This window comes from Mesoplodon densirostris, chromosome 13, assembly GCF_025265405.1.
Source record: "Mesoplodon densirostris isolate mMesDen1 chromosome 13, mMesDen1 primary haplotype, whole genome shotgun sequence".
NCBI lineage: Eukaryota > Metazoa > Chordata > Mammalia > Artiodactyla > Ziphiidae > Mesoplodon > Mesoplodon densirostris.
Window position 1 is genome coordinate 22,876,182 of NC_082673.1, and position 72,089 is coordinate 22,948,270.

A 72,089-nucleotide genomic window follows, 5' to 3' on the forward strand; every position below is an offset into this window, starting at 1 on the left:
TTTTTCAGTTTTTGTTTAAGCCCAGACCCTAGAAATTGATGAAACTAAGGGCTGGATTCCACCCCTGAGCCGTATGATAAAAAGCTCTTCTGGAAGAGGAGAAAGGGTTAACATGAATTATTCTGGGGGTCCTCCAGAGTCTGCCACAGTAAACAATCCAAATATGTGTGTGGCAGGATCATTTTTTTTAATATTAACATATCTTCCCAAGTATATTTCCCCTATTTGACTTTCAAACTATCCCACACACTCCACACACTTTCAAGCAGTTAGGTTACTTCCACATGATGGTCTTAGTCCGTCCAGGCTACTATAATAGAACACCATAGACTGGGTGGCTTGTAAACAACAATCTGTATTTCACAGGTCTGGAGGTGAGAAGTTCAAGATCAAGGCACCAGCAGATTTGGTGTCTTGGGAAGGCCTGCTTCCTGGCTCACAGTTGGTCATCTTCTCACTGTGTGTTCAAAGAGCAGAAGAGACAAGGGAACCCTTTGGGGTCCCTTTAATAAGGGCACTAATCCTATTCGTGAAGCCTCCTTCTTTATGAGCTAATCACCTCCTAACAGCCCCACCTCTTAATGCCATCACACTGGGGATTAGGATTTCAACATATGAATTTTGGAGGGAGATAAACATTCAGTCTATTGTAATGATTGTCTCACAAGCAAAGTATGTCAAGGCAAAAAGTTTGAACAAGTCTTCCTGGTTTTGATTTCCAAAAGGAAAGTGGAGAGAATTTGGGACTTAGGCCAAACGTTTGAGAAAAATTGAAGATTAGAGAGAGTGAAACTTACCTTTAAGTCTCCACAATATTTGCCCAGGCTGGGAAGGGAATTGCGGGAAAGCAATAGGAAGAGAGGTAATGGAAATAAATATATTAGAGAGATTGGAGGATGGAGAAATCACTAAAGTAAGGGAGTACTCAGAAAGGCATATTCAAGCAACCAGGAGTTGTTCAGGACAAGTAAGTCATCATATCCATACCTTCAGTTGCTACGTGACTGAGTGTGAATGTAACAGATAACTGGCCTTCTCATTGGCCTTCTGATGGGAAGTCCCTCTGGTAACAGCCAGTATTTCACCAGCAGGAGCAACACCATCCATGCCTTGAGAGTCACCCAGTTTCTATCCAACTTATTCCACATGAACTAAACACTAAATATGTACTTTGGTATAGACCAGAACAGAGTAAATCAGAGAGAAAGAAGGAGGGTGGTGTCCTAGATACCTAATGATCTGGTGAAGGGACTGTTATAGAAAATACCATTAGATACTTGTCTGGTAGGAACAGGGTCTAGAAAGAATAAGCTCCATTCTCCCTAGACTAGGATCCCTGACAACACTACTCCTCCTCTCCAACCATTCCTATCCCCTCTCCCCTCCCTGCCCTTGCTTACCTGTTTTGCAAGAAAAAATGTTATAACAACAAACACTTATTATGCTTTATAGTATACAAAAGGCTCTCTCACATGTAACTTCATTCATCTTCAAACAATTCTGTGAGATGGGCAGGTCAATTCCCATTGTTATCCCCAATTTACTGATGAGTGAAACTGAGGCTCTGAGAGGTTATGTAAGTTACCCAAGAGCACACAGGCACTAGAAGGTGGCAATAGTCCCAGCCTGTTCATTATCTGTGGTTCTATTGTTCCTTCACTACCATTTTGGCCCTGCTCCGAGGTAGAGCAAGCTGTTCCCTACAGTTTAAGAGGCCCTGAAGCCCTTCCCTCATGAAATGTTTCTTCCCAGACCTTCTTAAGTTCCAGAATACCCTGCCTTAGAGACATTACTCTAAGTTTAGGCAAGGTCTCCAGGAGGCCGTTGGTAAAATGAGACATTCAACCTGGGTTCCCTTAACTGAGACGTCTATGGGCCAGGGCTACTGTTTAAGAAACCTAAATGAAAGAACAGACAAAGTGACTATCATGGAGTAAATGCTCAATAAATAGTGGTTTTCTTTTTTCTAGTTAAAAAAATTTCAGGAACTTTTTGACCCCCATGACATAATTCCTTTGCTTTCCAAGTAAATAAATAAATAACATAGTCATGAATAATATAACTTCATGTAATTCCAATGGTAAAATAAAATCTCAGAAAGTTTTTTTTGAATCTCAACAAATCTTTCTGAAAATAATGAGCCCCCAAAATCAGCATCCCAAAGGAAAACAGTTTGCTTACCTTAACTCTACTCTGAGTAGTAAAATACTAAAAATTATTTTCACAAAAATTACTGAATTTATCAGTTCCCCTAGCTCTGTGACATATAAGCATAAAGAATAATACACCCTGGGACTATGTAAAAGCCTAGATTAATATTGAATGAACAGCAAAGGATAAACAGGACTCTCTGCTCTGCTCTCACTGAAGACAAACACAAACAGTAAGCAGAGAATCAGGCATGGATCAAGCCCATGAATGCAGCATTGGTTACTGCAATACCAACAGGGCTTTTAAAATGTCAAAGGAAAAATATACTTTAATAAAAATACATGAAAACTATGTTGAAAAATTAATGTAGCACACTGTGTGCAAATAAACCCCTACATGAATAGAAACTTGAGATTATCTCCATGCCTCAGTAAACCTCAGGTGACAAATCACTAGTGACAATTTCTCTCCCCCCTTTCAAATATGATTAGAGGTCTTTGGGGGATTGTTGATGCATAAGTGGGGTCAAAGATTTTAACTCAAACAACCTGGATATGCAGAGAAAATGTTTTTTTGTTGTTGTTTACAGTTTTCCACATGAGCCTCCATCCTCTGGTTAGAGCTAAAATTTTTAAATGAGTATCTAACCCAGTTTAGACCTAGACTGATTTGACAGCTTAAATCGTCCCTTCAGGCAATATTCTCCCTAGGAGTGGAGAGGGAAGTGGCTCAGATTTCTTCTGCGTCTCTCTACTCATCTCTGAAAGAAGGCAGTTGGGTGTATACGTGGGGAGAGAAGGAGAGGAGTGTGAAATGGGGAGATGAGTGACCTTGAGGGTGGTGTTCTGGTCTTCTAGTTGGTGTTGGCTTAACCATCTGGTTGCTGTGTTGGCATTCATGGCTGGAGTCTATAACTGATCTCATTCTCCCAATTTGGTCATAACCCAGTTCATTCTCTGGCCAATTCGGTCTCACTTGGTCACCTCCTGGCTCCAAAACCCCGAGGTTCCCTGCCAGCCTCCAAGGCCAACTCTGAGGCCAGCCCCCCATCTCCTTGGGAACTGATGGTGGTTCAGGAAAGCTAACCCTAGGAGGTTCCGGCTCCCTGACAACATTACACAACCAAAGGAATGGAGGTGTGTTTGGTGCTGGAAAAGTTAGACAAGGTCTCTCTTCACAGAGCCCAAAAAGGGAGTCAGGGCATATAGCCTTCTCCCTTCACCTCCTCGCAGCCCACACCCTGAATCTACCCTCACCGTCCACCAAGGGGAAGCGGGGGCACACATCTGATCAATGTGCTCCTTCCTTCTCTTCCTCTCTGGCCTCTCCCCATCCTCCTCCTCCAGAATTGGGAATGAGGTGGGCTTTGCTCTTTCTTCTACATTCTGTATCTATTAGGCACAGGGCTTTGCTATCATGGATGGAAGGGTACCTTCTCTGCAGGGGATGTTCGCGGTTAAGTACCTGATATGTTAGATGGAAAAATAAAGAGATCTGGAAAACGGTCTCTCAAGATCATAGTCTGGGTTATAATGCTTTTATTTCACTTTGTCCCTGTTTTTCATGTCAGAAACTCTATATTATTCAGTTTTCCTCTTCATCATTCTTTACAATAAATTATCTTCCCCTATCAGACAGATGGTTGCTCAGATTGACTTGGGCAAAATCATGGACAACAAAAGGTAATGACACATTAGTAATTTCTAAAGTCTTATCACTCACTCCCTTGTGCATATATATATGGTCCACTGTTCCTATACATTATGTGTTTAAATCAGTGTAGATGAGTGTGCAAAGCTATCCCTTCACATAAACATTCTGTTACATGGCACTTATCAAAACACATTTATTTTTGTTATTTGTTTGTTTGTCTCTAGCATATAATATCTACTGGGGATTATTTCGATGACCATTATTTCTGTGGCATTACCACATAGAAACATAAATTCCTAACTTTATGGCAAATGTGATAAATCGTGTGTTAACAAACATTTGTTTTACAGATAATTGGAGTAAATAGAAACATTTATCCTGATGTAGCAAATGTTGGGGCTGGAAGAATATATATGAGGGAACAACATAGCTGCTGCCTTCAGATACATAGTGGTTTAAAAGTGGAAACCAAGTCTGATCCATATGACTTCAAGTGGCAAAGTTAAAATTAAGGAAAGAGTTAATGGGAAAGGTAATTTGGTTTAGCTTTCTGATAATCAAAGCTGTCTTGGAGTGGGTTGACACCTTGAGATTCAATGATTACATCCTAACTGGGATTATTCAAGCTGGGCCACGTGACCACTTAATAAGGATGTCATGTTGATTATTTAAAGGTGTTAAGCATGCTGAGTTTCTATACTTCTTAAAGTCTTTAAGCTGAAGGTTTCAGAAATTCAAGTACCTCATAAAAGATAAAGAACTATAGTAACATAGAGCTGGCAGGAAAATCGTCCATGACCATTTTTTGAAGTTAATCACTGAGGTATTAAATAGGAAAAATTCAAATCACCTATTTGTGATATAATCAGAGTTGAAAGCACAGTTTATGACAAAACTGGTGAAAATAAGGCCATAGGAGGGAGACCAGAAAGTTTTGGCAAAGGATACTTCAAAGAATTAGAGGGAAATAAAGACCACTCTGGATTGGTTAAATAAGAGAGAAAAGCATCATTACAGTGATTCTATAAATAGGAGAAAAAAAGATATAAGGTATAAATGTTGAAATGGTGGTGGTGTTGTTGTTAAACTTAAGATGATGACATTTTTGAAGATTTAAATTATTTAGTGAGTCCCAAGCAACCCCAGATTATACCTTTATTGATTCTTTCCTTCCCTTCTTTAGCATTTTGCCAAGAGTGGTAACAAGAGACAGTATAGCTGGGTATTGATTAACTGTTAACAAGCCATTAATAACAGGTATAGGAAAGAAAGGAGGAAGCAGAGGACAATTAGAAGGGTGCAGATAGGGGCTGCATCACTGGTCATCCTTGTCATAATGTCATGACCCACAAACCCATATTCATTAAGGAGATGGCAGGGAAAGGGATAGGGTCAAACTAGACAAAAGTGGGTATGCAGTGCCAGGAAAGTCAGTGCAGGATGAAGCAGACATGTCTCTGGGAGTGGAAGTCAGAAGAAAGGAGGTATATAGGCATTGAATGTGTACCAGGTGCCAGCCACTGCCATATGCACTTTGTATCCTGTTAACTCATTCATTCTTCACTTCTACCCTCATAGGAAAATATTCATAATCTCTTTTCACATTTAATGAAGATGAAAATGAGACTCAAATATTTTGCATATCCCAGGTCACACAGCCAGTTACGGGTTGCTGGGATTTTAAATCCCAAAGCTTATGGTCTTTCCACTACCTCACACTAGCAAAATGTGCTCAGGCATGAGCAGATAAAGATAAGTGACAACTGATGCCAGAGACTGGAGCCAGGTGGCAAAAATAAATCAAGCAGGAATGGATACATCAAGCAGATGGGGGAAGGAGCTTGGGGAATGCATGGGGAAGGCTGGGGGTGTCTAAGATTCACAGCCAGACTGTCCATTTGAATAAGCCAGAAATCCAGGAGCTAGAAAGATATTAAACACAGAAGAGGACAAGGGCATTCTCAAGAAAACACCCCTGACAAAATGCTCCAAAATCTTTGGGTACTGTTACCACAATCTTTCTTTTATTCTTCTTTCTTCTTTCTTCGGGTTTTCCATCTCCTGAACAGAGGGGAAGAGGGAACTTTTGCCTTCCTCATTTCATCTTCATTCTTACTTCAACAGTGCTATAACCTGTGATTATGAGCCAGCCAAGGTAAAGCTGCATCAAGAGGTAAAGACTGAACTGAAAAGACTCAAGAGAGATTCTAGAAAGAAGTCACTACTCTGTTTCTTGTTGTCAAATTTTTTGGGATTCATTTTTCCATAGAATCCATGAATCTCCTTACCGTGTGTGATCCACGAGTCATCAGTATCATCAGAACAAGTATAAAGGGAGAAAGAAGACAAAGTGAGCAAGAGGACTAAGCCACTGCAGCTTGCATGGTCAGATTTAGTAATTTTTAATCAACTGAAAGCCCATCTTGCATTTGGACAAAAGCCCTGTTTTAGTAATTTTTCAAGTGAAAGCATGAAAAAAAATGTCTTGCAACTAAACAATTGAAAGGATATACTATGTAAGACACTCTCAAAGAATATAGTAATTACCACAAATATAATGTACTATAATTGTGTTCTCAGAAATAGATCTATTCAAAGAAGGCTTTCATATATGTGATTATGCATGACAGCTAAATGAAGCAGACATTAGCAAGGTCTGTCAATATGCAAATGCTATTTCTACCAGTCCATTCTGATATGGTTTACCAAATGGCATTAAACATCTCAAAAGAAACAGACTTCTCTTATTTCCCTAACACATGGCAAACACCTCTCTTTCCATACATGTGAAATAGTCTCTTCATCTATTGTAACACATTGCTCCCAATAATTAGGTCTATGTTCTTTGGATTCTGTTAAGCATGAAATCTTTCACAGTTACTGTACCTTATTATAATCTAGGTAAAACTCATTTAAATGATTTGTGTTACTGAGAGAGTAATAACACCCATTAGAAACTGTTTTGCTTGCCCAGGGAGTTAAAATACTATATAGTCTCAGACGTGCTCCTTGCCTTTTTAAGGCCACACTAACTCCTAAAATGAAAACATCTAGGTAAATGTGTATGTGCAAATACACACATACATCCACACCCACACATTTTTTCTCTCAGGAAATCCAGAGCATTTTTGCTAGGTTTCATTATAACTGAATGGCATATGATTGAAATATAAAGTTACCACTGCAAAGACCTCTCACAGACATCCTTCTAAGCTCCAGGATAAGGGCCCTGTGGCATATTTGTGCAGATTTACTCTGCTGGCTTTTCACAAATGGCTCTGTCAAAGCATAACATGTGACTTCCATAATTGAATGTTATTTACATCAGAATGAAAAGAGACTGCGTAACTATTAGTGTAAGGTTCATGATTTTGGTGCTACAGACTGGAGAAATATCTTCTGTTTCCAGGAAAATCGTTTCCTAATTTGTCCTACATTTGGTTAGTAATCTCACTCAGAGGCAGAGAGATTCAGAGAGCTTGCACTGCGCCCAGGCACGTTCAGCACTTAGCAAGCCAGGGAAGAAAAAAGACTGGGGCTTGGGCCTTGGTGACTTCAGCATCCCACTCTCAACACGGAGGGGCAGGGACTGTGCTGAGAGTGCTCGCAAAGTGAGACCCCTGCACAGGGCCAGGAATAGGACAATAGGATCTTTGAAGTAGCATGGTGTCATATAGTGACGTTTGTCAATGGGCACAAAAGAAAATTTCATCTGGAGGCCATAGACTCCCACCTCCCAGGTTTCCAGACTCAACTTGAGCACACAGCACCAACAAAAGAGGAAAGCTCATTTAAAAAAGAAAAAAAGAAAGAAAGAAAACCAACCTGAAGAATCTTAAAGGAACAACTCCCTCAAGTTCACAGGGGACCCCAAGATCTTCTAGGGGGAGGTCAAGTTGCCCAGAATTTGGAATATTACTCAAAGATAAGAACTGCAGCTTCTTAGTAGTCATTAGTATGCTGCAGCAAATTGGAAAGAGTATGTTTGTTTCAAAATCTCACTGGAGCATCCTCCTTTGCATTATCCACTATACCTCTCTCTGTCTGCCTCCCAGTTTAACTCAACAAGTGTCTGTGAAACACCTACTATGTTCATGTCTCTGTGCTTGTTATTACAAGAACATGCCAGATGAAAAAAACAAATTTAGTCTCTGGCTTCGAAGAGTAGGTGGCCTGGTAAGAGAGACAGTGCTGTAAAGAACTTGTCTATCCAGTCTAGTAAAGGAGAGGGAGATTGTATAACTACTTATAGTAGAATAAGAAGCAGCTTGATTGACAGGCAATAGACAATGGAAATAGACATCAGATTCTTGGCTCCATCACTGACGTGTTATTAGGGAAAATCACTAATATTTCTGGACTGTTTCTTTTTCTCTAAAATGGGAATGATCACACCTACCTTCCCCTTCCCAGTGTTGCCTTTGGAATCAAATGAAATGTATGAACAGAGCCTTTAGAGACTGGATGGCGATTCATAGGTCTAATAGCTAGTAAGAGCTAATATTAATTAAATAGTCTGTGCCAAGCACTGTGTTAAGTCATTTAAATATTTTCTTTTTTAATCCTCATAACAACCCTGGAAGGTTAGGGGACATGCCTGAGATCACAGACTCACTCGTCACCACACTGTCATAGTGTTAATTCTCTGCCACTTACAAGCTCAGTGACTTTGGACAAGTCCTTTAATCCCTTTTGATCCTCAATGTTTTCATCAGTAAAATTAAGATGGTCTCAATGAAATTTGTTTTAATTGTGCTAACATACAACACGAGATCTCTTCCCTTGACACATTTTTAAGTGCAAGATACAGAATTGTTCACTAAAGACACAATATGGTACAGCAGGTCTCTAGAACATTTTCATCTGCCCGTTGATTATCAACTCCCCATTGTCCCCTCTCTGCAGCCCCTGGCCGCCACCATTCCACTCTGATTCTATGAATTTGACTATTTTAGAGAACTCATATAAGTGGAATCATGCAGTATTTGTCCTTCTGTGACTGGTTTATTTCACTTAGCATAAGGCTCACTCTTGTTGTGCATAGGGCAGGATTTCCTTTCTTAAGCCTGAATAATATTCCATTGTATATATATATAGCACATTTTCAATGAAATTTCTTGGACCAAACAGTCCAAAATGCTATAACAGAAGTATGAACTCTTTCAAGAGCACAGAGGAGAAGTCATTAATCCCTATTAGTCAGAATTTATTGATGTGGAATAAGCCCCAATACATTACCCAACTTCCAGTGTTCCTGCTTCATCAGGTCAACTTTTTGTATTTTTATTCATACAAACTCTTAGTCCTACTGGCAACTGAGGCTTATTCATGTTTATCATCTTTCTGAGACCCTTACAAATGTTTGTAGAAATGACTGGATGGATGAGTGGATGGATGGCTCTTATCTGATAACCTGGGCCAATTTTGGCCTTCATTATCTTCCATCTTCTGATCACTTTCTTAGGTCCCCAAACTTCTGGACCAGGTCAAATCTCAATCCTATGTATCCCCATAACTTCCTCTACATTATTGTGATTGCCTGTGGATGTCTGCCTTCTCCATCAGATTTTAAGTTTACTGCAATGAACACTATTTGTCTTGTTCACCACTGTGGCTCCAATTCCTAGCTCATAGCAGGTGACCATTAAATATTTAAAGAACGGTGGATGACTGAATGAGTTTTCTAAAGCCTCTGTTTGTCAATGACCTAGTTTTGGGCCATCCAAAGATAAATTCTGCTCCTGAGAAACCTTACTAACCTGGCATTGCCTCTCTATTTAAATTAAAACACTCAGTGTATTTGATTCAATATTTGTAAATAGCAAAACACTACGTATGTATTATCCTTTTAATGTATATTCATAAGATAACAGACAAGCATACACATGCACACACACAGCCTGATAAAAGGATGGTTTTTAAAAACTGCCTCAAAGCTGCCTCCAAAATAGAAATCATATTAATTATTCCATCTATAAATTCTGTTTTAATATCAAGGTCCTAGATACCCTGAGAAATACTACAAGAATCTAAAGCATCAAAAAGAGTAAACAAATTTAGTTTTACTAATGTAAGAGAAGAGAAAGAGATATTTCAGAAAGATTTCTGAAGATTTGAGTGTTTTCTGGTTACCCTTGAGTTAGGCAGAATGAATCTGACCTTACTTCAGTATTCATCAAGCTTTATGCTTTGACTAAAGAAACCCAAGTAGCATTAAATATTTGAATCATACAACCAATTTCCCTTTATCTCAATCCCTGCCTGCTCTAGCATTCAAGATTCATCCAGGAAAGCAGAAGACAGTACAAAGTACTTCATGGAGAAAATTGGTTATACAGATGTTGATGAGGAAAATACAGGAATTAGCAACATCAGGAAGCTACAAACATCACTGGGCTAGAAGAACAAGGGGAAGAGGGAGTGTTACTGTAGCCTACGGGTCCAGGGCAGTTGATGGAAACTAGAACTAGGCAGGAGACTCAGCCACCACCAAAGAAGTCACCTAAGGCAGAGATGGATGAGAAAACATACACCACATTTCTTTCCTTCTGTCCTCAAATCTGAGGAGCACAGATGACAGGAATTAGCTCCCTTGTGATACAGAGAAAATGAAGGGAAGGCAAGGAACCGATGTGAGGTGTGAGAGCATACAGGCCCAGCATCAGTATGCATGCCTACCAGCCTACTGATCTGTCTACCCACGTAGCTTCAGGGTCACTGAAGCAAGTATCTGACTGTTTTGAAAGAGTCACAGATGTAGAAAACAAACTTATGGTAACCAGGGGGGAAAGGGGAGGGGAGGGATAAATTGGGAGATTGAGATTGACATATGCACACTACTATATATAAAATAGATAACTAATAAGGACCTACTGTATAGCACAGGGAACTCTACTCAATACTCTGTAGTGGCCTATATGGGAAAAGAATCTAGAAAAGAGTAGTTATATGTGTATGTATAACTGATTCACTTTGCTGTACACCTGAAACTAACACAATATTGTAAATCAACTATACTCCAATAAAAAAAAATTTTTAAGTATCTGATTGTTTTGAAAGCTTATTTCTTATTGGATGTTAATAAATTGATGTCCTGATTTAAAATATTTTATAGTTTTAAAAAACCTCTTCTAAAGTTGTTGTTCTTAGGTTCTACTATTTTATATTCATTTCACATTTAGAGTTTCTGTTTCAAAAGATAACCCTAACCAGTATGGTATTATTATGTAAAAGACATGTGATAAAAAAATAAATACTCAGTGTTAAGGATTATTCAAAATAATAGTTAACAGCCAAGGAATTAGTGTTGTTTGTCATTTTGCTTCTTCCAAGTGGGAAGTGTGGGCAAAATTAAGATCTAAGGGAAGAATAAACAAAGGAGATGCATAATAAGACTCAAATGGTTGAATGCTAAAAAATTTTCTGATAAATCTCTGATGTCAAATAAGAATCCTTCTGGAAAACAATTTTTTTTAAAGCATGCCTAAAATCACTGTTGTCAGAAAAGCCTTACAGGAATTTAAATCACTTGATTTTTCAGAAAATATATCTTGGAATATACAACATGCACAAACCTGCCCAGCTCTCATTAAATATTCATTTCATTGACCAACTCAGTCACTCCACTACAAAGCCCTGACTTGCCCATGGCATTATTTCTTTGGTCCGTGACCTTATCAGATGGTGTAGGCCAAATAACCTCCAGGTGTGACCATTATTGTTTGGATGGAGCCTTTTCTACCTTTTCTATAAATAATAAATAATATATATAATTATATATATAATTATATATATTGTATATATATTGTACATATAAATAATATAATAATAAATAATAAATAAATATAATAATATAAATATAAAATATAAATAAAAGCCTTTTCTATAAATAATGGTATAGGAATTTGATACTACAGTAGGTGTGAGACAAATGGATGTGGTTTTCATGCTTTGTCCTTCCCCACTACAGCTGATCCTTCCAATCTCAGGGGTCATTTTCTTTTCAAAACATCAGACAGCCTACATTGTCATTAAAATCACCAAGAAGCCCTTTTAGGCATGCCTGGTACTGATTGTCTGCTGAGACAAGCCCAGTCTTGTGAGGCATGTGAAATTCAGAGTTCTAACCACTAGTGCCCATTAAGGATCCTCCAGCAATTTTCATATGATTAAAAACAGCCAATGTGTAATGGGGAAAAGTACATTCCTACGGCCTCCACACACCCTGCAGTTTTAAATGCATTCGATCTCTCCTGCTTTTCCTGCTTTAAAAAGGTAAATTAAGTAGTGCAGTTGGGCATTACTAACCAGCTACCGTGTTCCTTCCCAGGAGGGCAGATTTGAGGGGGAAGAGTCTCATTAATACAGCACAATCTTTAGACATGAACTGTCCCTAAACTAACGCAACAAACCAAGGAACAATGTTTACCTCCTTAGGAATATTTGACCCACTCTCCAGAAATTTTGAATACATAGATGAGGTCAGGGACAAATCAATTTTTCTCTAAGGTGTCTTATAATGCCTCTCACAGTCTTGTTACTTAGTATATTTTTAAACAGAAGAAGAGGTGAGAAATGGATACTGTGGGATGGAAAGTACTCAAGTATAATAAAATTTCAACCTTGAGACTAGTTTTAAAATGCCAACTCGGCCAGATGAGGAAGAGAAAAGAGAATTGGGTGGAAGAATGAAATACTTTATTCTAGAAATAAATATAGATGTGCCTATCAAACGTCTTTATCTCTACTAGTTTCTGAATAATCCCTAAAATTTTCCACAAAACTGCTCCCATTTTTCTACTTTGGAATAAAAAAGACTTAAAATTTGCACTTACTTCATGGTTACAAATGATATCTCATTTGTGGTATCAAACAACATTAAATTGCTTGAAACTAAGGTAGTTTCAGAAGAGCCAAAACTCAGGGTATAAAATTGAGAAACTCAGATCTCATACATTTTTAGCTGTTATGCTGCCTGAAATGTCATTGACCAACAATTCTTTGCCCTAAGTTCTCAATTAGAAATGTCCCAGATTGCATCATCAAACATTTTTCTCTATTTTAAGTGTCAATTCTAACATTTCCTGACTTAGCTATATATATATATATATATATAAAACAATGTCCTTAGACACATAAACATTTTTTAAATATTATGTTGATGCCGTCCTTTGTATAAACCAAGCCATAGCACAATACAGACTTATTTTTAATTGTTTAAAATCTAAATGTACATTTATTAAAGGTTCCACTTCTCCTTAGGATGTAGAAAGCCACAAGACAGCATCACGCCTGACCTAAAACATAAAAAAGCTGAATAATCTACAAGATTATAACTTTTCCTAAACCCATCAGATGGTTGAGGTTTAAAGGCAGATATAGTAAGTTTATTCGATGGACTACATTAATAATTACAAAGAGGGGGAAAACACTGATATACATAACATGGAAAAATCTAAAAATCATTATGCTGAGTGAAAAAAGTCAGACACAGAAGAATACATGCAGTATTTTTTTTTTTACATTTACATAACCTTCTAGAAAGTTGTGAACTAATCTAGAGAAACAAAAATAGATCAGTGTTTGCCTGGGGTCTGTGTGAAGGGAAAGATGGACCGCAAAGGGGCACAGAAATCTAGAGTGATGGAAATGTTCTGTGTCATAATTGCAACAATTACCTCCCATGTATATACATCTGTAAAAGCTCATCAAATTGTAAATTTTAAACGGATTTATTTTACATAAATTGTACCTACCTCAATAAACATGACTTTTATGAAACCTAATTTTCATGGGAGGCTTAAGTCAATGCAATTAACTCAAAGTCTCCCAAGAAGTTTCTGAGCTTTCATTCTAATCAGATTTATCTTTCCTCAGTAGAGAGGACATCACAGGATCAACATCCCCAAAGCTAATAATCCAACTGCTATTTACATAAAGGATTCACTAACAAAGAACAATAGCTCTTAATGAAAGCAATAGTCACTTCTGTTGGAGCAGGAGAACAAAAGAAGCAGGAAAGTCTAGTAGCGTATCTTCTGACGGTCCTGACAGGGCAGCAACCCTCAAGAACTCCCAGGAGCACCTAAAATTGCCCCTGAGTCCCTCAGTTCAGCATTGCTACTATATATATATATTCTTCTTCAGATTCTCTTCCCTTGTAAGGTTATTACAAAATATTGAGTATAGTTCCCTACTGTGCTATACAATAGGTCCTTATTGGTCATCTATTTTATATATAGTAGCGTGTATATGTTAATCCCAAGCTCCTAATTTATCCCTCCCCTCACTCTTTTTTGATACAGGGCTATCTCTCAAACATAAAAACAGGCCAGCCTAGAATTGCAGTATACTGCCATCATTTCACTTTGGAATGGTTTAAATAGAAAAACTGGAAAAAGTCCAAAATTTATCTTCTAAAATACCCACCAAGTCAACACCTAAATATTTTCTTGGGCCTCACAGATTCACCATACTTATATTCAAATTAACTAATCTCTTTTTAGATGAAAAACCACAAAAGAAAATTTAGTGCAGAGGTATCCTCAAAGTTTTCTTTTTCACTGAAATTAGGATGGCATTTTTTTTAAAAAACTGCTTTTATTCTTTTTTATTTTTTTAAAGCATTTCATGTTTTATTTTTTTAATGAAACTGTTGGATTATATTGAAGTCTGTGTGTGTGTTGGGGGGTGTGGATGTATGTGGAGAGGGTGGTATTTAAGTACACTGTTGTTTTATGGCTACCCATTTGTGATATAGTTTGCTGATAGACTATAAAAAAGACCAAAAGAAATTCAACTTCACCTCGAAAACAGTGCATGCTTCTTTTTTTCTAGAGAGTTTATGTTAGTATTATTTTGCTGTATCTGTTTGTCATTTAAAACATGATATTCATGTAAAGTTTTATTGTTAGTGGCCTACTGTCAGCTCTCACAAAACTGGATGTATTGTGCTATTGCAAACTTTGTATAGGTGAGAACTTTACAAAAGTAATTAACAAAGCACATTGAGTATAATAATCAATGCTAACAACAGTCATGTAGATAAAATTATTTGCATAAACAAAATATCCTAATTAGTATGAATTCTTTCTTGATGAAGCATGAGAACTATAGATGATAACATTTTCAATATTTTTAATTCTCTGAAGCACTTCTAGTTCTGGCAATAGTTTCAGAAATGTCATAGCAACTACATTGGGAGATTAACATCTCTAATGCCTTCTTTGTACTGGTAATATTAAGTTTTCAATAACCATCTCTTGGATGGCTGCCACTTAACTCTGTACTGCATGTAAATTTTAGTCAGTGTCTTTTAGATAGCTAATTCATTCAAAAAATATGAATGAATACTATATGTATCTACACATCAGAGATATAGCAGTGGTTTTTTTTTTCTTACTGTGCATAGTTTAGTTTTATATATGCATTAGCAATATTTTTTAAACTGCTTTTAAAAGTGAACTGCCTACCTTTGGAGAAAAAACTATGAAACTTAGCTGTTTCATCTTCATGGTCTTTACAAAACCAAAACACCCTGATGGGGAATGAAGGAATTAGTTATTCAACTACTGACACAAAACTTCTAGATTTTTTTCCAAATATCCCAAATTCTGTTATCCTAAAAGAGGAAGAATCTTTTAAATGATTTATTTTCACTTTAAGAAAAAAGTGATTTGTTTTCCCTTTAAAAGCAGCTTTAGGATATTGTGGATATCACCATGTAGCAGGATATGGCCTTAGTGAAATGCTCCATGTTTTAGAGCTTCTTCCTCCAGGATGTAACCTACAGTGTGGTTGGGTTTTCTAATTGCTCTTTCTGTCATAGTGATAACTTTCTGATAACTGCTTCCAAATGTGGTCACCAGCGTGGCTGAAATAACAATGGGTTTGAAACAGTCTATTTTATGCAGGAGCCCATGTTGAAAATTTCATAATTCGTCTAAATTTTAGGTTAAATAAAAATGATTTCAGGGCTTCCCTGGTGGCGCAGTGGTTGAGAATCCGCCTGCCAATGCAGGGAACACGGGTTTGAGCCGTGGTCTGGGAAGATGCCACATGCTGCGGAGCAACGAAGCCCGTGAGCCACAACTACTGAGCCTGCGCTCTAGAGTCCGTGAGCCACAACTACTGAAGCCCGCGTGCCTAGAGCCCGTGCTCCGCAACAAGAGAAGCCACTGCAATGAGAGAAACCCACACACAGCGAAGAAGAGTAGCTCCTGCTCACCACAACTAGGGAAAGCCCGCGCGCAGCAACAAAGACCCGACGCAGCCAAAAATAAATAAATAAATAAAATTGATTCTTAAAAAAAAAGAAATGATTTAAACCTTGAAATTGTTTTCTTCTTAACAGTTTGAGGCTCAAACTCTAATAGACTATAAAATAATTAAGGGAAAAATGCTAAAGGAAGCACACATTTTCTAAGAGGGAGAAAGGTGGAGAGATTGGATTGTACACACCAACAGGATCAAGGAAGAATGCTAGCTGATGATGATGAATCTGCGTGCCTTATTCCTGCTTCCAAAGAAATTAAGTGTAAAAGGAAAGGGTTTCAATTAGAAATTCACATGATATCACCTAAGGAGACTTAAAACAAGGTATCCTTATCATACCAAAAAAATGGAAAAAAGAATATAAAAGTCTATTAAATGAAAATGATTTGACAGACAGAGAGCAAGAAATGGTGCTTTTGCAATTCCAGAATGTTAGAATTATTCATCTTCTCCTTGAAAATGTGTCAATTGTAATAACGTTTGCCAGAGCTTTCCACACTAAAATAATTTATGGGGCATTACACTGAAAACAAAAAGCAAAATAATATCCTTTATACAAAAGTATTTTTCCTTTAAATTGCTTAATAAAGCCAAAAATTATGCTTTTCAAATTAATAATTCTAACTTCTTCAACAACTTAGGTGCCAATATAGCTAAGAATTATCACTCTATCAGCAGTTTTTTAATAAAACATGGAAGTGAACATGCTGTCTAATAACAGACTGATAAGAATCTAAGTGGAAAAGCATCAACTAGACTGCAAATGAATAGCATAAATCTAAACATGTCCCCCTGAAAAATTCAGAAACTGGCAAAACATCTGTTGGGCTGGCTGGCAGTCATCCTAAGTGATGATGCATGCCTTTTACTTCCTGGAGAAATAATTAAGCAGTAAGTTTAACAGTTTCTTCCAGATCCTTCAAAAATTGGAAGTGCCAAGGACTCAGAAGTTTATTATCAAAAAAATTTTAACCTGGAACCTTGCGTATCCAGGCTGCTCAGGACCAAAGCAAGGCAGAGATGTGGGCATGGTATAGAGCCCTGCTCAGTGAGTTAGGGCTCCCGTTTTGGTGTTTTGGTTGCCACAAAGCCACCCTGAGTCCTGCAAAGATGACCCAGCCTGCCAGGCTTCTCTCCAGCCTCTCAACTTCTCTCCTCCAAAGGGACGTGGATGAAGCAGAGACCTGGATGGACCAGTCCTGACTCTGTGAGGTCCAGTTTCCTCTATGAATACATGTATTCCTCTATGAACACAAAACATGTATTCAAACTACATGAGCTGAAGAAGTAAGAAGAGAATATTTGTCTCTTTTGCTTAGAGTGCCCTAACTGACAAGACAAAACACACCTAAGTAGCTCTAGTTCATGAGGAAGGCAAAGGAAAGGAATGGCACTTTTCTATGGTACCAAATCAAGTTTTTAGTGGATAAATAGATAAAGTATCCTATCTCTGCTAGGCACTAATATATTGGGCAGGGGGACACCCCATTAATGCACAATGTGAAAACAGAATTAAACCTATTAAGTAAAGGATTTATTCTACATTATCATTTAATTACCAACATGTCTCTATATTCAATTATAGTACTATGGTTTCATTAGGCACTTTCACTGAGATTTTCTAATTAAAACCCTCCCAGGTAACTGATGCTCAGTAGATTTGATTAGCACTTTTATCTTTCTTTTTCTCATTGAAAGTAAAATGACCTATCTTTGCACTTACGTCAAAAATAGCAGCCTCCTCCCTAGGTCTCCTTTGCACAGACACTAGTCACAATTTCCTGCCAGATGCCTCAGGGGAGAATTTCACCTTGCACAATTCTACTGGAAGATGCTATGGTTTCCTATTGAACAGAATATTGAGTCTCCTTGCACTGATACAGTTTAGGAATTAAAAGACTTTGGAGTCATTAACCTGGTTTCAAACTTCGGCTCCTCTACTAACTAGTTGCACGTCTGGCAAGTTACTTGACCTCTGTGACTATTTTGCATTCACAAAACGAGGACTGTTATGAGGCATAAATGACAAAATGAGTGAAGTGTTTAGCACAGCATCTGGCACGTAGTGAGTGGTAATTGTTATTGTCATTTTTGCTGTTGCTGTTACAGGGTGTGGATAAGGAAAATATTCAGAGATTTTAATTAAGGTATGTGTTCCCAGGCAACTTAGTTACTGGAGGCTGTATCATAAGCATCTTGCTCCAGAGACTGGTCGGCATCCATTATTTAATATTAAGGTTTGAGCACATTTCTTATTCTGTTTATTCTCTGATTGTACTGCCCATTCTGTTCTCTGCCCTTCCAAGTTCAGTTTTGTGTCATGACAGATTGTCCCACACAGACTATCATCTCTGCTCTCCTGTTCTCTGGCTTCTGGTTGGACTTAGCCAGTGGGAGGCACCACTAGGAAATCTGAGCATGAGAGAAGACAGGTCAGGAATGTCTCCCTCACTGCCACCTGCTTTGGAGTCATAATTCTGGCAGTGGTCAGATGTCTCTGCAGCTACCCTGGAAGTCCCTTCACACCTCCAGCTTTCACTGGACTCTGTTAACAAGTCTAGTTTCTCCCCTCATCCCTTCAGGCCTAGGAGTGGCATTAGCTTCTTTTGCTGGTAGCTAGAGCCTGAACATCCTTCATTGGTTTGCTTATTCATACTTTGTAAATAGTCCCTTCTCTAACTACTCATCAGAATTTCATCTAAGTGCATCTCTGTTTCCCATTGGGACCATGAGTAATGTACCCCTTCAGATCAATATGTTTCCCTGTAGCCAACTGGGTTAATGTTAATTTTACAATCTTTATTGAGTTCTTACTATACACTAAACACTGGGCTAAGTGCAAAGTGCAAGGGGAAAAAGTTATATATATATATATATATATATATGTATGTATGTATGTATGTATTTAAATACATATACATGACCTTCTCTTCAAAGATGTCAGTCTTTCATTGTGACCTCAAATAGGAGAAATTTAAAAGGCAGAAATATAAGGAAGTGGCATTTCAAGCATAGAAGAGAATGTTTAAAAGTCATGATGACCTGAAGATTCACAGTATATTTAGTGAACAGCAAAGTCATTCGGGGTAAGGAGAACATAGCGCTAAGATTAGAATGGTGATGAGATGGGAGGATGCCATCATGAGGTATCGTTAAGTGGCTGGAGATTGGCCAGGTTTGGAAGGACATTATTGGAACTTGTGTAAAAGGGTTTATGCTGTGGAATGATTTTATCCTAACTCAATTTTGACAGGTATTTCCGGCAGCAACAATATTAGGGTGACCAGTTCAATGGATTGCAAGAATACAGAAGAAATACAAAAGCAGTGGTTATTGGAGTTGAAAGCAGGGGACATACTCAACAAATATTTCACAGAGAATTATCAAGACTTCAAGACTTTTGAATATAGGAGTCAGAGGAGTATTAGCTATGGGTTCAATTTGAGGTGTCTGTTTAGACTACATCATAAATTGTGACTCTGTTAACTGAAACAGGAAATAGAGGGAAGGGAGCAGATCATGTAGGGGTAGATGAATTCCTTTTTGAAAAAAAATATATGACCTGTTGGTGTTACAATAATTGGCTTAAAAAAGAGACCTAATCATCATTTTGAGAAAAGAGGAAATAATCTCACAATTAAAAAAAGTAAAAGTCATGCTAGAACAGCACCAGATGATTAAAATTAGTGAGGCCCCTTAAATGTAAGAAATTTCCAAAGTAAATGCTTCAGAAGTTTCAAGTTGGACATTCGTATCTACTTTGGCGTCCTCCCTATATCACCAAGCACAGTTAGTGTCTGCCTATACTGCATTTCCACAGCATCACCTCGTTATAGTCTTGTTCATTACCTATCTCTGCCTCCCTAACTTACTTTGACATATATCCATAATGACCTATGCAGTGCTTGGCATGTGATAAGTCTACTTAATAATCAGTTTTTAGTATCATAAATTGGTGAAATGCCAAAATTATGAGACCACTTCTGTGCTTCAACGTTCGATTCCAAAATAACAGATGTGTTACTTTTTTTCTCATCAACTGTTTTAGTCATTGTTTTTTTTAACCTGCAAGGATGCTTCCTCCCACTCATCACAAAATAATTATATCAGAAAGATACTGTACTCAAGTACAATCAAGCTTTTTTTTAACATCTTTATTGTAGTATAATTGCTTTACAATGGTGTGTTAGTTTCTGCTATACAACAAAGTGAATCAGCTATACATATACATATGTCCCCATATCTCCTCCCTCTTGCATCTCCCTCCCACCCTCCCTATCCCACCCCTCTAGGTGGTCACAAAGGACCGAGCTGATCTCCCTGTGCTATGTGGCTGCTTCCCACTAGCTATCTATTTTACATTTGGTAGTGTATATATGTCCATGCCACTCTCTCACTTCGTCCCAGCTTACCATTAACCCTCCTCGTGTCCTCAAGCCCATTCATTCTCAACATCTATGTCTTTATTCCTGTCCTGCCCCTAGGTTCTTCAGAACCTTTTTTTTTTTTTAGATTCCAGATATATGTGTTAGTGTATGGTATTTGTTTTTCTCTTTCTGACTTACTTCACTCTGTATGACAGACTCTAGGTCCATCCACCTTACTACAATAACACAATTTCATTTCTTTTATGCCTGAGTAATATTCCATTGTATATACGTGCCACATCTTCTTTATCCATTCATCTGGCAATGGACACTTAGGTTGCTTCCATGTCCTGGTTATTGTAAATAGTGCTGCAATGAACCTTGTGTTACATGTCTCTTTTTGAATTATGGTTTTCTCAGGGTATATGCCCAGTAGGGGATTGCTGGGTTGGATGGTAGTTTGATTTTGAGTTTTTTGAGGAACCTTCATACTGTCCTCTTTAGTGGCTGTATCAATTTACATTCCCATCAACAGTGCAGGAGGGTTCCCTTTTCTCTTCACCCTCTCCAGCATTTATTGTTTGTAGATTTTCTGATGATGCCCCTTCTGACTGGTGTGAAGTGATACCTCATTGTAGTTTTGATTTGCATTTCTCTAATGATTAGTGATGTTGAGCATCCATTCATGTGTTTGTTGGGAATCTGTATATCTTCCTTGGAGAAATGTGAATTTAGGTCTTCTGCCCATTTTTGGATTGCATTGTTTGGTTTTTTTGATATGGAGCTGCAAGGGCTGCTTGTATGTTTTGCAGATTAATCCTTTGTCAGTTGCTTCATTTGCAAATATATTCTCCCATTCTGAGGGTTGTCTTTTGGTCTTGTTTTTGGTTTCCTTTGCTGTGCAAAAGCATTTAAGTTTCATTAGGTCCCATTTGTTTATTTTTGGTTTTATTTCCACTTCTCTAGGAGGTGGATCAAAAAGGATCTTGCTGTGATTTATGTCATAGAATGTTCTGCCTATGTTTTCCTCTAAGGGTTTTATAGTGTCTGGCCTTACATTTAGGTCTTTAATCCATTTTGAGTTTATTTTTGTGTATGGTGTTAGGGAGTGTTCTAATTTCATTCTTTTACATGTAGCTGTCCAGTTTTCCCAACACCACATATTGAAGAGGCTGCCTTTCTCGATTGTATATTCTTGTCTCCTTTATCAAAGTTAAGGTTACCATATGTGCGTGGATTTATCTCTAGGCTTTCTATCCTGTTCCATTGATCTATATTTCTGTTTTTGTGCCCGTACCATACTGTCTTGATTACTTTAGCTTTGTAGTGTCTGAAGTCCAGATGGTTTCTTGTTTCTTGAGGTAGGATTGTACTGCTATAAACTTCCCTCTTAGAACTGCTTTTGCTGCATCCAATAGGTTTTGGGTTGTCGTGTTTTCATTGTCATTTGTTTCTAGGTATTTTTTGATTTCCTCTTTGATTTCTTCAGTGATCTCTCGGTTATTGAGTAGTGTATTGTTTAGCCTCCATGTGTTTGTATTTTTTACAGATTTTTTTCCTCCAGTGGATATCTAGTCTCATAGCACTGTTGTCAGAAAAGATACTTGATACAATTACAATTTTCTTAAATTTACCAAAGCTTGATTTGTGACCCAAGATATGATCTATCCTGGAGAATGTTCCATGAGCACTTGAGAAGAAAGTGTATTCTGCTGTTTTTCAATGGAATGTCCTATAAATAACAATTAAGTCCATCTTGTTTAATGTAGCATTTAAGGCTTGTGTTTCCTTGCTTGTTTTCATTTTGGATTATCTATCCATTGGTGCGAGTGGGGTGTAAGTCCTCTACTATGATTGTATTACTGTGAATTTCCCCTTTTATAGCTGTTAGCATTTGCATTACGTATTGAGGTGCTCCTATGTTAAGTGCATAAATATTTACAATTGTTATATCTTCTTCTTAGATTGATCCCTTGATCATTATGTAGTGTCCTTCTCTGTCTCTTATAATAATCTTTATTTTAAAGTCTATTTTGTCTGATATTAGAATTGCTACCTCAGCTTTCTTCTGATTTCCATTTGCATGGAATATCTTTTTCTATCTCATCACCTTCAGTCTGTATATGTACCTCGGTCTGAAGTGGGTCTCTTGTAGACTGCATATATACAGGTCTTGTTTTTATATCCAATCAGCCAGTCTATGTCTTTTGGTTGGAGCATTTAATCCATTTACATTTAAGGTAGTTATTGATATGTATGTTCCTTTTACCATTTTCTTAATTGTTTTGGGTTTGTTATTGTAGGTCTTTTCCTTGTCTTGTGTTTCCTACTTAGAGAAGTTCCTTTAGCACTTGTTGTAAAGCTGGTTTGGTGGTGCTGAATTGTCTTAGCTTTTGCTTGTCTGTAAAGGTTTTAATTTCTTCATCGAATCTGAATGAGATCCTTGCTGGGTAGAGTAATCTTGTTTTAAGTTTTTCCCCTTCATCACTTTAAATATGTCCTGTCACTCCCTTCTGGCTTGCAGAGTTTCTGTTGAAAGATCAGCTGTTAACCTTATGGGGATTCCCTTGTATGTTATTTGTTGTTTTTCCCTTGTGGCTTTTAATATTTTTTCCTTGTATTTAATTTTTGATAGCTTGATTAATATGCATCTTGACATTTTTCTCCTTGGATTTATCCTGTATGGGACTCTCTGTGCCTCCTGGACTTGATTAACTATTTCCTTTCTCATATTAGGGAAGTTTTCAACTATAATCTCTTCAAATATTTTCTCAGTGCCTTTCTTTTTCTCTTCTTCTTCTGGGACCTCTATAATCGAATGTTGGTGCATTTAATGTTGTCCCAGAGGTCTCTGAGACTGTTCTCAATTCTTTTCATTCTTTTTTCTTTATTCTGTCTGCGGTAGTTATTTCCACTATTTATCTTCCAGGTCACTTACCCGTTCTTCTGACTCAGTTATTCTGCTATTTATTCCTTCTAGAGAACTTTTAATTTCATTTATTGTGTTGTTTATCATTGTTTGTTTGCTGTTTAGTTCTTCTAGGTCCTTTTAAAACGTTTCTTGTATTTTCTCCATTCTATTTCCAAGATTATTTTGGATCATCATTTCCATCATTCTTTTTCAGGTAGACTACCTATTTCCTCTTTATTTGTTTGGTCTGGTGGGCTTTTACCTTGCTCCTTCATCTGCTGTTTCTTCAGCAGCTTGCAGTTCTCCTTGTTATGTTTGCCCTGCAGGACCAGCTTCTTAAAGTACACATAGGCCATTGGCACTGTCACAGGCTCCAAAACACACTCCTGGGACAAGTTCTGCATCTCTCATTTTAAACTTCTAATTTTGCTCAGCATCAGCTTGATGTGCAGGAACTCCTCCCAGAAGGTTTCCTTCATGTCCTTCTTGAGGTGGGAGGGCTTCACATACTCTATCACTGTGGTCATGTAGGCTGTGAAGATGAGGACGTGTTTGCTGCAGGGTCACTGAAGGTCAGCCAGGAGGCTGGGATTGTACTCCAGGGCATCCCCCACATTGGCCCCTAGTTCTGAGCCAGCTGGTGCCGCCCTGGTCAGGACAGGTTTGCATCTGGACCCCAGCAGAGCACGAGGCACTCTGGGTCAGGGCTGAGGCAGTGGGCCAGCTTGAGCATGACAAGGGTGTTGGTGGGGTACAGATCTTGGTAAGACACAACCTTTCCATCTGCCCCCAGCTCAAAGTCTTCCAACTGGAAGACCATCTCAGAAGACATGGAAACGTCACCGGAGGGATGCCTCTGCTTCTGGCTGTCCACCCTCAGGTCACTGACACGCAGGCCTTCTCCACAGGGCAAGACAGAGAAGGCCGCACACAGGGACTGCTTGGCTCAGATGAGCATAATCCTGCTGTTCCTGGTGTTGTACTGCCTCATATTATTGATGAAGTGAGACTTATTTGGGCCTTTGTGTCTTGGGGATCCAGATGTATGTTTGGTTCTTTGAAGGGAGGCACATCCCACCATGTCTTCCAGAAACTCAAGGGCAGTCCGTCCAGGGAGATGTTGTTGAGGAAGAAGAGCACAGCCTGGTGGCACCACGAGTCCCCTCACCTCTGCAGTGCCTGCGACGCAGTCCAGACGGCAGGGTCAGGGGACTGGCCCGGGGATCCACCTGCCGTGGCCGCAGCCATCCTCTGACTGAGCCCAATGGCCACCTGCCACCTAAAATCAAGCTTTTAAAAACAGGATCACTTATGACAATAATGCTCAACCTGAAAACCCAACATTTTGCTCAAATAGTCCCTTAGTAAAATTCTTTGCAGCTACAACTGTCAGACTTCAGGATCTCCACACATTATAATTATTGTTTTCTCCCCTCAGATTACCATGTTAAGAAATATCTTTGAATTTTTGAGACTGACAATATGAACGTTAAACCTCATGTTATTCTAGTGAATAGTGGTGAAGAACGTTTGCACACACACACACACACACACACACACACATACACACACCCTCCAATATATTCCAACATAGCAACCACATCACCATGCTTTGGATCTTACACAGATATCCAGGGCTTTACTGCCAGGTGTTAGAAGGGTGTTATCACTAATAAATCTTAATTCTTCTAGTGTTTTCAAACAAAATCAGACCTAATCAAGGGATCCACACGATGGAAATTTTGATTGCTAAATCAGGATAATACATCACTTCTCTAAGGGGATCTATAGAAGACAAAAAAAACTAAGTGGACTCAGTAGGCTTGGTTCTTCTTAGTCTTTTAATTAAAACAAATACCAAAAACAAAATTATTCTTGACCCATTTTCGCCATCAAATTCTTTCACAGGTTTACTTTCCTATTTTCCTATTTAAAAGAGTCTAAACATTCTGTTTTTGTGACATCTTACTGAAGGAAGTAAAGTCTAGTGAAAAGAAATTGAATTGAATTTGGTGTTCAAAGACCTACATTCACTTGAAAAAGAAGAGCAACAGTGAGGCAAGGGGATTGCTGGCCCAATTAGATATATAAGCATATCCTAAGGTCTCTATAATCAACACAGTGTGGTGTTGGCATATGAGTAGCCAGGCAGGTCAATAAGAAAGAATAGAGACTCCAGAAATATATGCAATTGCTGGTAGTATTCAACAAAGGTGAAGTCACAAATCAAGTGGGAAATATGGGCACTTTAATAAATGGTGCTGGGATAACTGGATAAGTACATGAAAATAATAGAAATTGAATTCATTTCTGACACCAGAAATCAGTGAAAATTCTAAAGGAATTAGAAACTAAAATATAAAAAATGAAATTACACAAGTACAAATATTTCTGAATTTCTTTATAACCGAAAGGCAAGGAAAATTCTCTTCCCACTCAAAATATTGAAGCAATAGGGAAAATCATTAATAAATTTGACTACATTAAGATTAAACATGCATGGCAGGGACTTCCCTGGTGGTCCAGTGCTTAGGACTCCACACTTCCACTGGGGGGGCATGGGTTCGACCCCTGGCAGAGGAACTAAGATCCCGCATGCTGCATAGTAGCACAGCCAAAAAAAAAAAAATGCATGGCAAATACAACTTCATAAGCAAAATTAAAATAACAACAATGCAATTTAAAAAAGAGGCTAGACAGGACGTGGAAGCAACCTAAGTGTCCATCATCAGATGAATGGATAAAGAAGATGTGGCACATATATACAATGGGATATTACTCAGCCATAAAAAAAAGTGAAATTGAGTTATCTGTAGTGAGGTGGATGGACCTAGAGTCTGTCATACAGAGTAAAGTAAGTCAGAAAGAGAAAAAAAAATACCATATGCTAACATGTATATACGGAATCTAAAAAAAAAAAAAAATGGTTCTGAAGAACCTAGGGGTAGGACAGGAATAAAGATGCAGATGTAGAGAATGGACCTGAGGACACAGAGAGGGGGAAGGGTAAGCTGGGACGAAGTGAGAGAGTGGCATGGACATATATACACTACCAAATGTAAAATAGATAGCTAGTGGGAAGCAGCCGCATAGCACAGGGAGATCAGCTCAGTGCTTTGTGACCACCTAGAGGAGTGGAATAGGGAGTGTGGGAGGGAGGGAGACGCAAGAGGGAAGAGATATGGGGATATATGTATATGTATAGCTGATTCACTTTGTTATAAAGCAGAAACTAGCACACCATTGTAAAGCAATTATACTCCAATAAAGATGTTTAAAAAAAAAAAAAAGAAAAACAGGCTAAAGACGTGAGTAGATAGTTTCCAGAAAAGGCAGTACAGGCAATGCAGTTTCTCATATGTTTAGGACTCTATATGTCTCATAATTTTAAAAAAATAGCTCATAATAAGAGAAATAGAAATTAATATTACACAGATATATCTTATTTATCACAATGACAAAAAATCAATAGTGTGATCACATATTTAGTTGGTAAGACTAAGAGGAAACAGGCACATATATGTTTCTAAAAAGAATGCAGAATGTTATGAACCCAATGGAGGGCAATTTGGCATTATTTAATGATTCTACATATGTTTTTATGTTTTCCCCTTCTCTACATGAAAATATGTATACACATGGATATTTACTGCATGATTTAAAAAAGTAAATAACAGAAACAACCTAAATGTCCATTAATACATGATGAATTGAATTAACTTCGAGATACTTACTATGGAGCACCATACAGCTGGTTAAAAAAAAAAAGTACTTTCTAATATGTGATCTCCAGGATATATTGTTAAATGAAAACAGCAAGTAGTATAAGCAATATGTATACTATATATTGCATTACCATTTATCTGAAAAAAGGGAGTCTGTGCGTGTATATATGTGTGTGTATACATGCACATACAATGGGAGATTAAGCTATATTTAAATAAAATTATTACTTATATGTGATGAGAGGTAACATGTAAAGGAGACAGATATAAAAGTCAGGGGCGGGCTTCCCTGGTGGCGCAGTGGTTGAGAGTCCGCCTGCCGATGCAGGGGACACGGGCTCGTGCCCCAGTCTGGGAGGATCCCACAGTGCCGTGAAGCGGCTGGGCCCGTGAGCCATGGCCGCTGAGCCTGCGCGTCCGGAGCCTGTGCTCCGCAACAGGAGAGGCCACAACAGTGAGAGGCCCGCATACCGCAAAAAAAAAAAAAAAAAAGAAAGAAAAGAAAAAAAGTCAGGGGCAGGCAATTTACAAGATGAATCTTAGTATTTTGTCATACCAGAAAGCAAGGAAGTTATCAAAAAATTATTGGAATAGTGTCAAAAGGACTCATGAAACATCTTGAAGTGGCTCCCACTGCACAAAGGTGAGTCATCCTCAGCATCAATAAGAGTAAAAACATCAGTGGGTTGAAATCAATCCAGGAATTCCAATGATCATGTTTTAAAAAAAGATCACCTTTGGAGGATGCTAGGAAACCAACTCCATGTTCTAAAAACTGATAAATAAAGGGAAAGATTCATACAGATTACTTGTTTTTATAGTAAAAACTATACCTCAGGGTATTCAAAAGTTGATGAGAAAAAAAATCTGTCTATGGAAGTATTCCAACTAACATATAAAGATGTAATTACATAATTGGAATATTACCATTTTGCAAACCCCAAAGTAAACTCTGGATCTGGGAAATGATCCTCAGTGGCACCTAATGCCTCAGCAGTAGACAACTGGACATTATGCCTCTCTTGATGGAAGTTTAGAACACCATTTATGAAGTAGTCTTACCAAAAATGTAACCTAAATATGGATCCAGCCTCCTGATCTAACCACCAGTACAGGAAATACATGAGGAATAGAGAAACAGGTTTTCTTTAAAAAATGAGAGTACAATCAGCGATATCCAGAAAGCAGGAAAGTTCATGAGACAAATTACTCAATTTTTTCAACAGATCAATTTCAAAAATTTTTAAATATAAGTTAAGGTAGCCTATGAAATTAAAATATCCATGAGATGTACCAAGAGAATGCAGTGGTGCACCCTATTGCAATCCAATTAGAACAAACCAGCAACATAATATCTATAAACAAACAAAAATAAAATAAAACATGTATGAGAAAATACTGACTAGATATTTGATGATGTAAGACATGACTAGGTCTTCTTATGTATGAAAATGGCACCATGACTGGGTTCATTAACAGGAGTTTTTTTCTTTCAGAGACACATACTCAAATATTTATGCGTGAAATATTATGTATGGTTTTTGCTTCAAAACAATTCGGTAGGCAGAGACGTAAAGGAAGTTTCATTAAATGCAAGTGTGGCTGTGAGCTAACGAGTGTTGGGGCTGAATAATGGGTACATGCAGAGGCACTGTACTTTTCTGTCTACAATGAGTGCTTAAAATTACCCACAATACAGTACTGGTGGGAATGTAAAATGATGCAGCTTCTATGGAAAATAATATGAAGTTTCCTCAAAAAAATTTAAAAATAAAACTACCATATGATCCAGCAATCCCATTTCTGGGATTTAACCAAAATAATTAAAATCAAGATCTCAAAGATATATATGAGTTCCCATGTTCATTGCAGCATTATTCATAATAGCCAAAATGTGGAAATAACCTAAAAGTCTATCTATGGATAAATAGATAAAGAAAATGTGGCATATACATACAATGGGATATTATTCAACCTTAAAGGAGAAGGAAATCCTGCTATATGCAACAATATGGATGAAACTGGAGGACATCGTGCTAATTGAAACAAGCTAGTCACAGAAGGACATGCATGATCCCCCTCATATGAAGTCTCTAAAATTGTCAAATTCCTGGAATCAAAGTGGAATGGTGGTGACCAGGGACTGCAGAGAGGTGGCAGTGGGGAATTGATCATCAACAGGCATAAAATTTCAGTTAAGCAAGATACAAATGTTCTAGATACCTGCTGTACAACATTGTACCCATAGTTAACAATACTGTATTAGGCATTTAAAAAATTTTTAACGGGGTAGATCTCATGTTAAGTGTTTATAACACAAGCTTTTAAAAAAGAAAAGCTATATATATATATATATATATATATATATATATATATATATATATATATCCATAATAAAAAGGTTAAAAAAGACCCACACACAAATTCTGGATCCACCGTTTGTTTGCTTAATACCAAGCAAGTCACTTAACACATTTTAAGCCCCCATTTTCTCATATGTAAAAGGGATATAATAATAACAATTTTATAGGCTGGTTTGCCATCTCTATTTTTGGACCCTGATAATGGTTAGTTGAAAAGAGAAAGAGGTTTTGGAATTATTCTTACCAACAGTGTATATGTAAAATTATGTATAATTTTAAACACACATGGCAGAGAGAAAAGTACAATGCACCTGTTTGTAACTCGTTATTTAGCCTTAACTCCCTTTTAAATATCTGGCATAATTTTATGACACTAGGCAAGTACTTAACTTTTCTAGGTTCATTTTCTTTCATGTAAAATGGGGATCATACCAGCATCATACCATTGTTATGTGGACTATGTGAAGTTGGAACTTTATAAATAACACTTTCTCTCCTCCGTGGAGCCATTTTGATTCCTAGTTGGAAATAGTCACTCTTCTGATAGATTTACTTTGATTACTATTATACTAATAATCTCCCTTGAATTATTATTTTAATATTTTTTATGAAAAGACTCTGGGTCCTTTGAAAACAGATTATTCATATCCTCTACCTCATGGAAGGCATATGGCACATAGTTGGAGATCAATAAATTTTGATGAATTAAGTGCCTTGAATAGATTAGATGTTACCTCCAAAACTGCTTAATCTTCTGCAACTACTGACACTGAATGCTCTGGCCATATATTACTTAAATCTTTTAAAATGCACGTAAGATCCCTGGGAAAATGTCAGATTGTTTCCTGGACAAACAGTAAATGAGTTTGTCATATGTCAAGAAATCACCCAGTTCATTGTGTTGATAAACCTGGCCTGCAAATCTGACTCTGCTTTTTACCTATCACATTTATGGTTTGCCCAGGTTTGTTCCTACAAACATGTCACAGATTCTTCAGTAGAAAAATTGTTTCTAGCATAAGGTTTCAGCTTTATTCCAAAAAGTGTGTCCCTATGAAGAATCACCTAGCACATATCCATGATGCTCCAAATATAAGCATGATAATGGAAGGGTAGATTTCCATATATTGCCATTCCCCTTAAATCAGGTCAAAAACTAGCAGGAAAAATGAATGGAGCCTCCAAAAGATAGTGGTTCTGGAAGGCTATTTGAAGTGACAAACAAACCAACCTTAAATGTAGTTCAAAATATTTCCACTTGAGATAACACTCAGTTTCAGCATTCTGAACATGGAGACAGCATAGTTTTTACTTCTGAGTATTGTAAGACCCTTTTCTCATAAAACCTGGAGAAAGCCAAAAGCAGTTCAATTAAAGTGTCTAAATGTGGTCATCTTTTATCTATAGCTCAGTGGGACAGCTCAGCTAGAGCCTATAGAGTTGAGCTATGCACTCTTCCCAGAATATTCCCTAATGCTTCTCTGAAGCTATTCATTGTACAAGTCACTGTAGTAAAACTCACACCTCAGCACTCTCCCTGGATGCCAACAAGCAAACACTAGAGTGCAGTGCAGAGTAAAGAAAGGGTTTGCCTCTGAGTAAAAGGAAGATCATGATCTGTAATTTCAAAGTCCATCAAATAGAATCCTATAAGAAAACATTTGAGCTATGCATGAAGTTATAGAACCTATATCAAAAAAAAGAGAGAGAGACAAAAAATTAAGTCAAGCTCCTTCCAAAGTAAGACATTTGAAAGGAGATCATTGCAACATCATAAGTTCACCATAAAGTGATGCATTCATATTTTACAAGACAAGAACTGTACTAAAATCTTTAAAGTCTCTACAGAATTGTGTTTGTCAAAACATATTTGGTGCCATAACTCACAAGTTTATTGACATTCTTAGTTTACATCAAATATTTTACTTATTGTGATACTGGAATTTTATTTCACTTCTTAGAAAATTTTATGCTTAAAAAGGGAGCAATCATAATATATTCTATAGAGTTTTCTCCAATTTACATCATCATATTCTGAAGTAAACTGAAATAAGCCAAGGCTTTATGTAACTAAATCTTTCTATTATTTTCATGGCTCGGAATGAGAAGGGAAATGAAGAATAAATCTGTAAGAGAACAAAACGTAAATTCATTGTACTCACAATGTTGCATTAATCAGGAAAAATCTCTGTAAAATTGATTAAGAGGGAATCTGAACAAATGGCTGCATGCATTCAGAAGAGGCTGCACTCACTAAAATAAACTAGAGTTTCATTTCTCCCTTAAAATATCTATTAAAAGTCTAGATCAGATTCTTCATCTGTGAAATAGATATCATAATTAATTCCTACCGTATCTATCATAGAAAAATTGTGTGAGGTTAAAAATGAGCCAATGTATGGTGGAGGGGAGCTTTGTAAAAAGCAAAGGAGCTTAAAAATGTGAGTGATAATCAAGATGATCATTACCTGCTTAGATATAAAAATAAATAGCATTATACCGAGCATGCAACAAAGCACTTAGCACATACTAAGTGTTTACTATATGTTTTAACTAAAATATTAATAGGTATTAGGCAGTCACATTGTCAAAAGTACTGATTTAAGCAAAATTAAACACAAAATAGACCTGGAACATCTTGTAATGCCAGAATGTAAGGAAGTACTGTACTCAAACAAACAAACAAAGCACAATGATGAGGAAATGTCAAAGGAACAAAGGACCCAAATGAAAGAACTCAAAGGGGCCAAAAATGGAAAAATCTAAGCATCAAGATCAATGAAATAGAATTGGCTTACAACCCATAGTACAGAATAAATAGCTATAAGTCCGCAGTGAAATTATTTAATTAATCAATTTAAGAATCAGTGGGGGAGGGACTTCCCTGGTGGCCCAGTGGTTAAGAATCTGCCTGCTAATGCAGGGGACACGGGTTTGAGCCCTGGTCCGGGAAGATCCCGCATGCTGCAGAACAACTAAACCCGTGTGCCACAACTACTGAGCCTGCGCTCTAGAGCCTACGATCTACAACTACTGAGCCCACGTGCCACAACTACTGAAGCCCGTGCACCTAGAGCCTGTGCTCCGCAACAAGAGAAGCCACTGCAATGGAGAGTAGCCCCCGCTCACCGTAACTAGAGAAAACCTGCGCACAGCAACGAAGACCCAAAGCAGCCAAAAAAAAAAAAAAAAAGAATCAGTGGGGGAGAATAAACAAATTTCGTCTGTAGAAGGATTCCAAATAATTTATATAGATATTTCATCCTCAAGGAGGCTGCTGTGCACAGCAACTTTATTTCAAGGAGTACAAGTAGGAAAGCAATAGGAGGAACTTGACAGTGGAGAAATCTGACAACAATAACTCAGCCACGTGATCAAGGTCAACAGCAACAGCCATACGTCATGTTGATAGTGTAGATCCTTGATATGATGTGATGAGAATGGCATTTTACCTCTGCGGTTTTCCTCTCCAAAATCCATAGCCCCGGTCTAACTATGAGAAAATTATCAGACAAATCCCAATTAAGGGATATAATGCAAAATATCTAAACAGTACTCGACAAAACTGTCAAAGTCATTGGAAACAAAGAAAATATGAGAAACTATCACAATCAAGAGAAGCCTGAGGAGATATAACAATGAAATGTAATGTGTTATACTGATCCTAAAACAGAAAAGGGACATTAGGTTAATACTAAGGAAATTTGAATAAATGATGGATGTTAGTTAATAATAATGTATCGAGATTGGTTCGTTAACAGTAGCAAGTGTACCACACTAATGCAAGTCATTAAAAACAAGGAGAACAAGATGTGGGGATGGAGAGGCAGGGAGTATTGGGGAATTCTTTGTTCTATCTGCTCATGTTTTCTGTAAATCTAAAACTTAAATTGAAAAAGAAAGAGGCTTACTAAATATACCTTTTCTTTTTTCTTTATAGGTAGTGCAAGGTACAGCAACTTGTCCTCCACCTTAGAAGAGATGTCACAACACACTCCTGCCCATTGGGTTTCTAAAAACTTCACTAATATGGCAGTCTTCTGAAATTTTGTGGGACTTATCTCCCACCCTCTGGTTCACATAGGTCTTACTAAGGCATGAAAAATACCCACTACTCTGTGCATATTATATTCAGTCAGCATAATGTCCGCAATGTAGTGGATCATTATAACATTTTGTCAAATATCAGTGCAATCATGGCCTCTGGAGACCCTATTGTGGCAGAGAGAGCAGGAGGATTGACACAGGCAGGCAACTTGGTGATGGTATATTGTTGTCTCTGCCAGGTAAAAGTAAACAGCTTCTGGTGGTCCTTACGATACAGAGAAAAAAGTCTTGACCAGGTCATAACTGCATATCAAGTGCCAGGAGATATGCTAATTTTCTTCAGTAAAAATACTACACACTGCAGATCTCCACCTGATAAGGTTTATAGGATCCACAGCCATTCTCCAAAATCCATTCAACCTCTGCATAGGCCAAGCAGGCAAGTTAAGGAATGATATGATATGATACATATCACCACCTCTCATTTTTTAAGTCTTTGATAGTGTCACTAATATCTGAAAATCCCCCTAGAGATGTGGCATTGCTACTGGTTTACTATCTTGGTAAGGAGAAGAAAAATTCAGAAGTTTCCATTTGCCCCTCCCACCATAATGGCTCTTACCCCATGGCCCCAAGGCAAGTGTGGGGATTCTTCCAGGAGCCAAGTATTTCTAATCCAATTATACATCTAGATACTAGTGAAACAACACAGTGTGCCTATGAACTAACTGGGTACTCTGTGAGTCACATCTGGGTTGTGAGGTACATCCATGTATATCACCTGACCAGAGCCACCATGGTATTTTGGGTCATCGGAATTAGCAACAATCCAGAAGCAGTATTTAATAATTCCCTAAGGCCTGGGTATTTTTCCCTAGTGCACTTTCACTCTGCTAAATTTATGCAGGCTTGAAGATAGATTCACAGTACATACTTATGGCAATACTGCAGGGTTCTTCCTCAGGTGAACTTGACCTCCCCTTCAAGGATACCTGACTTTCCCTTTTCCTTCAATAAACATAAGATACTCTGGGACTATGAACATGCTTAGTTTCAAGCAGTGTTCTTACAGACTTCCCATCGATTTTATTCCTAGGGACACTGTGATCAATTAGCTACAGTCAGTCGTCCCTATGGACCAAAGTGTTCAGATTACTATTATGTCCCTACCGGCCTTTCTAGTAAATGTGCTTACTTTGTCCTTGTCAGTTGGCCACTTGGCCTCTGATACTCTGGCATCCCATTATCTCTGTTAAAATCAGGGAACTCATATAAAGAGTCGTGTTAGCCACAGTCATACCTGACTACAAAAGAGAGCAACCCCAGACCTTTTCAAGGATGCAGGTGGTCCCCTCAGTGTATGCATCAATATCTTCCCCAGTGAAGGGATTGAATTCTGGGCCTTTTAATTCCTTCTCCACATCATGCTACACAAGCACTGGATCTCAGCCTCATTAAAATAGGCCACTACTGATTTCAAGGTTTGGTTAACCAACCAAATAACTTGTTGGAGTCACCACCAACTCCATGAGCTAGCACATTAAATCCAGAATGTTCAGTAACTGCACCCATATCAATGCATTTGGCCCAGCTTTTCTAGTGTTATTTCCATGCTCCTTGGTCTAACTCCCTTAGAATCCACTTCCACATACATTATGGATAATATATATCAGCAAATTTTGCAATTCTATTTCCCCTTGAGTCATTCTCCGTACCTGATTCCTGAAGCATACTGAGTTTTTGCCCTAAGAAGATCGACCGAACTTCAGAGGTATGTGTCTTCATTTCAAAAGGTATGAAACCCAGACCTATGGACTTTCTGGATTCTGTTACTTTTCTCAGAAAAAAATAGAATAAAATAAAATAAAAATGATAATAATGGTTTGTTGGTTGGTTTATCTGTTTTAGCAGATAGCTTAATTGGACTAAACCCCCCAAATTTGTCTTTCTTTTAAAGGGTGAAAGCTGAAGTCTTTTTTTAAGTTTTTTAGCCTTAGCTGGGTTGCTTGGCAGCCACATGCATAGTTCAGAGGTGAGCCAGAGATCAGAAAAGTGTTCATATGCAGAATGTAGGTCTTTAGCTCTCCAGCTCTCCTCCTTTTAGGGTTGAAATCTCCACTCTATCTGCTGTGGTCAATACAAATCCTACCCTCTGGTTTTTCAAGCCAGTAAGACCACATATTTCTATCAGAGTGTCAGTCATCCTGCATGGTGATAACAGGAGTCTGCACTCAGGCAAAGGGCCAACCAGTGTCATTCCCTTCTTGAAATGGTGGGTTTTTTTACTTTTAACTATTTAACTTTTATAACTGTTATCTGTAGGAAGGTTGGGGCAATAGGAATTGCTTTGCCATTCCTGGATATAAAACCTTTTCCAAACTGAGATTTTAAAAGGCTCAGCAAAAAATAGTATATGTCAAATCTATTTTTCATATCACTTATGTGGCAGATTGTGTTTTCCTAAGTGACCACAACAACATCACCCCCATCCCTTTTGGTTATTTCCAAATTGACTTTAGCACTTCTCCACCAAGAGTTGTCATTTATGTTTCTTATCCTCTTGAGTCTAGGTGAGGCTTGTGCCCGCTCTGACAAATAAAGTGCAGTGGATGTGATGTTATATGACTTCAAGGCTAGGTCAACAAGAGGATATGCATCCACAAGGCTTCTCTTCTTGGATGGTAGCTCTTGGGGACTGAGCCAGCCAAAAACCAGCACCTACCACCTAACAAGTGGGTGAAAGAGCATTTGGATGATACCAGATTCCAGGCTTCAAGTCTTCCAGCTGAGACCTAAGACATCATGCAGCAAAGACAAGCTGGTCTCATTGTGCCTTCTCCAAATTACTGACACGTAGAGTCTATGGTTGGTTTTTGCTACTGAGTTTTGGGGTAATTTGTTAAACAACAATAAATGGCCACAATAAGTTAGATGTTAGGATTATCCAGCTATGACATCTATAACAAGAATGGTTTCCAGTTTATTTGGGTTGATATAGATGCTTAAAGAGATGCTCCCTTTCTCTCTCACAATTCCCTCCTAAAGTGACAAGTTAAAAAAGGAAGTCAAATTTCCCATATAGAAGAGGACAGTTAAATGTATTCCCTCATTAGGACCTCATGTCTCTTGGAAATTTGAAGAGACTAGTCAGTTATTTAAACCTGAATTCTTTGTCTCCAAGAATCAATAATTTAATTTTTATTTGTAGTATTTATGAGTTAATTATATTGCTTCCTGGAATCACATATATGCAAGGTCAACTCTTCACTATACAAGCCAGCATTTCTTGAATTTTAAACAGGAGACTAATGCTCTTAGTACAGATTTAATAAAGGGAGAGTTAAGCAAATTCTGTCCACCTTTTTCAAATAATAAATAAAGCATGTATTAGGTAAACAGTTGCAAATAATAATAAAGGATAAGTGCACAGTTCCATACCCAGGAGTGGGAGGAGGTGGGGGGAAGATAAGTTATAGCTATAAACTTCCTTCTGAAGAAGACAATCTGAGAAGGGATTCAACATCAAGGGGAATTACATAGGACCTGTTATATAAAGGTAGACTTATGTATTTAAAGATAAAACTTCTATGCTATACTTCTTTTGAGTTGTTTGTATTTTCTTCAAAAGTCATTGATATACATGAGTTTTTCAAAGACAAATATGGTCTAAAATCTATCACTTATGATTACAGAAGAAAACAAGAGAGGTAGATAAAGATAATGGCAAATTAATGCCGTGTAGTTAAGGTCAAACTCATTCATCACTAATGGCAATATAAATTGGTACAACGCTTTTGGAGAGCCACTTGGCAATGCCTATCAAGAGAAATAAAAATGTTCATATCCGATCACTCAGCGATCCCATTGTTGGGAATTTTTCCTAAGAATTACATTAAAAGCATAAAAGAGCTATAAGTATGAAGGTTTTTATTTCATAAAAATTTTAGGCTCATTAAAAAACTGGAAACAATCTAAAGGATGAACAATTAGAGAATAGTTTTGAAAAGCCAGTGAACTCTTAGGTACTTATTAAAAATAATAATTTTAAAGGCTACATAACACCCTGGAAAATATGCTAGTTTTGTCATATAACATTAAATGATAATAGAACAATATAATAGAAAATGCTACTATACTAAGTAAAAAAATAAATATAAAATGTGTGCAAGTACTGGATGGGAACACATAAAAGTGTGTTGTTTTTAGGAGTTGTGAGCATCTTCAATTAATTTTACCTTTTTAACTGTAGATATCCTTTAATTTGTAAACAATGCTGATTGTACAATAAATGATAATAGACCCATAATCCTTAAGACATTGTTGCTATTTATTTAGGTGTCTGTCATCTCTTAGCGCATTAGTAAAAAATTATGCTAGCCATTCTAACAGGTGTGAGGTGATATCTCATTATGGTTTTAATTTCCATTTCCCTGATGATTAGTGATATTGAGCATATTTTCATGTACCTGCTGGCCATTTGTATGTCTTCTTTGGAAAAACATCTATTCAGTTCCTTTTGCCCCATTTTTAACTGGATTGTTCGGGGGTAGGACAGGGGTTGTCAATGAGTTGTATGAGTTCTTTATATATTTTGGATATTAACCCATTATCAGATATGATTTGCAAACATTTCTCCCATTCTGTAACTTAACTTCTCATTCTGTTTATTGTTTCTTTTGCCATGCAGAGGCTTTTTAGTTCCATGTAGTTCCTGTTAGAATAGCTATCATCAAAAAGATAAAGGATAACAAGTGTTGGTGAAGATGTGGAGAACAGGAAGTACTTGTGCATGATCGGTGGGAATGTAAATTAGTAAAGCCACTATGGAAAACAGTCTGAAGCTTCCTCAAAAAATTAAAAGTACAACTGCCATATTATCCAGCAATCCCACCTCGGGGTGTATATCCAAAGGATATCGAAAAGATATTTGCATTCCCATGTTTTTTGCAACAATATTCACAATAACTGAGATTTGCAAACCAACTAAGCATCTGTCAGTGGATAAATGGACAAAGAAGATGTGGTATATATACACAGTGGAATATTTAACCGGGCTGGGGTAGCTGTGGAGATGTTGGTCAAAGGGACAAACTTCCAATTAGAAAATGAATATGTTTTGGGAAACTTGGATATAAAATTTAAATAGATAGGTCTGGCTCTTCTTCCCAAATAGTGCTCATCTGGTCAAAAAAGGGAAAAAAAATATATGCATAGGGACTCCATAATATTCCTTTTTGTTTAATTTCATTCCTTCATCCCAAATGCAGACACACACATACACATACATGGAAACATTTTAAGAGAGAAAGATATCCAATTGGCTGTTACATTTGCAAAATATTCTATATGACTGACTAAACACATACCAAAATTATCTATGGAGAATAGTGGGAGTTTACCTGGTATGTCCCGCGGGCTGTTATGTTACTCCCCAGATCTTCTCTCTGTCCTAGGTTATCAGGATTCCCAGCTGGATCAGAGTGAAGTCAGCAGCACCATCACCTGCACTTCATCTCACTCTCTCACCTCCTCTGATCATGCTTTTCCAGTCAATTGGCTTTTTTATATCTCAAATTTTATATGTCTTAAAAATAAGGCTTCTGGGGAATTCCCTGGTGGTCCAGTGGTTAGGACTCCATGCTTTCACTGCTGAGGGTCCAGGTTGGGGAACTAACCCCACAAGCCACACTGCAGGGCCAAAAATAAATAAATAAGGCTTCAGAAAGAAAAAAGACTGAGGGTTGACAGTTCTGACTAAAAAAAACAACTTAGTCAAAGTAACCTGTTTTTTAAATTTCATAATTACCAAGCAAAACCAACCAAACTAACTTGGGGAAGCCTTGGAGACTTATGTTTTTCCTGGTCCCCCATTCTCTCCATGGGTCTTTTATGTTGGGAATTCTGAATATTCTCTTTCCTAAAGAAAATTTTAGAAAACTCAAAACACATAATGGGTTTAGCTTTGAAGAAATATAAAGAGGTTGGTGTCACTTTATCAGACAATGGCAAGTTACGTGCACCTTGAAACCTAAAATAGGAAAATTTTGAAAGATCAATAAAATATGGATTCAAACATATTTTATAACATTGAGAGTCATAAAGGAGGTGTCATTGCATATTTTGTAGATTCTGAGTTAAATGAGCTCATTAGCACAACCCTGCAATGAAGTTAAACTAGTTCAAAACATTCTTTTTTCTGTCTCGGTAAAAATATCAGTCTGGGGCTTCCCTGGTGGCGCAGTGGTTGAGAGTGCGCCTGTCGTTGCAGGGGACGCGTGTTCGTGCCCCGGTCCGGGAGGATCCCGCATGCCGCGGAGCGGCTGGGCCCGTGGGCCATGGCCGCTGGGCCTGCGTGTCCGGAGCCTGTGCTCCGCAACGGGAGAGGCCACAACAGTGAGAGGCCCACGTACCCCCCCAAAAAAATATATATATATATCAGTCTGGCCAAAGTTGTCCCAAAACTGCTAAGTATGTGTTGCAGATGATATTCATAATGGCAGTGGACTGTGGTATACATTTGGAGTAAAAAAAGTATTTTGCCATTTAAATTATAACTTTCCACATTCCTAAGGTGTCACTTGGAGAATCAAAGAAATAGATTAAGGATTGGGAAGAATACAGAATAACTACTTTTGCTGACCCTCAGTAACAAATTTCAAGAGACTCTCTGTGTTTGGGTCTTTATTTGGAAAATATTTAGAAAAAAATTTTAAAGCATGAAAATGGAGTCACTAGAAAAGAATTTTCCATCCCGAATTCCTCACAAATATTTCTGACATTGGTGTGACAATTCTAGAGCATATTATAAATTCTAGTCAAGAAAAAGACTTGAAAAGTTAAATGCATTTTTAACATTAGAATTCTATAAAATTATCTCAATTTTTTTAACATCGTTATTGGAGTATAATTGCTTTACAATAGTGTGTTAGGTTCTGCTTTATAACAAAGTGAATCAGTTATACGTATACATATATTCCCATATCTCTTCCCTCTTGCATCTCCCTCCCTCCCACCCTCCCTATCCCACCCCTCTAGGTGGTCACAAAGCACCAAGCTGATCTCCCTGTGCTATGTGGCTGCTTCCCACTAGCTGTCAATTTTACGTTTGGTACTGTATATATGTCCATGCCTCTCTCTCGCTTTGTCACAGTTTACCCTTCCCCCTCCCCATATCTTCAAGTCCATTCTCTAGTACGTCTGTGTCTTTATTCCCATCTTACCCTTAGGTTCTTCATAACATTTTTTTTCTTAGATTCCATATATATGTGTTAGCATACGGTATTTGTCTTTCTCTTTCTGACTCTGTATGACAGACTCTAGGTCCATCCACCTCACTACAAATAACTCAATTTCGTTTCTTTTTATGGCTGAGTAATATTCCATTGTATATATGTACCACAATTTCTTTATCCATTCATCTGATGATGGACACTTAGATTGTTTCCATCTCCTGGCTATTGTAAATAGAGCTGCAATGAACATTGTGGTACATGACTCTTTTTGAATTATGGTTTTCTCAGGGTATATGCCCAGTAGTGGGATTGCTGGGTCATATGGTAGTCCTATTTGTAGTTTTTTAAGGAACCTCCATACTGTTCTCCATAGTGGCTGTACCAATTCACATTCCCACCAGCAGTGCAAGAGGGTTCCCTTTTCTCCACACCCTCTCCAGCATTTATTGTTTCTAGATTTTTTGATGATGGCCATTCTGACCGGTGTGAGATGATATCTCATTGTAGTTTTGATTTGCATTTCTCTAATGATTAATGATGTTGAGCATTCTTTCATGTGTTTGTTGGCAATCTGTATATCTTCTTTGGAGAAATGTCAATTTAGGTCTTCTGCCCATTTTTGGATTGGGTTGTTTGTGTTTTTGTTATTGAGCTGCATGAGCTGCTCATAAATTTTGGAGATTAATCCTTTGTCAGTTGCTTCATTTGCAAATATTTTCTCCGATTCTGAGGGTTGTCTTTTGGTCTTGTTTATGGTTTCCTTTGCTGTGCAAAAGCTTTTAAGTTTCATTAGGTCCCATTTGTTTATTTTTGTTTTTATTTTCATTTCCCTAGGAGGTGGGTCAAAAAGGATCTTGCTGTGATTTATGTCATAGAGTGTTGAGTGCCATGCAGATGTCTGTAATTAGCAAAGTTGTAAAATATTCTGAAAGCCAACAAGAGGTTGAGCACATGAATGAAAGTACTGTGTCCTTCCTGACTTATGACAACATGGCTATCCTGAAAATGCAAACTTTGGCTGTTACACTTCCAAAGATGTCTGGAACTAAACTGTGAAAACATAGGCAAACAGGTTCAAATTGGAATAGGCTAACCAAATGTTAAATATACTATCAGGCTTACCAGGTATGCTTTTACCTTTTTATAAGAAATAAGTTTTCTTTTAAGCTAATGGAACTAACTTCTCAACTGCACCTACCCAAATACACCCGAATTCTCAGAATTTCTTATAGCTGAATAATTCTTCTGGTCTTCTTCATAACCACTGTTTTGCAATCAATGTGTTGGGACATTTAATTAAAAAGCAGACCTCAGTATGTTCTAAATGGAGAACAAAGGAATGGCATGTGTGTATACAGAGGGTTACACCTAAAGAGCAGGACAAATGAGTCAAAGTCTTATCAGCTAGTTTGTGTATTTCACAAGAATAGCCCTTCTAACTTAACCTTGTTTAAATTACTTAATTTTTTTGTGCCTCAAGTTCTTTATGAATAAAATGCAGATATATCTTGTAAGGTTTCTGTGAGGATTTAATGAGCTAATGTATGCACAAAACTTAGCCCAAGGACTAGCTCTTGGCAAGCTCTCAATAAATATTAGATATTAATTTCAACACTTTAACTAGATCAACCTAGATTGCAAGTATTTAGGTCCCATGGGACTACTCTGGTTTAACTAAACATTAACCATTAGAAAGAACTTCAACCTACAATAAAATATTAGCCAAATATTAAAAATTCTTTAACAGAACTATAAAATAAGTAGGGGAAATAATGTGAATAAATGTATGAGTCCATGGATGTATGGTGTGGAGGGGAAAAGTGTTTCAAATTAATATAGTTTCCAGATTAAAATTCTGGGTTAGGCAATTAGGATCTCTATCTGCGTGGGGGTTTTGTTTGCTTGTTTTAATCTCCAAAAGGTTTCTGAGCCAAAAAGCTTGTAAAGGCATATGTATATTAATTATTTTTAATTCTCCAAACAATTGTCTGATGCTTTGAGTGATTATGTAAATTCGACCTTATATAAATCCTTTCTTTACAATTTTCTAGCATCTCAAGATATTAAAATAAAAATTAGAAAGCAATTTAAGAACATAAAACATCCCAGTTACAAAGATTCAGATGCTACCTTTAGCAATAAGTACTAGTAGGGTAATTTATAAATCTGCTTTCTCAACGTACTAGTATCATTCTGAGTGATGGTTGTATAACTATATCTTTTTGAGCCCCAGGGTTCCTTGGGGGTAACTCAAGAGCAACATCAGGGGTGGGGAGAGTGGGCAGGTTTCTGGGTCTCCCATAATGCCTCCCTTTCCCACTCCCATTCAACCACAGTTCCAGTTTTATCGATTTTATGTGTGGTGATAATTTTCCTTAAGAGAAAAAATGGTTTTACTCCTATTAAATATTTGAAAGTTCTAAATATTACCATGAAATTCATCTGCAACAGCTAGAATTCAAAAGATGCCATTAAAGCCCTCGACTAAAATAGCAAAAGCATAAATATTTATCATTGTAAGGAAGAGTACTAAGAATGAAAAATTAGCTAAAGTAAGGTGGTGGAGGAAAGGATAAAAGAAAAGAAATACACTAGTTTTATGATCATTTATAGCAAGAAAGTAAAAGATAATGTCTAATGTATTGAATAATTAAGAAAATTATATAATCTAATAGTTCTAAAATAGCCACTGGAACACAAAGGCAAACCTTCTTAAATACCACATTATTTAGGAATTATACAGTAGAAGTAAAGTTAAAAATATGAACTAAATGTGATTTTTGAAAACAGCAAAAACATAAAGTATAATTAATTTCAAAGAACAAGATTCAAATATACCTGTCAGAAAAATATAAATGGGTTAAACTTATATCTTTAAGAAAGGAAAGAAAGTAAAAACATGAACAAAGGTATACAAGGCAAATACAGAAAGAGAAGGAAGTCAGGGGAAAGGGGAGGGAGAAAGGAGGAAGGTAAAGAGAGGGGAGAAGAAGGAGAATGAAGGAAGGGAGGGGGAAAGGGAGAAAAGAAGGAAGAAAGAAGGGAGGAAAAGAACAGGTTTTAACCTGAATATCAGGCCATGTTGAATTCATGTTATAAAACATTAAATGAGACAAAAGGTCACTATATAATGTTAAAAGTAGATATTCACAGTGAAAATTTTTTTAAAAAGTCAAGATTGGCAATGCACCAAAAGATATAGCATCAATATTGACAAAGCAAAAACTATAGGAATTATAAAGAAAAACACAAAGTAGTAGAATTTTACTCACCTCTCTTAGTCTTTGACAGATCAAAAAGGAAAAAAGTAAGAAATAATAAAGAAGACTTAAATCACATAATAAAGTAGTACTAATTAATATAGATCAAGTTCTGTTCCCTGAAATAAAAACTACAACTTATTTTTATATAGAACTATCATAAAAATGGCCATTATATTAGGCTATAATGAAAATCATAACTAATTCCAAAATGTTAAAGGAAAACAGGCACCATTATCTGATCACAATGCAATAAAACTAGAAATTAATAATAAAACTGAAAATAAAAATACATTTATTGATTGGGTGACTTTGTACAAGTTGTCTACCTTTTTTATTGCATCAACTGCAAAGTTACAATAACACTTAAATCACAGGGTCATTGTGAAAATTTTATGAATTTTAAAATATTACACAAGTGTAAAATGCTATCCAAAAAGAATTATCTTCCTCCTCACACATGAGAAGTGATTTAATTTGGCAGCTCCAAAGATTTGAACTTAGTCTATACTGTTTACATGTGGCTATTTAAATTAACTAAATTGAATTAAATTAAATTAAAAATTTAGTTCTTCAACACTAGCCTTATTTAAAGTACCCACTAGTTACATGTGGCTAGTGGCTACCATCTTGGACATCAGAATATTTCCATCATTACAAACAGTTCTATTGGATAGTCCTAGCTCTTGTTGGGGAAATCAACCAAATATCTAGAGGTTCATGAGAATTAGTTAAGTTTTACTTCAGCAAATTAATAGGGTCCTTCTAGTGAAAGTCTCAGATGATTTTTTTTCCCACTTCACTTCCTAATTACACTAAAAGATCATCCTCTCACTTAATATAATCCAAATACATTAAGGTGCTAATTGAATATGATGAGTAAGCTGTGCATACTAATTGTCACTAATAAGTTTAATGCTGATTGCTTCAGCCTATAACAGCTACTCATCTACAGAGTGGTTCAAGTCAACTTGATATCCCTCATTCTTCATTAGGAAAACGTGTTTATTAAGTTGACATCATTATATGTGAGCCCAGAGGATTTTCACCGTGGGTAGTCATTTTCATGTTGAAAAGTATACCATATGTGAACCCTGAACAAATTGCTCGTGCAGCTGAAGGTGACTCTGACAGCCACCCATTTTTCAGTGATGCTTAGAGCATTCCATTTTGGTAAGCCTGAATCAATAATAAGTATCTCTATGTCTACTACATTTCTTCATTCATTTAGTATATTTTAAAATTCCTAGTCCCACTTACTAGTCTTGTGATCCTGGGCAGCTCACTTATCCTCTCTGGGCTTCAGAGTCTCCTTCCTTGAGTTGGGGAGTGAGAGGGGATGAGAAGTGGCAGCCTAATCACAAGTTTATTTCCCCTTTTCCCTCCCAGTTGAGGAAACTCTACTTAAAAAATACTAGAGACTAGGTCTAAATTGTCCTCACCACAAAAAGATATAATAATTATATGACATGACAGAAGTGTAAGCTAACCCTACAGCAGTAATCATATTGCAATAAATAAATGTATCAAATTAATAGGTACACCTTCAACTTATACAATGTTATATGTCAATTACATCTCAATTAAAAACAATTAGGGCTTACTTGGGGAACTTGGAGAGGTCACAGATATACCTAAGAATTGATTTTTTTAAATATCAAACCAATTAGCACTGACCAAGACATTTAATATAAAAATAAGGGGGTAAAACCTTAATTCGTGTCTCAAAAATTATAACCAAGGGTAAAAAAGTCAAAATAACCTATATTTTATTTTATTTTTTTTTATTTATTTTTTTTTTTTGCTGTACGCGGGCCTCTCACTGCTGTGGCCTCTCCCGTTGCGGAGCACAGGCTCCGGACACACAGGCTCCGCGGCCATGGCTCGCGGGCCCAGCCGCTCCGCGGCATGTGGGATCTTCCGGGATCGGGGCACGAACCCGTGTCCCCTGCATCGGCAGGCGGACTCTCAACCGCGCCACCAGGGAAGCCCAAAATAACCTATATTTTAAAAAATCATAATATTTTATCAAAGGATAGAGTGTAAAACATGAGTAAATAAGGCAAAGTAAAAACAATAATTCAGGCTTCCCTGGTCGCACAGTCCGGAGCCTGTGCTCCGCAACGGGAGAGGCCACAACAGTGAGAGGCCCGCGTACGGCAAAAAAAAAAAAAAAAAAAAAAAAAAAAATTACATCTATAACAACCTTATTTCCAAATAAGGTCACATTCTGAGGTACTTAGGACTTTGATAGGGAGAAACAATTCAATCCATAACAACACCTGTTAGAAGAACCAAAATCCTCTGTTCTCCTAGACATCTTGTTTTTTTAAATTAATAAAGAGTAAAAGGACTTTTATGACATTTTTGCTTAGAGGACTGAATTAAGAAGTATGCCATTTACATTTGGTACATTTAACTAAATGTTTGGCATGAGTTTATAAAGAACTTTTATTTATTTTAGTCAGTCCAGATTGCAATAGATGATTAAAAATTCCATTCGTGATAACTGTTGACATGATGATTTTAAAAAGTATATCTAATCGTATAAAGCCTCTCTGTTACCAAATTTTCAACTCTTCTTTGATATATCTTTTTAGTTGGTGAATGTTTAAATCTCATCATCTATTAGTAGCTTCCAAATTTTGTAGTTTATGACTCAGATAATTCTATTTAATCAGTGGGTGAGACTAATAAACACAAGCTCATTCTCACTAAAAAATAAAGACCAAAATTAAAAACAAGTGACTATGCCAAGTGCTGGAGAGTGTGGGGAATGATTGGAACTCTCATACACTGTTGCTGGGAATGTAAATTGTACAACCACTTGGGAAAACAATTTGGAAGTTTCTTTAAAAGTTACACATGTTTCTACCATATGACCTAGCTATTCCTTCACTCGGTATTTACTCCAAACAAATGACAACATGTGCCCATGCAAAGATGTACAAAAAATGTTCATTATAGCTTTAGTCATACTAGTAAAACTAGAAACAATTCATGCCCATCAATGGCTAAATGGATAAAACACTGTGGTATATCCATACAATGGAATACTACTCAGCTATAGAAGGAAATTACTACTGATACATGACAACTTGAATGGATATCAAAATAGTCATGCTGAGTAAAAGAAGCGATACAAAAAGTAGTGCAGACTATGTTATCCCATTTGTGTACAATTCTAAAAAATGCCAACTAGTCTACAGTGGGGACAACCCAAATCAGTGGCTGACTGAGGACAGGAGGAAGAGGGATGGAAGAAGGATTACAAAAGGAGACAAGGAAACTTTTGAAGGTGATGGACATTGTTCATTACCTGGATTGTGGTGATAATTTTGCAGGTATACATCTATGTAAAAATTTATCAAAATGAACACTTTAAAGAAGTTCAGTCTATTTCATGTCACCTATACCTCAATAAAGCTATAAAAGAAAATCCTCTGACTCACTTGAAACAGAATTATATTTTTCATATATCTACAAAGTACCTAGCACAAAACCAGATACACAGAAAGTACTCACTGTAAACTTGATGACTGAAAAGAATCCTAATTAAATATTATGAGGAAATATTTTAACTACCCTCAAAAATCATGCATTTATTAAGCATTTACTAGTCTGTACAGATACATAGTATAAAGGAAAGTATAAGACAATATAACTTCAGTTTCTAAAAGCACCACTTACACAAAAATTACCTGATAGATATAATTGATTTGTATCTGTTTATTAAAATAGTTTATCTAGAGAGTCCTACTAGGTGACATTGCTAATATAACTTGTTTTATTTAACGTTTAAAAAATACGTCTCTATAATCCATAACCTGCATTATACGCTTAGTTGCTTTATTCTTACTATCACTGTTATTACTATTCTTCTAAACTAGATTTTCTTTTTCCCTGAGGAAATCAAAATTTATATAGTTCCTTTTCTGTCAAATGAATATTTAACAAGTCAGTTTCTAAAAATTTTACTTCTTACAGTTTAGCCTTATTCCACTAACCCAAAATGAGTACTCTCCTCTCTTCCCCTCCACCTATCCCCAGTTCCCATTCCAGTATTTCTTTAGCATATACATTAGCAACACAGTATCAATTTTGATTGGTCATCTTAAAATCCTTCTGAAGGTGCAGTGAAACCCCATCCTTTATTTTATTCGAATAGCCTATCATTTTTAAAAAATTAAAGCTACACTTCCTTCCCTGAGCATCTATTAATAAGCCAAAAGATTTTATAAATCAGCTAGTGTCCATATACTAGTTGTCATCTTATTACAGTTATACTTATTCAAGCCTAGTTTCTTTATTAAAAAATAATTTTAGTAAGTTGTATCTTGGGTCCTCCCATTTGATTTATATGGTAGATTTTATGATAGCAATCTTACCAAATCTCAATTTACAAAATCTCTGGAATGTGATGTAGTATAATAAAACTTTGACTTGAGATATTAACAAGGTGATAAATGTGCTACATAAGATTCATTTGTAATGTGTAAACTGATAGTTCTAACTTAATGCCCTGTAATTAGAGGGAAGAATAATACTCATGCTTTTGCCTTGAAGAAAAGAAAAAGGCAAAAGAACCAAGAAATTTGCCTTTTCATTATTCCAGCAGTCTGAGTAGGATGACCTAAGATGATGATCTTCTAAGTAGAAATCAACACCAAACTGTCACTCCTGCTGGGGTATAGGAAGAGCCCCTATTCCTCTGTCAGAACACACAATCCTGGGAAAATATAAAAGATCCCAACTCTTACATAAGATAGGGATCTGACACAAAATACCTGTAAATTTTCCATCTGCAACTGCCTCTTTCCTTGCCAGCTCTTGCCCAGTACCCCTTTGCTGCGACTTTTTAAAGGATGTTTGTTTATTGTGACACTAATCTAAGCTCTTCTCTTAAATACTGGCGGCAGCAGCAGCTTTCTTTAAAAGATAAACGCCAAAGAGAATGTTACTTTCTTAAAGAAAACTGAAAGGATGAAAATTTTGTAGGCAGTCCCTCCATTTTTTTCCTACAATGGAGAAGCTGTCTTGTGGAGGATATTTACATCGTCAAACCTTTGATGACCCACTCACCAGGAAGAATTTACACCCCACTGAAAAGTCCCTACTTTCTTTCCTTAAGCAAACTTGTAAGTTGAATTACAGTCTTCCCTTTATTTTACTAGCCTGGAAAATCTTCCTTTCCTATTCCTTCAGTTTCTGCGCCATGCTGTGAACATGAGTAATACTCAAAAATAAGAACTAGACTCCAAGTTATATTTTTCCATGCATGGATTATCTTGAAATGAGTCACCAATGTAATACAGAGTATTTGATAACTTGGTATAATTGAAAAATATCAAGATGCTCTCTAGACAACTGGATGGAATCTGTCATTTATTGCTTGCTAAAGCCAGTGAATACAGTTCACTCAACTAAGTTCTAATGGTGAGAGTTTCAGCAAAAGCAGTCCACACAAAGGAGAAACTATACTTCTAAAGAGCTGGGGCTCTGTGCTTTTATTTCACTATTTATAAATGGACACTAGAACCCCCCAGACTATTTTCCATAGGTACCGGAAAGAATGACTCGTTATAAATTAGGGAGTTGGGGAGATAAGCAACTGAAAACACTAATATGCATTCAAGAACCAAATTCTCTAAGAGCTCTTCCATAGGGTCAGTCCATTTCAAAATGGAACTAGGGGGCCTCCCTGGTGGCGCAGTGGTTGAGAGTCCGCCTGCCGATGCAGGGGATATGGGTTCGTGCCCCGATCTGGGAGGATCCCATATGCCGCGGAGCGGCTGGGCCCGTGAGCCATGGCCGCTGGGCCTGCGCATCCGGAGCCTGTGCTCCGCAACGGGAGAGGCCACAACAGTGAGAGGCCCGCATACCGCAAAAAGAAAAAAAAAAAAAAAAATGGAACTAGGACTTTTCCACTGGCTTATTGAATTGAAAGTCCTACACATTTTAAAAGAGAGGAAGCATTCAAAAAATCATCTTAAAACAAAGTTGAAAGACAAGAGACTAATGAAAAGCAAATTCACAATATATGTAATTGAGAAAGGCAAAATATCCATAATACATAAAGAGTACAGACACATTAAGCAAAAGATAAACACCCCCATATTAAAATAGGTAATATATATGGACAATCAACCTCAAAAGGAAAAACAAAGATACTAAAAAGAAATTTAATCACAATAATAAAGAATTAAAATTGAAATGATAATAATAATATACTTTTCTTATGTATCAAAGTGGAAAATATTTTCCAATTATATTAATAATACCCAATTTTGCAAGGGTTTCGGAAGCAAAGCATTCTCATATGTTGCTGGTCACAATTAAATTGTTCTTCTTAGAAGACAATGTATATTTATATGACATATATATCAGTTTATATATATATGTAAAGATATATATTTTTAAAGGCATATGTGTTATATACATATTAAAGACATGCATATATTTATAGCATGCAGATAAATGTATGTTATATATAATTTATTTACATATGTATTTTAAAGAATAAACATTAGGGCCTCCCTGGTGGCGCAAGTGGTTAAGAGTCCGCCTGCCGATGCAGGGGATACGGGTTCGTGCCCCGGTCTGGGAGGATCCCATATGCCGCGGAGCGGCTGGGCCCGTGAGCCATGGCCGCTGGGCCTGCACATCCGGAGCCTGTGCTCCGCAACGGGAGAGGCCACAACAGTGAGAGGCCCACATACCGCAAAAAAAGAAAAAAAAAAAAAAAAAAAAAAAAAGAATAAACATTAAAACCATATTTATTTATTGTGTATACATAATATTTTTATTATATATATGAGTTTGCATATTACCTGGTTATTTTTAAAGGCATATTTCTATTCTGCTACTATTTCCTAACAAACTAATTGAAGATATGTTAATTCGAGATTCTGGCTCTCCTAAAGTGGAGGACTTTCATGGCATGTACACTTCTTTGGGATTCTTCTCAGAACCTCTGATGCCATGTATGCTAATGGAGAACGACTAATGGAGCCTGAAGAGCGGACATCATTCTTCAACAAATCAATAAAACCAGACGAACTGTCAAACATTACAAACACTCCCTCTATAGGCAGAGTAGATGACATTCTCTTTTTCAATTCATTCTCAATTGAATGTTTTCTTAGCAAAGTAATTTTAACCATTTTAAAGTCAACTTTGCAATTTCAAAAAAAAAACCCACAAAATGATATCAGCACATGCATATGTGAAAATCCAAAATAAGGTCACTAAGACATCTGTAGTTTCACCCAACTGCATATTGAAAGAAAATGTCATCACCTTCATTAGCCATTTCAGATTATTAGAATGTCAGCAATTCTGAAGTATATGACATCATTTAAAGAGACTAATTCTGTTCTCATTCTGCTCCAAATTACAAATAAACTCCACCATTTCCAAGACAAATGGATTCACCAAAGTCATCCACTATGTAAGTCTTCTTTTACTTGTCATTATAAAAAGCAATTTTGTAGGATGGATCAAGAAGACTGTGGATTGGAGAAAACTTTAGTCTTGGTAAAATTACAGACTTTAAATTGAGACCTCTTCAAAACACATTTTGTGGGCTTCCCTGGTGGCGCAGTGGTTGAGAGTCCAGCTGCCGATGCAGAGGACATGGGTTTGTGCCGCGGTCCGGGAAGATCCCACATGCCGCGGAGCGGCTGGGCCTGTGAGCCGTGGCCGCTGAGCCTGCGCGTCCGGAGCCTGTGCTCTGCAACAGGAGAGGCCACAACAGTGAGAGGCCCGCGTACCGCAAAAAAAAAAAAAAAAAAAAACACATTTTGTATCTGTGTTGTCAACTGACCAGTATAAAGGCCTCATTATAAAGTTCCAAAGGCTTTATATTTCCCTTGCATGAGTCTTTCCATAAAAGAAGTACTTTGGCTTTTGTGTCTCATCATAGGCAGTGATAAAAGTAAAACCAATGGGGCTTCCCTGGTGGTGCAGTGGTTGAGAGTCCGCCTGCCAATACAGGGGACACGGGTTCGTGCCCCAGTCCAGGAAGATCCCACATGCCATGGAGCGGCTGGGCCCGTGAGCCATTGCCGCTGAGCCTGCACGTCCGGAGCCTGTGCTCCACAACGGGAGATGCCACAACAGTGAGAGGCCCGTGTACCACAAAAAAAAAAAAAAAAAAAAAAAGGTAAAACCAATGAATTCGTCAGCTAAATTATACATTCTTTGCTTTGACATTTTCAACATCACCTTAAGCCCCATACAAATACAGATATGTCTCTATAATGTAATCTCCAAATTACAAATTATGCTTTTTAGAATAGTATCAATGAGAAACAATCATAGACACCATAACTTAGCAAACTTGATGACTAATGATTCTTGATCATGTACTGAAGAATTCAAAAACACTTGTTTAGAGTTAAATTATAACTTAAGTAAGATAATATATCATTAAAAACAATTTAACAAAGAAAATATTATTCCAGAAGAGAATTAAAACTTTTTTCACCTAGCTTATTGTGTGAACTTATCCTGGGACCCAATAGGAGTCAATAAAGCCTGTAGTCTGAGGTCTAAACTCCTCATCATTTTACAATGATCCAAATTATCAAACGTTTATTGAACACCTACTATGTACCTGTGGTTACAAAATTGAATGAGATACACCCTTTACCCTTGAAAACCTTATAGTCCAGTAGAAGATATAAGTATCTAAAGAGATAATTTTAATATAATATTGTAACCACTAGGATAAAAGTAAATAAAAATAACATAGAAGACTTAGAAGAGAAATATTTATCCCTCAAGGAAAATATCCTTGAGGAGATGATGCCTCACCTAAGTCTAAAAAATGAAAAAACTTATCCAGGAGGAAAAAAATGTGAGGAAGGCATTCCAGCTAGAGCAAACATCAAGAGCATAAGCACAGAGGTAGGAAATAGCAGAGTATATTCAATAAATAATTAGGACCTCAAAGAAAAGTAGGGAGAATGTTACAGATGAGAAGTATTTGAAATCTAAAATCTGTAGAACTTGAAAATTGATTGGATACAGGCATGAGAGAGAGGAAAGAGTCTAAAAGTCTAAGACAGGATTCTGTCTTAACTAAGCCTAATTCCATTAAGTGAGATTAGAATCAACCACACTTGCTTTATCTCCCATTGACAACCCCCAATACATCTGTGCATGCACAAACACCACACACACACACACACACACACACACAAAGAGAAAACCTAATCTTTAGTGAAATGTAGGTTTGTAGACAGAGTATGCTCACCTTGGCATACCAGAACTACTACTTTCAATCTATCCAAATGGTACCCATTTTTCAGGGCCCAGCTTATGTCCTGACTTTTTCATTGAAGGCTTTCCTGACCATCACCACTTCTAAGACTTCTTTGATCTCTCCTTACCCTGACCAAACCAATTACCTGATGGCTAAATCCACACATTTCAGAGGTTAGTCACAGATTATTCTTTCATAATCTTATGCCAATATTTTGTTTTTTAGAATAAAAAAAGCTTTATTATTGTGTTTAATTTGGTTTTTTAAAGTTACTTTTTATGAATTAAATTCTTCAAATATGAAGCATATAAAGAAAAAATGAAAAATTACCCAAAATACTATCACCATACGCAATCATTATTTTAGAGTTTGCTATGTGTATTTTCATACATATTGCAATGCATATATAAAGTTACATAAATAGGATAAAACTCTAAAACCCCTACAAGCTGTTTCCTTCCACAGTGTAGCATATCAGGTATATACAATTTTACAATGCACCATAATTTATGCATATATATTGCTGTTTTTCTGTAGTGTCTCAGGTTTTGGTAACTGACATTTAATAGCTTTTATTCTCTAATATATGCATTTAAGACCTCACATTTTCCTTTAAGTACCTCTTTAGCAGCATCACAAATTTTGATATGTTGTGTTTTCTTTTATCAGTCCAAAATATTTTGCAAAATCCATTGTGATTTCTTCTTTGACCTATCGTTTATTTAAAAGTGTATTGATTAAATTCCAAATACAAGGAGATTTTCTAAATTATCTTTTGTTATGTATTTCTAGTTAATTCCACTGAGGTACAACAACATGTTCTGTATAAGTAAAAATTTTTGAAATTTGTTATAACTTGCTTTGTGGACAGCGTGTAAATTTTGGTTAACTGTTTCATATGTGCTTGAAGAGAATATGTATATATCAGTTGGTGAATGCAATGTTTGATAAATGTGAACTAGGTCAAGTGTGTAACTCATGTAGTAAACTATTTTATACCCTTACAGATGTTTATCTGCCTGTTTTATCAGTTATCAAGACAATTTTTAAAATCTCCTACTATGATTGTGAATCAGTCTACTTTTCTTTTAAATTTGATCAATTTTTGTTTTCTATATTTTGAAACTATTTTTAGACACATACAAGTTTAGAATAGGTATACTTTTCTGGCAAATTGAAATTTTATTATTAATATGGAACATCTCTTCACGTTCTTAGTAATGCTTTTTTGCATTACTTTCTAATTTGCCTGATAATAATATAGGCAGAGCATCTTTCTTTTAGTTAGTGTTTGCATAGTATACATTTTTTTCATTCTTTTACTTTTAATATTTTTTGAATCCTTATATTTCAGAAGTGTTTCTTTGAAGCAGCATACAATTGGGTTTGAGTTTTTACCTACTTTGTTAATCTTTGTCTTTATTTCTCTACAACTATGTTTTCCCACTTTGTGTCTTTCTGTACTTCATTGTGGATATTTTTCCCAACTATTTAACTGATTCTCTCTTCAGTTGTGACTAATCTGTTGTTCAGCACATTAACTGACTTCTGAATAAATTTTTATCATATTTCTCAATTATAGAATCTTGATTTGGTTCCTTTTTGCAGGTTTTTTCATTTCCCTGCCAAATTTCCCAGTTCAGCTTTTATTTTCTTGAATATTTTAAACAGAGTTGTTTTTTTGTTTTTTTTTTGCGGTACGCGGGTTTCTCACTGTTGTGGCCTCTCCCGTTGCGGAACACAGGCTCCGGACGCGCAGGCTCATCGGCCATGGCTCACGGGCCCAGCCGCTCTGCGGCATGTGGGATCTTCCCGGACCGGGACATGAACCCGTGCCCCCTGCATCGGCTGGCGGACTCTCAACCACTGCGCCACCAGGGAAGCCCACAGAGTTGTTTTAAAGTCCATGCCTAATGAATTAATTATCTGGATTTTTACCTATTTCTCTTGGCACTTGTTCATATTGCTTTGTCACCTAGTATACCTGGGCTTGCTTTATTATTTTTATGTGAGGCACTAAATTCTAAAGATTTTGAGAGACCATTTGAGGCTAAAATGTTGTTATCTTCCCTGAAAGGGGGTTTAACTTTTCTTCTGGGCATTCAGAAACAGTAGAGATATGAGCAATCCAAAATTATTTTAGTCCAATTAACATTTAAGGTTATTAAACCTGAGCTTTAGTCACCCTGGGTGCTCTTCTATCAAGGCTTTCACTTACTTCTAGGAAAGACTCCTTCTGATTCTCAACCCAAAACCTGGTGTGTTCACCAAATCTTCCTTTACAGGCCCTGAGCTCCAATTTTTACCCCTCAATGAAGGGGAGAATGGCCCAAATACATACCCACTCTTCTAGGTTTCTTTCTTCTCCTAGTTTTTGGCCCTATAATTTTTCATTACGTTCGTAGGTCTTCCATGACTTCAAATACATGGGATTTGTATATTTTTGTCCAACTTTTCTAGCTGTTCTCAGGGGAAATGTTGGTGAAAATTACTCAGTCTATCATTACAGCAAATTGAAACAATAATTTTTAACCAATCTGTTAATAAATAATAAAATAATAAATAAATCTCTAAATAGCCTACATTTTTGAGTGCTTACGAAGTCCCAGACTCTGTTTTAAGAGGCTTAATTGTATTATACTATTTACAACTCTCACAAATATACAAGGCAGGCACTTTTGATATCTCCATTTTGTAAATGGTAAAACTGATACCAAGAGAGCTTAAATAATTTGTCTAATGTCACTCAGAAGTCATGGAGCCAGAATTCAAATTCATGCAATTTGGTTAAAATGTTGACAGTGTTAACAACTCTTCACTACCTCTTGTTGTTTTTTTCCCAATTGTAAATAATACTGCCACAAGCTTTTTTTGTATATATATTATATATACAATTATATATATATTATATATAAAAATATAATTATTCATTTTTAAGAACTTATTAAGAAAATGTTCCCACAAGTGAACTCACTGGGTCAGAAGAATACATATTTGAAATATTGATACATATTAACATATTAACATACTGCCTTTCATTAGTTTAAATGAATTTGTCACACTCTAAATATCCATTAATATCTTAAATATTTGTTCAGAGTTTCCAATCTAAGAAGTTAAAAATAACATTCTACTGTTTTTATTTGCTTCTCTGCTTACTTGTTAGGTTGAACATCTTTATATATACTTATATGCCATTTATATTTTTTTCTTTTCTACCTTACCTAATCATATGATTTTATTTCTAACAGTACTCATCTTCTTCTTTTATTTATGAACTTTGCTGTTTGTTAAAAATATTAAATTTTTGTCATAGATGATACAAATATTTTCTATCTTGTCTTTAGTTTCAGTGGGTTTTTGCTCTGTGTGTGTGTGTGTGTGTGTGTACATTCGTGTACACAGGGACAGAGCTTTATTCAGGCTGTCCTAACATACTCTATAATTTTTTCTAATTCTTCCATGTTTTCTTTTAATATTTTTATCATTTCACTATTTTAATTTTATGTCTTAGTTCACCTGTAATTTATTGTGCATAGTTAACAGGAGAACAAATTTGTCCTTCCTTTTCCAAATAATTAATTAGTACCCCAACATAAGTTAATAGCAAAAGCCCATTTTTTCTTAGGGGTTGAAACTTCAACTTATTCTATACTAAATTATCTGACATATTTTGTTCTACTTCTGTAGCCTATTTAGCTCTATTGGTCTATCTCCTCCTGTGTCATCACCACACTATTTTAATTAGTAGAATCTGGCAGGATTGCTTTCTAATTGTTTCAGTCGTATATACCCTTTATGCCCAACCAGATTCTCACCTCCTTAAAATCAGAGACTAGAACTTATATTTGTGCACTCAAAACAATCTTACACATTAATGGAACTAAATTGCATTTTTCTGAACTTGGTCTCAGAATTTCATAAGAATCTATGTTTATGAAGAAGCTTTCAGATGTTTGCTACATTTTGAACCCTGAAAATATCTCTGGAACCACCTCAGCTAATCACAGAGTTAGATGATCTAACGTCCTTTGTTCTGTTCTCATAATGGCCCAAGAATCAGAAGTATTAGTTGCTCTGTTGAAGTATGTGGGCTTTATGAATCTGACTGCTTTCATTTAAAATTACAATTACTAGGAATTAGGATAATTATCTTACTGTATAATGGAAGCAAACAAAATATTTTTACTTTGGGGCATGTGTTTAGGGTTTTGGAAAAACTGTCATTTTGTGGTATAGCAAACATGCACTTTGGTGTATGAGATTTACGACAAATTTTGACTTTGTCACCTACTGCCTCTGTGCTTGATATGTAATAGACATGCATTAAGTATTTTGATTAATAAAGAATTAGTGAAGAAAGAAATATTTAAGCTTTTCTAATCATAATATGTGTTACTAATGGCAACAACATCTCAGGATGTGGGCCACTTTCAGTGCCAATATATTCAATATTTCTTGATATCAGACTCATTAAAAGCAACTGTTTCATGGAGAACTCTCAGATGATGAAAGCAAAAGACTCCTTTAAACCATCTTAAAATCGAGTATTCAGAACTTGAAAAGTGAATTTTGTATCCAAATACCTCCTTCCTTCACTCATCCCATGATTTCCACATCCAACATATAAATTTGGAATCTAACTATTCCATACTTCTCATTCCTTGGAAGCATGCTTTCCCTCCTTTAATCAAAGCAAGTTGTTTTCTCGGGAAGATTTACACAATAGGTCTAATGTTTTGTAAAAACATTGGTGATTTTTCCATACTTCCATGCAATAATGGAGGCTGAGCAGTGCATTTAATATTTGGGCCCAGGGACTTCCCTGGAGGCGCAGTGGTTAAGAATCCACCTGCCAATGCAGGGGACAGATTTGAGCCCTGGTCCGGGAAGATCCCACATGCTGTGGAGCAACTAAGCCCGTGCACCACAGCTACTGAAGCCCGCACACCTAGAGCCCATGCTCCACAACAAGAGGAGCCACCGCAATGAGAAGCCCACACACAGCAATGAAGAGTAGCATTGCAACTAGAGAAAGTCCTCACGCAGCAATGAAGATCCAATGCAGCCAAAAATAAATAAATAAATAAATAAATAAATAAATAAGTTTTTAAAAAATGTTACTGGCCTGCCAAAAAGAAAAAAGAAAAATTTGGGCCCAGGGTAGGGTGTGTTGCCCAATGGCCTGGCTCTGGTGGAAAGTCCAGGTTGAGAGAAATGTGCAGGGCAAACTGGATAAAAAATAGCTAGAACTCTCTGAGTACACTCAGATTGAGGTTACGAGAACCTGACCCAGGGCAACTGCACATCACAAATTCTAATGAGGAGAAAAATATGAGATAAAATAGGATTTGGTAAGTAATTTAATATACAAATAATTAACAAGCCAAGGACTCAAATTTGCCTCTATGATTCACCTTGGAAGGAATAGTCATGATACTCCATTAATTAAAAATAGAGGCCTCACAGATACTAAGTCCAGTTAAAAGACGTAAGTCTAATTCATGAGATGAGTTGGCCTGAATGAAGAAGGAGGGTGACACTGGGAGGCTGCAGAAAGAAAGATGACAGCTCAGGGAGAGTGATCTATGAAACAAACAAGAGAAGAAAGGAGTACTGGTAAAAGTCCAGTTTAAATTAAATACCATGAATCATCAGTGTAATAAATCATTTCACTTTTAATGACTTTTTCAACAACATTCTGTGATCCAGATGCAAAAGCAATTAAAACAGAAGGTGTACTACTGAGAAATGCTACCACAGAAATGGCAAAGAGGTAAATAAATCCCTGTGCCCAAATATTTTACAGATAGTACCTCAATTAATACTTGCTAAAGACTGTATAGTAGACCCTGGTCAGACCTACATTAGTCAGACCTCCTAAAACTTTCCATACACAATTTGTTTGCAATCTCCTCAGGAGTTTTCAGGTTATCATCTGAAGTCTGCCCCTGTACATGGAGAGCAAGGAGAAACCAAAAAGAGAGGCAGGTCACTCCATATTGGTAGGTGGCAGGTTTTATAAGCAAGGGACCTTAGTTGTGCAGTTTGCCTTGGGCAGCCTCAAAACAAGATTTCCACACTCCCCACCAAATCTTGTAAGTTTATATAGAGGCTTTAAGGGTTTAGTCATATACACCATCCAGATGTTTACAATACCACATTACTATCTCAAAACTGTATCCTTGAGTAACTTCTAGGGAGGGGAAGGTAAGTGGAGTACACATTTCAAGGTCAGGGGAGGGGGTGAGCAGCCTTCCAGCTGACAGGTCAAACCAGTGGTCACGTCTTCTTGATGACCTTTCCTAACACATGCCTACAAACATGTCATCATTTTTTAGTTACAGTATGATTGGGCATGCTTGATGACTGCTCATTGGTAGTCTACTACTCATATGGTATTTTGTTAAAAATGTTTCTTTTGTTCTTATAACAGCAAACAATAGCTTCAAGAAGATTTACATGTTCAATAATCTTCAACTCAGTCCTTCGAGAATTCACTTCATCTTGTGAAATAGGTTTTTATTTTACTTCCATTGTACAAAGAAGAAGTTCCACCATACAAAAAAAAGAAGCTGAAATCGAAAGTTAGCTAAGGTCATTCAGGTATCACATGGTGGAAGAAGATTGAGACTCAGATCTTCTGCCTCTTACTCTTTCTACTGCACCAACTTATGCAAAGTGGGCAAAGAAGGAGAGAGAAATGCTTATTCATAAAAAAGGTAAGGGTAAGATTTAGTGAATGTTAAGAAATGTTAGCTAAGTGTCAGATAAAAACAAGTCAGCAATCTGTGAGATGGAGCTGGGTTGGTAATGGCAAAATCCAGGACATGAGAGCAATAATAGTAGTGTTAGGAAGTGGAAGTTAAGGTCACTGGTAGTATGAGTAAGGAACTTTGATTCAGCATCTTATATTCAATGTGGATATTAAAGTCACTAATTATTTAGTGGGAGATAAGAAATATGAAGAGAGTAATGTGAGCAGTAACACAGACACAATGTCCAAGTGAAGCAATGGCAGGAAAGAGTTAAAATGCAAAAGTTGCTGAAATGCAGAGAATAGGTTGAGCCTTTCTGAATTCATAAGAATCACAAAAGAAGGCAACAGTCTATCTATCATCTATATACATATCTATACCTATTTCTATTTCTATATCTATAGTGTTATTTGAGGAAAACACATTTCCACTGAAGGAATAAAGAATGAAGATGAAGGAAAGTTTCTAGCAATGAACTAAAGCTCACATACAAAAGCACAGGAGATGATAGTTAACGGACAGGCATGGATAGCCCATGAGTGGAATTAAAGGATAAGCTGAACTGAAATAAGTTTTGAGGTGTGAAAGCAAGAAAAAGGAAGATACACTAGAGAGACAGAAATGGGTGATGTCAGAGCCTGGGAACTGTAGAGATAAAAAAGGAGTATTTTTGCAGTATTTTAATTCCAAAATAAGTAGACTATCACAAGAGTAGAGTTGGGCAGAGACTCCCATAGAATTTCACATAAGGTGTTTTTTTGACTTTAATGAGCTCTCTTTGGTCATGTACTCTGTACTTTATAGCAAGATCAAGCATTTTTCCCCTGCCTGTCTTGTTCTTAAATACATCTCAAATTAGAAACAAGGTGTGTGTGCTTACCAGAAACATGGGATACATCAAACCCAGTCCATGAATTTTTTATAGGCAGAGAAGAATTAAAAGATCTCTAAATTCAGAGCGATAACTGAAACCCTGCTCAGAATTAATGTGCCTCATTACTTGAGTGAAGTTTTCAAGAGTAAACACTGCTCATTTCATAGTCAGAGCACTGAACTGATGACATATTTCTAGTTTACTCAGACAATGCACTCACACTTTAATATGATATTTCATAATTATGGTAAAATATTCTAGGACGGAAATTATGTTTGGCCATTTATGCAAACTTTCATTTTGTGCAGATTAACACAATTCATGACCTGGTATGCCTCAGGGCTTAAATATTTAAATGATGTTTAATATAATCTTTCCCAATAGATAAAATCATTTTAGAAAAAATTAAAAAGCAAGATTTGAATGATATTAAGAAAATGTTTACTTAAATCTATATTTGCTTAATGCTTAGAATAAATGCTTCAGTTTATTTTATAACCTTCTACTCTGTTCCTCTGTGTTATTTTTTTTTTTTATTCTTAGGTTATTTGTCATTTGGATTTCTCTGTGTTTTACATAATCATATACCAGTTTTTTCTATTGTTGTGGGTCATTTGCAAAGATGACCATGCACTATCAAGAGGTAAAGCTTTTTTCTCCACACTTTGAGTCTAAGCTTGGCCATTTGACTTGCTTTGGCCAATGAGATACTAGCAAGCATGAGATGAACAAAGGCTTAAAAAGTACTTGCACATCAGGGCTTGCTCTCTTTCAACTCCAGTTGGGACCTTAAGACCACAACGTGAACGATCCTGAACTGGCCTCCTGAATAGACCATTTGGGGTAGAGCAGAGCGCCCCAGCTGGACCGTCTACTAAGCACTTCGCTTGTGAGTGAGGCCATCTTAGACAATCCAGTCCCAGTTCAGCCACTAGAAGTCTACGGCCAAGTGAATGGCCCAGGAAAGACAATGAGAACAATGCAGCCGAGCTCAAAACCTGCCCAAATTGATAACTCGTGGAATCATTAGCAAATGAAATTGTTGCTGTTTTAAGCTAATAAATTTTTTAGAATTTGTTACACAGCAATAGATAATGACATGCTAATACCTATTATCCTCTGAAATTGGCAGCATCCATTTAAAGAGATTGGTAAAGAAGAGTGCTGGTAAAAAAAAAAAAGCAATGCTTTAATTGGAAGAAAATGAGAACATTAAAGTATGAGAGTTATGTTAATTCTCAGTCTCATCCAATTGCAATTTATATCACTACTAACCCTGTCTAATTCTAGTCTTCTAAATTGGCTTACAGTGTTCTAAAATTATAGAAATATGTAACTTCCAAATGGTTTCAAGTCAAACTATTCTACTATCCAAGTAATCCATATAGTAAACCCCATCTCCTAACTTGTTAATAGTGAATGCTGGGAAGCAGTCTCGGTATTAGATTAGTTCATGACTGCATGACTAGATTGACCACAAGATACCTGCCCCACTATCATTCACTTTCTATCACGAATAGGAAAGGCTGCCAGGAAACATGGTTCCATCATGAGTTAGACTGAGGTTGGGCCAAGATTGCCACTAAGACCAGAGATATAAGATGAGGCAAAAATTAATTACTGGTCAGGATCTGGGCTAATGGTTTTTAACCTGGAAACGGCATAATAATCACCAGTGGTCTTTTTAAAACTACAATTTATCCCACATCTACTGGAAATTTAATTCATTCAGTCTGAGATGGAGTGCCAACATCTGCTTTGTTTTAACATCACAAGAAATTGCCTGCACACTGCTAAATAAGAATAACCAGTAAAAGCAAAGGAGGACAGTAACAATGTGATATGATTTGAGGGATAACAAGATAATTTTTCAATAATACAACCCCCCACTGGTCAAATATAGTGCCTGAAGTTACACTGTCTCTTCTTTGGCTGAAAACGTATTATCCATGGTCAGGGAACTTAACAGTAGAAGGGAAAGGCCTAGAATCAAGAGACCTGGATTCTCTCCTAATTACTCACCTAACTTTGAGGAAGTCATTTAACCTCTCAGTTTCTTCCTCTGCAAAACAGGGAAAGAAATCTATGCTCCCTAGGCTTCTATGAATGTCAAATGAGATGCATGGGCACGTATTTGGCAAACTTTAAAATGCCATCTAAAATAAAGGATTACTACCCTTCTGTAGGAAAAAAACATTAACTTCTCTGAACAAACTTACTTGAATTGCTAGCCTATTACCTAATAAAATGATGAGGAAAAGAGACTAGGCACAAGTAACTTTGGATTGGGAGGGAGGAAACTCTGATGTGAGATAGTGCTGGGAAGGGAGAACCAACTGCTTCACCTCAATGGGGGACCCTCCCCAAGTGGCTTGAGGGCAATACAGATGAATGGGATAGAGTAAGGTGGCTCAAAAAGGACGCTAAGTGCGAGCATTGTCTACTTCCTAATTTAGCCTGAAATCAGCTCAACAAATGGCCCTAAATCAAAATAGTTCAATGGGCTCATTTTATTCTTAAATAATGGGACCGGTTAGAGAGAGAAAGAATAAAATAAGATATACCTCAGAATAAAGCGCTTGGTTGGATGTTTGATTTTCGTAGGCTTCTCTTTACCGTTTTCCATTTGAAAACCAAGTTATTGCCATTTCTCATATTTGAAAGCATACACCTCTAATAACAGAGGCAGAGGAGGAATTTTGCAGATACAATAAAAAAAATAAAAGTGAATTGCTCTTCAAATTGCCTTGTAGACTTAGCTTATATGAATAATTATTCATAATCTTTTTTGATTCTGTAGTGTAAAAGAGGTTTTTTTTTCTTTTGATGGCAATAAAATAGGTTCATTTATTGAGGCTATAATGATCAAAATGAAAACTTGAAAAATGATGGGCTCATGCACTAGAAGTAAAAAGAGTTTGAATATGTAAAATACTGAACCACAAAAGCAAAGTTTTTCTCACTTTCAAGCTTTTGAAAATGTTGTATGAAGGTGAATCCTGTGCACTTGGATTGTTTTTTTAATTTTGATAATATATTTTATTTAACTCAATATATTCAAAATATTATCATTTCAATGTGCAGTCAATAGAAAAATTATTGAGATATTTTACATTCTTTTTTCATACTTAACCTTTGAAATTCAGTATGTATACACTTGTCTCATATCTCAAATTGGCTGAGTCACATTTCAAGTGCTCAAAAGCTACACAGCTATGTATAAGTGATATCATACAGTATTTGTCTTTCTCTGTATGACATTTCACTTAGCATAATGTCCTCCAAGTCCATCCATGTTTCAGCAAATGCCAAAATTTCATCCTTTTTTATGTCTGAGTAATATTCCATTGTGTGTGTGTGTGTGTGTGTGTGTGTGTGTGTGTGTGTTTATACCCCACATCTCTATCCATTCATCTGTTGATGGACACTTAGGTTGCTTCCATGTCTTGGCAGTTGTAAATATTTCTAAATACTTAAGTTTGCATGAACTTTATTCTTTGTCAAGAACACTGCTCTAGATCTGAGCCACAAGGGTGAAGGCTTTAAAAAATTCACAAATATTTTAAAGGAGGAGGGTTTTTAGTCAAAGGGCTGTGGGTGGGAAGATAAAATCCTTAATCCATCCCCTCTTTTCATTTCCATACAGCATAGCAGTGAACACTTCCTGCTGCCTTCTCCATGATCACCCACTCCCCTCTATCCAGGGGGTGGGGATCTGACACCCAATGGGTCTCTCGCTTTTGGTGGAAGGGTCAGATGTTAAAAGCCACTGGCCCAAACTTTCTTTCCTCTGAACTGTCAGCCACAGCACAAGCTCTCTCTTTGTGCTCACCAGACCCTTGCACATCTTAGCCCACATGATAATGAATATATAATTTCAATACAATACAGTAAGTAACTGCTTTAATGGAACTTTGGTCAAAGAAGCACTAGAGCAGATAAGAAGGAGGACATGTTTCATAATCAATGATACTCTTTCACTCTTCACATCAATTTATATAACATTTTGTCATTCAACATTACTATGGAAATGTTATTTTCTTCCAGATTTACTGAGATATAATTGACATTATAGCATTATATTAAAACATTGTATAAGTTTAAGGTCTATAACATAATGATTTGATATATTTATATACTGCAAAATGATTGTCACAAAAAGATTAGTTAACAGATTCAGCACCTCACAGAGTTACAAAATTTTGTGTGTGGTGGAAACTTTAAATCTTCTCTGTTAGCGACTTTCAAGTATACAATACACTATTGTTAACTACAGTCACCATGCTGTACATTACACCCCCAGAACTTGCTCATCTTATAACTGGGAGTTTTTATCCTTTGACTATCTTACCCTTTTCCCCTCTCACTTCTCACTCCCAGCCCCTGGCAACCACTAATCTCTTCTGATTTTATGAGCTCAGTTTTTTTGATTCCATGTATAAGGGAGATCATATAGTATTTCTCTTTCTCCACCTGGTTTATTTCATTTAACATAATGTCCTCAAGGTTCATCCATGTTGTTACAAATGGCAGGATTTCCTTCCTTTTTATGGCTGAATAATATTCTTTTTTATTTTTTTCAGTACACGGGCCTCTCACTGTTGTGGCCTCTCCCGTTGCAGAGTGCAGGCTCAGCGACCATGGCTCACAGGCCCAGCCGCTCCGCGGCATGTGGGATCTTCCTGGACCGGGGCACAAACCTGTGTCCCCTGCATCAGCAGGCAGACTCTTAACCACTGCGCCACCAGAGAAGCCCTGAATAATATTCTATTCTTTATTTTCTTTCCATTCACGTTTTCTCTATCCATTCCTCTGTCAAGGGACACAGGTTATTTTCATGACTTGCATATTGTAAATAATGCTGCAATCAACCTGGAGGTGTAGATATCTCTTCAAGACAGTGATTTTATTTCCTTGGGATATATATTCCAGTGGAATTACTGAATCATATGGTAGTCCCATTTTTAATTTTTTGAGGAACCTCCATACTGTTGCCTGTAGTGGCTGCACCAATTTAGATTCCCACCAGCAGTGCACAAGAGTTCCCTTTTCTCCACGTCCTCTCCAGCACTTGTTACTGCTTGTCTTTTGGATAGTAGCCATTCTAACAGGCACAGTGCTGTTTGCTATAAGCCCTGCCACCCTGCTCCATTTCTATCTGATTCTCAGTGGTCAAGCCCCAGAGATTTCCCCAGCGATGCCTGTGAGGATACCTAAGTGGGCTTCTTGGGAAGCGCCAAGCAATGATAAGGAAGCTGAATGTCCACCTTGGGCTCTTTTTCCCTCCACTGGAGAAACCATAGACCCAGTGGGGCCCCTTAGTGTGTTGCTATGTGGTCCTGGGTGAGGGGCAATGTAGCCACTCTCCTTACCCTTCTAATTTGGTCCTTCGGGATCTCTGTGGTCCATGGGAATGCTTTAGCCTCACCCCTGGGTTTCTGGGATTTTCACAATGGTGCTTTGCCTATGGATAGTGGCTAGCTGGTCTTCTTGTGAGGGGGCTGAAGTTGGAAATTACCTATGTCACCATCTTAATCTGTGCATTTGGTTTAACTTTTTAAAATGATATATTGATTTGGGGAAAATATGATAATTCTGTATTTTCTTAATATAAAAGCCAAAAATTATATTTTTTTCTTCTAAGAACTTCACAGCAATTCTAAACACTTTTCAAATAAATAAAAGTTGTTTACTAATTTTGTGAAGATGTATTTTTTTCTCCATACATTTCTTTGCCCTGTAAACCACCAAAATATACCTTTTTACCATCTCTCTCCTTTCCTACAAACGGACACAATGGCATAAATTCCTTTTCTCATGTGATGCTCTTGTGGGCAATAGTAAAAGACACCTGATAGCATCGTCCAGCTCTTCTTGCTTAGACAAAGACTGAGATTTCGAGATGTCACCTAGCCCAGTCATTTTCTTCCCTTTTGGACATGTTCTACAAATGTGCATTGTTTTTTATGTTTTGTTTCTCTGCCTAGGTGTTTGTACCTAACCTGGGATCATTAAACCAAGCACAATAAACAAAGTTAATGATCAATAACAATGTAATTTGATAGATACTGTAGCAAAAGTGTTATAAAAGTGAAACAATATCATAACACATCATGAAGGCAGTCAGAGACCTGTTGTATACTATGTCTAATGAAGGAGGTGTACATTAAAATATCTATTGATTATCTCATGGTTTCTACATGTCAAAGTCCTGGTTCGACTTAGCTGGGTCCTCTGCCCAATGTCTTACCAGGGTGAAATCCAGGTACAGACTGAGCTGCATTCTCATCTAGAGCTCAGGATGCTCTTCCAAGCTCATGTGACTGTTGGCAGGATCAGTTCCTTGCAGCTGTAGGACTGACGTCCCTGCTTTCCTCCTGGCCATCAGTTCCTAAAGGCCACCCATGGTTCTTTGCCACATAGCCTTCTCACAAGCCTTCTCACACATGGCAGTTTGTTTCTCCAAGGCCAGCAAAAGAATTTGTCTCTCCGGTCTGCTAAGACAGAGTCTTATATAACTTAAGGTAACCCCAGGAGTAACCATCCCATTACCTCTGCCCTCTTTTATTGGCTAGAAGCAAATCACAAGTTCTGCCTGCACTTAAAAGGAAAAATTATATGAAGACTTATTTGGGAGTCACCTTAGGGTGCATCTGCCACAAGATGACACAAAAAATTCATAAATATGTTGTCTGAGGTAAGTTTTGGAGCTTGCCTTTGATTGGACAGCTGAAGTGGGGAGTGGGGAAAGAGATGAGGCAAAGACATTCCAACCAAGGAGAAAAGCATGAGTAACAGATCAGAGGGAGAAAGTACAAAACACATTCTGAAAGAGTACTTAGTCCACACAGTGAAGTAAAAGGACCTCTGTTCTTTCCACCTTGTGTGAATTTCTGGGAATTCCCCAAAAGAAGGCAGATCTTCTGCTAACTCAGATGGAAGTCTTTGTGTGAGTTAGATAGAGACAGCCTTCCTGCCAGTATGTAAATTATCGCAAATAGAGCACAGCTCTGTGGATGGAGTGCAGGCTGGATTTCATGTCCCACTCCTTCAGCCAGTGCCCTTGTCCAGGAATAAAATAGAATAGAATAGGAATAGAAAAGGCTATAGGCCACAGTGAACAGGCTACACAATAATTGTATGCAGTGGCCTTGAAGGAAGGACTGTAGACGAATTTGGGTAGGTGGTAACATGTTGCTAGGTCTCTCATGTATAATCTGTCCCAATTGCCTGACCGTAGACCCCTCTGGAACTTTATGCAGCTCCTTCTAAGGCTTTCTGAAGTCACCCATGTGATGGCATTGGTCTGCTCTGAGCCTGAGCTGATGCTAGGGTAGATTTCAAATCTGGCAGATCTAATCAGAGAAGAAGATGGCAAAGGAGACGCAGAAAGTGAATACAACCAGAAGGAAAGTGAACTGAAAATTAAACTATAGAAGATTATTATAGTGATGTCTAGAAGAAATACAGATGTGAAGAGAAAAAAATCCAAGTTCAAGGATAATGGGATTTTACCAAAGAAAGGAGCTTTGCATTGGAAAAATCCAAAATAGAATAAAGAAAACTAATCTATATATCAATACAGTGAGAGACTCACATGAAGTAGACTTCCAAAGGTGCAGAGAAGAAAAGAGAGAGAGAGAGAGAGAGAGAGAGAGAGAGAGAGAACTGGGGGAAAAGTCCTTTTTCTGAAGATTATTTTGCTTTTTTTATAAAGTAGAAATTTTTTTCAGATCTTCATGGTTCTAAACATTATAGTTTTATATCAAAACCAAGTTAGAGGGGCTTCCCCGATGGCACAGTGGTTAAGAATCCACCTGCCAATGCAGGGGACACGGGTTCAAGCCCTGGTCTGGGAAGATCCCACATGTCAGGGAGCAACAAAGCCCATGCACCACAACTACTGAGCCTGCGTTCTAGAGCCCACGAGCCTCAACTACTGAAGCCCACGTGTCTAGATCTCATGCTCTCCAACCATAGAAGCCACCACAATGAGAAGCCCGTGCGCCGCAACTAGAGAAAACCCACGCACAGCAACAAAGACCCAACGCAGCCAAAACTTAATTGATTAATTAATTAATTAAAAGTTAGATATAATGTATTTCAATATTCATTAACTCAAATGACTTTAGATCTAACTCTGTACATGGTGTTAAGCACTAAATATATTTTATATTTTTCCAAAATAAGAATTACCTCTCAAGTACATACTATATGCTAGGCCATGAGTTTTATAAACATTGCTTGAGTTAATCCTTCCAGCCCTGAAAAGTAATAATTAATATGCATATTTTATAGATAAGGAAATTAAGATGTCAAGATACAAGATCAAGCTCCAAGGGGCTCCATTCCATTGCATTCTTTGTGAATCATTCTTCCCAGGAGCTGTACAAACTGGCTGTGTGAAGTAACTTGCCCAAGTCCACCTATCTAACCAGAAGAGGAAGTCCCGATGCCCCCACTCTTTTGTACCACACCAAAAAGTAAATTTCCATTGCTTCAAAATTTTAGGAAATTTTACCACTGTGACTTGAGTGGCAGTTTACAGAGTTACATAGTTATTAGGTATTTACTGAGCCCTCCCTAGGTACCAAGCACAGTATTTGGTGTTCTGCATGTCATTTTCATTTAATCTTCACAGCTTTCTGATGTAGGTTCTAGCATTATCCTCATTTCACACACAAGGATACTGAGATGGCAGGTGAATAATCCTGCTCACAATACTCAGGCAGGAATTGATGGATTCAAGATTAAACCCAGGTATCCCTGACTCATTGCACAAAGGCAACCTGAGGTTCTAGGGGGGATACCACACACTCCTCAGGTTGACTTCCCTACCACGGTTAATCTGAAAGTAAATTCACATTGATCTCTTTCCATATAAAATGTCATGCCACTTTACAATGATTTATCATAACACATAAGATTTTATAGTCAACTCCATACAAATCTGTGGTTGATTAATTAACTAAAATTGGAAGACATTTTGATGATGAAAAGTGCTAAGTATTCTGATGAATAATAATTAGTGTGGGACTCCAACTAAATTATGTGTGTCAGCACTGGGAATCAATTGGAGAGGGAGGGTGAGAGCTCAGGCATCCAGAATTAGATGAGATGGGTTAGTCAGGTCAACATAGATGACTAGAGCAGATATTAGCAGCAAAAAAACAAACAACTTTTTAGATGCCTAGTATGTGCCAGGCACCATTTGGGACCCTAGAGATATAATACTGAGCAAGATAGAAACAATCTCTGCCCTCATGGGTCTTACAGTCCAGAACACGGCAGACTTCAGAGGTGGCCCCTGCACAGTGGAGCACGGTGTCAAGGAAATCTTGCAGTCAGCAAGCCAACCAGTAGAAAGCAAGTACATGGCCAAGTTGGTTGTGATTCAGGGCCTGCACTCCAATCCCTGGGAGGGTTGAGATGGCCTGAGGCAAGCCTGCAGTATTAGAAGAGAACCAGAATAGATGGGGCTATGACTGGGATTTGGTTACTGAAATAAGACAGTGACCTGCCCACAGGAAGTAGGCAAAAGTGTGGTTACTGGGAACAAATCAGGGCCTGCCCATCGGGAAGGTGAAAGTAAAGTTGGTCTTCAGGCCAAGAATTTTGTAAAGTCCCCCTCCCACCCCCCACACCCTACTGGAACCAGAAATGACCCCAGAGGCTAAGGTACCCGTGAGCCTCTGTTCTCTGGTGCAGCCACTGCTGCTCTGGGAACTGGAGAGCTGTGAAGGGAGGACGTCAGATCAGCCTCCTCCCTTTCCCAGGCTGAGATTTCTCTCTCAAATTGCTCACAACACTTATGTAGCTGTAATGAGAGATCACACCACCAACTATGTCCCAAAGCAGAAGTTACCCAAATGATAGGCTCACACAGGGCTTTCCTCCTTCCCTACCAAAGAGATTTTTCTTTTTTTCTGCACAAGAATTAGAAAGATATCTCACAAGCTTTCTTGCCCAGTAATTCCACTTGGGAGCAATTACAGCTTCTTTCCCAGAAGCTGGACTCCCATCTTGAAACCAAGCAGAACCTTGTGGGGTTCTTGGGCACAAAAGTCTTTCTGTGTCCCCCGTTTTCTTGTTAGTAGGAATAGGTTTCATTCAGCCTCCATGAAGTTCCAATGGGCAGTTCAAGCAGTTGCTAATTAGGGAAAGGAAAGGATGCAGAGACAAGGGAGGAACAGTCAAGAAACAGTAGTGCAGCCTTGGGGCAGGGTCCTGGTTCCCCCTCAAGGGATACACACAACAATATCTTTGAGTTGTTTTGCAAATACTGAAACCCCCATCAAGTGGAGAAATGAACTGTACGCTGTCCACAAGCATGTAGACCCCAGATCACTTGGAACCAGAAGGTAGATGATGCCGACTCCCACCTACCTCACCACCAACCAATCAGAAGAATGACCACGAGCTGATCACGCCCTCTTTGAACCATTACTATAAAATTTCTCACTACCCCCTCCAGGTGGGGACACAGTTTTGAGGGCATTACCGCTATAGCCCCCTTTGCCTGGCAAAGTAATAAAGCTATTCTTTTCTTCTTCACCCAAAACACTCTGTCTCCGAGATTTAGTCCAGAGTTGGGGTACAGAGGCCAGATTCAGCTTCAATCTTTGTTCTAAGCAATGAACTTGCTTTAAAAATGAAGCAGTCCTGCCCACCCAGGCCTTAAAATTTCCGCATGCGAAGCGTTGGAAGATGGCCTCGGACCCACCGCCCACAGAAGGTACCCGCTTGCAGCACTGATGTGTCCGCACAGCGCTGGGTAGCCACACAGCATCAGCACAGGGCCAAGGCCCAGGCACACCGTGAACACCAGTCCCCAGCGGCCAGAGAACTACAAGCAGCCGGTGTTCAGTGCGTCCCGGTCTGGGCTCCTGACCACCTGCCACCGAGGCCCCAGAGCTCCACGCCCAGCTCCCTTCTCCTTCAGACCCAGGCATCCACACCCCTGCCCCCACTACCTGCCTTCCCTCCAGATCTAGAAGGCCAGGTCCCCAGCCTGCTGCACCCCCAGAACTAGGTGTCTGGGCCCTCAGTGCCTCCCCTCCTTGAGCTAGAACAGACCTCTCTGCTCCCCTTTCCTTGGGAGCAGACTGCCCCCCACCCCAGTGTCCTCCTCCCTCGGGACCCAGGAGTTGGGGAGAGGGGGGTGGCAGGGCAACTCTGCCCTGAACCAGGAGCTCAGGCCCACCACC

General features: G+C 37.5%; 1 pseudogene; it reads right to left on the reverse strand.

Moving 5' to 3' along the window:
* Positions 1-15,542: 15,542 nt before the first annotated feature.
* On the reverse strand, positions 15,543-32,923 carry LOC132500591 (CDK5 and ABL1 enzyme substrate 2-like; annotated as a pseudogene).
* Positions 32,924-72,089: the final 39,166 nt, after the last annotated feature.